At 36.8% G+C, this 61,505-nt stretch overlaps 3 protein-coding genes and 2 long non-coding RNA genes across 5 annotated transcripts; 1 reads left to right on the forward strand and 4 right to left on the reverse strand.

Annotated features, from left to right (window-relative positions):
* Positions 1–1,282: 1,282 nt before the first annotated feature.
* LOC129928116 (putative methyltransferase DDB_G0268948) lies at positions 1,283–4,211 on the reverse strand. Its single transcript, XM_056040792.1, has 3 exons — positions 3,961–4,211; positions 3,104–3,333; positions 1,283–1,642 (listed from the first exon to the last, which is right to left on the reverse strand). The coding sequence occupies exons 1-3, from the start codon at positions 4,001–4,003 to the stop codon at positions 1,439–1,441; spliced, it is 477 nt and encodes a 158-aa protein (XP_055896767.1). The 5' UTR covers positions 4,004–4,211; the 3' UTR covers positions 1,283–1,438.
* A 17,234-nt stretch (positions 4,212–21,445) lies between these two features.
* On the reverse strand, positions 21,446–31,874 carry LOC106066534 (putative methyltransferase DDB_G0268948). Its single transcript, XM_056040786.1, has 8 exons — positions 31,787–31,874; positions 29,480–29,568; positions 28,467–28,696; positions 27,103–27,266; positions 25,777–25,885; positions 23,953–24,047; positions 22,755–22,883; positions 21,446–21,697 (listed from the first exon to the last, which is right to left on the reverse strand). The coding sequence occupies exons 2-8, from the start codon at positions 29,520–29,522 to the stop codon at positions 21,607–21,609; spliced, it is 861 nt and encodes a 286-aa protein (XP_055896761.1). The 5' UTR covers positions 29,523–29,568; positions 31,787–31,874; the 3' UTR covers positions 21,446–21,606.
* Positions 31,875–40,897: 9,023 nt separating this feature from the next.
* Positions 40,898–45,976, forward strand: LOC129928412 (GATA zinc finger domain-containing protein 14-like). Its single transcript, XM_056042660.1, has 2 exons — positions 40,898–40,912; positions 42,242–45,976. Exons 1-2 carry the CDS (start codon positions 40,898–40,900, stop codon positions 45,974–45,976), a joined length of 3,750 nt encoding a protein of 1,249 aa, XP_055898635.1.
* A 2,021-nt stretch (positions 45,977–47,997) lies between these two features.
* LOC129928117 (uncharacterized) lies at positions 47,998–55,874 on the reverse strand. The gene is made up of 2 exons (XR_008779732.1): positions 53,597–55,874; positions 47,998–48,274 (listed from the first exon to the last, which is right to left on the reverse strand). It is a non-coding gene; the product is annotated as an uncharacterized LOC129928117 (long non-coding RNA).
* LOC129928121 (uncharacterized) lies at positions 55,873–58,935 on the reverse strand. The gene is made up of 3 exons (XR_008779736.1): positions 58,898–58,935; positions 57,639–57,727; positions 55,873–56,005 (listed from the first exon to the last, which is right to left on the reverse strand). It is a non-coding gene; the product is annotated as an uncharacterized LOC129928121 (long non-coding RNA).
* Between the last annotated feature and the right edge of the window lie 2,570 nt (positions 58,936–61,505).

Here is a 61,505-nt window from a genome sequence, read left to right on the forward strand (position 1 = left end):
TTCGTTTATAAAGTTTTTGGTAGATCAGAGGCGGCCTTAGGACTACCGCTCAGGCCCCTCGCCAAAGTGGGACCCAAAAGAGCAAATTGTTATCTAGTTTGTTTATTTTTTTTCCTGCAACATGTTTCTGAATCAGTAGTTATTGTTGCTTAAATGTGAATCAATATCAGAGGACTGGGGATCATGCAAACCAAATCCTACCTTCAGAAAGAGTACATAGTCGAACGGCCTTTAGTGCAGTACCAACGTAAGGTACTATGTTTTGAAACAGTAAGACGGACGAGGCAGTAGAGTTGGTAGTGTACTGTAGTTTGAGGGGTACTGTATATAGAGTCTACGCTTACGGCTCATGGACCCGCGTATTTACACTCGCCCTGGGCCCCGCGAATGACACTCGCACCTGGCCCAGCGAATGACACTCACACCTGGCCCCTGCCGCCTCTGTGGTTGATCAGCTTCCAATAGCCTCCAAACCTATTTAGCTCTCCATTTATACCTTTTTTAAAGTCAGTTGCTTCCCTTTGTTTTTTTCACCACATCGCTAACAGAGGTTTAAGTTGCTTTGAAAGCTTGCGTTGTAATCTCAAGTTGAATCCAATTAGGTAATGAAAAAGTCTATTCTTTATAAGAAAAAAAGAGCTTATCTAAAGGGGCAGAACTCCGTCCTTAATACTATATCCACCAACAATGTACAAGCTATTTTCCTTATTGGATATCAAGCAAAATTAATTCATTACAAATAGTTGATTGACTAATTGATTATTTTTTAAATTTATTCGTGTTTAAAAGTATCGACGTAATCGGAGAAGGCGAGAGGGTGAAATAGCATTAACAATTATTTAAGGAGAATAAACCCAACATTTTGAGCCATATCTGTGAATTCTAAAGTATAAGTTTCTTTGTTGCTATTAAACAAAATAAAAAATCACCAGTAATTAATTGCCTAATTGGTTACTCTTTTTTTTCATTGATTCGTTTCCAGTCAATGTCGATGAATAATTGTGCGAAGTTTCAGCTTGATTCTAGAATGGGTGTGGGAGAAATAACGTGTATAAACTTTTTACCACACAGACAGACAGACGGACAGACAGAGTGAGTTGATATAAACTTTGTAAAAAAAATGGAGCTCGATTTGTTCAGTGCCTCATTTCATTAAGGAGCGAAACAAACTATAGAACAGAGGTTCTCAACCTTTTAAGCTCGGTGACCCCTTTTTACAATCCCCCTCTCTGCCGCGACCCCCCCCCCCCAACACACACATACAGCAATAGAAGAGTAGACAATAACAATCCTTGTTTTCGATGGTCTTAGGCGACCCCTGGCAAATCGTCAATCGACCCCCAAGGGGGTCGCGACCCACGGGTTGAAAACCCCTGCTATAGAAGAAGATAAAATGTGTAAACAGTCAAACATATAAACATGCCCCCAGGCAATACTCTCACACACACACACATATAAACGCTATAACAATGCAATACTTGTCAACGTTGACCCAGTGAAGTCCAGTAGCGATAGTGACCAGGTCAACAGTTCCAGTTTCTATCATATTCAAGTCTTCAGCCAGACCAACAAACGAAGTTAAATTCGGTACATCTTTAGGTAAGTTTTGTAACTGGTCCTCGCTTACATCTGCACCAACTACCTGTTGAGAGTATACAACTATATCATAATACTTTTAAAAAATAAACAAAGCTTGTATTAAGTGTGATTGTATTAATTGGTTTCGATCAGTCATGTAGTTCAATTAGTAATAGATCTGGATTACGATAATTAATTTGTGCAATTAAAAATATTGTTACGATACCTCTATTCTAGTCACTACTTCATGGTGGATGGACGGACAGCTGGTCTCAAAAATGGCTCTAAATATTTTCCTACAAATTTAACAGTTGATGTATAGCGCTGAGAAAAGAATTCCTAGCTCGTTGGCTACATGGGGAAAACTCTAGTTTGACCGTTATAATTTTTCAAAATAAAAATAAATAAATTTAAATTTGGCTAGAGACTAAATGTAGGTCTAGATTCTAGGTCCTACTTCGGTTTTGAAAGGACTATCGCGTTCAAGAATTTCCGCATGTAAGGCTCTATTGTTTCAAGAGTTTAATAAATTAGTGTTAGGAATATTTTGCGCAAGGTCTTCCAAGTCTAGATCTAAAGGCTTATCATTGGAATATTTAAAAGTGTACTAGATCTATAAATTTGGATGGCTGCCTGGTCGTGCGGTTTGCGCGCTGGACTGTCGTTCAGATTTATCGATGGTCCAGGGTTCAAACCCTGCCCGCTCCCACCCCCCGTCGTCCTGTGGGAGGTTTGGACTAGGAAGTAATTATCTTCAACTCTGAAGGAACATTCGAAACATGTAAAACATTTTACAAACATTCGCTGAACCAGAATTATTTCTTTGCGGCCATTATAGGGTGACAACGTAGAACAAATGTTTTAAAATCTAATATTCATTAATTTTGAAGAGAAAAACAAGTGCTCAATAAGCTGCATAAAGGAGGTATTGTCTTTGTTTTAAAAAACTAGTATATTTGATGTTTTTCTAGTTACCAATTGTTTTTGTGTAGTGCATTTTCAAGCTTTTAGCTTTCTCAATTCGCTTTGATCCTATCACATATCTCAGGGGTTCTCAACCTGTGGGTCGCGACCCCTTTGGGGGTCGATTGACGATTTGCCATGGGTCGCCAAAGACCATCGAAAAAATGGATTGTTTTTGTCTATTCTTCTATTGCTGTGTGTATTTGGGGGGGGGGGGTCGCGGCAGAGTGGGGGATTGTAAAAAGGGGTCGCCGAGCATAAAAGGTTGAGAACCACTGACATATCTGGACCAGTTGGGAAAAGGGGTGGGTGGGTAGAATGGGGTTTCTGGTCGTATGTTATCGTGATCAATACATTAAAGACATTAAAAATAAACCAGCACGACTGGAATTCAAACTCAGGGATCAAGCCTCCTCAGTGTGATTTATTTAATTCATACCTTCACATCTGTCAAGTACAGTTTCTTTCCATTAGAGAAATGCCTGCACTGAAGACCTTCACCCCAACGATATTTTCAAACATGTATACCCACCAGTGATACAGAGAAAACAGCAGAACTTACTTGTCTAAACAGCTTGGTCAGGGGGATAGTGGACTGCCCGGTACCACAGCAGACATCCACAGCCAGTTCATGGCCGCTGGTTTTGACTTGCTTGTGATACGACATAATGATATCGAACATTTCTGGAGGGTAGCCAGGCCTGTGCGCAGCGTAATGTTGCGCCGTTTGTTGACCTTTATAAAGAGATCGTGCTTCCATATCTGTTTCCAGTCGACGGTGAGAAAATATTTCTACGAAATAAAAAAAAATTGTTTCATTAAAAAAAGTATCAATCTTTTTTTAATCTTCTTTTTTTTCAATTTTCTTTTTTTTTTAATTTAATTTTTTTTTATTTTCTTTTTTAATTTTAATTTTTTTTTTTAATTTTCTTTTTTTTTAATTTTCTTTCTGCGAAACACCACTCAGAAAACCGTATGCGTTATTAAGAAAATTTACATCTACATCATCATCATCATTGGCCTCCTTCAGTCGTAGAACGACCATGGTTCATCTCAGAGCACACTTCCTCATGTGGCTGTGGAGCCCTATTTTGGAGAGACACTCCCGTCCACAGATAGCGCAGGTTAAGGTGGCTTTCGCATTGGTGGTAGAGGAGCTGGCCATTTTTCGGATTGTACGGGTTGTTTTTTTTCCTGAGCTGAGACCCATGTACTTTCACTGTCCATAGCTTTCTTGGTCACTGTCTCTCTCCGTCTGTAGAGCTAGGTCTTCCCAAGCTTCAGGAGTTGGACTGCTTGTCAGAGGCAGTTTGAGACTCATGCCATTGGAAGCACTTTATAGGCAATGATGGGCTTAAGACCATTACCACTTCCGAACCTTTGCGAACCTTACATCTACATAAAAGTGAAAAGTCCTACCTTTTATTTTGGGATCTAAAGTTGTTGACTGTGAAGACCCCATTTGCTTGAGAGCGTCTTTCTATCTGGTAGAAATATTTAAAACTTGACCCTTAAAAAAATGAAATTTTAAGAAATATCAAAGACCACGACAAGAAGAAATGAGAAGATTCTACTGCCGCACTTGTTACACCATAAGGAAAGGACAATACACTCAATACTATATGGCATGTAACATCTATTAATAGCTGCACTAAGGTGCTAAGGCAGCGGTTCTCAACCTTTTAAGCTCGGCGACCCCTTTTTACAATCCACCACTCTGCCGCTACCCCCCCCACACACACACACAGAAATAGAAGAGTAGACAATAACAATCCATATTTTCGATCGTCTTAGGCGACCCCTGGCAAATCGTCAATCGATCCCCAAGGGGGCCGCGACCCACAGGTTGAGATCCCCTGTACTAAGGTAATTAAGAGTAGAAGGTGAAGAATATAGGGCGAAACATAGGCAGACCCAAATGGGGGCTCGAACCACTGACCCCGACCCGGCGCCTTTGCCAGGTACCAAACTAACATCCACTTTCCCTATCCCACCCTCTTAAAAAAAAAGTAGGGCAGTTATTTGGTCCTGCACTACCACCCAGGGCCACGTGATTACACGCCCCCACCCAAAGCCCACCTACGTTCTAATCCATAATAGTCGCCACAAACAATTCCATATTTAGGGTCAAAACAGAGCGAGGCTTCTTCCGAAGACAAAGAAAGGCTTTAATTTAAATTGGATTTATTTCTGTATAATAGTACTACAGTATGACAATTTGCCAACTGCCGTAGCAGTAGTAGTAGTAATAGTAAAAGTAAAGTAAGGTTCCCCTTTCAGACCTTGGTTTATGGGCAGATGATGTAAAGGTCATCTGATTCTGTGGCCTACGGTTAACGAGGGTGTCACGTGGCCAGCACAACGACCTACCGCCTTTACTATTCCCTAACCAATGTCAGGTACCCATTAGAGCTGGGTGGAGTCGATGAAAGTGCGAGCCAACTGCAACCTATGCAGTGACTGTAATTGGCCTACATTGAACTTTCAATGTATGGCGACATGTATATTCATTAAGACACGTTCTAAAAAAGGTTTTACCTAATTCCAATAGGTATCACATTTAAAGGTGACAATATGAGAATGGGCAGTTAATGTCACACTTAAAAGGACCGTATCTATGTCTATAATTTGAAAGTAAATTCCCTCCCCTTGTTTATGTTATTTCTATATTTACATTTAGAAATGAGGTGACTATTAAAAAGTACAATTCCAGGCCTAGATGTTTTTTGTTTTTTTTAGTATGCCATTTTGGGGAAAATGGCATTGTAGAGTCTTAACGCTAATTGTCGTTAATGGCTAAATACATATCTTAATAATATCAGTGGCGTAGCTCATGGTTTGTAAGAACCATAAATGACACTCTAAAAATGTAGAAGAACAGAGATTTCGGGAGCGCTCTCTCTACAATTTTATGGAAAGTAGTAAGCATCATTTTCCAGACAAGCGTAAAAAGGGTCAAAGAAAGACTATGATTAAAAAGTTTTTCCCTTAGGGTATAAGCCGCTCCATTTCGCCGCTTCTATTTTGCCGCTTCTATTTTCCCGCTTCCATTTTGCTGCTTCTATTTTCCCGCTTCCATTTTGCCGCTTCTATTTTCCCGCTTCCATTTTGCCGCTTCCATTTTGCCGCTTCCATTTTGCCGCTTCCATTTTGCCGCTTCTATTTTCCCGCTTCCATTTTCCCGCTTCCATTTTGCCGCTTCTATTTTCCCGCTTCCATTTTGCCGCTTCCATTTTGCCGCTTCCATTTTGCCGCATCCATTTTCCCGCTTCCATTTTGCCGCTTCCATTTAGCCGCTAACGAGTACTGTGTCCAGGATTTTTCCAAAATGTTTCCACGAGGGCACGAGTTGAATAGAGATATTGCTAAGAAAAACAACAACTAGTTTTTTTTTTAAACATCTGCCTAATTTGCTTTTAGAAAATATGCCTCAAAATATTTTTCAGATTTAAGGAAAATGGCATGAACCCATTGGCGTAGCTAGGGGTTTTGGGGGCCGGAAGGCTTGACCTCTTTAGAGATCTGCATTTTTACATTCGACATCATGACATAATATTTCGAACATTCATTTGTGTCCCCCCCCCCTCAAGTGAGGGCCCGGGGGAGTTTAAAATTCAATTCCACTCCCCTCACCCTAGCTTCGCCAATGCATGAACCATGTTCTCGAAAACGGCTCTAGTGATTATTTTATCTCATATCCGCAGTCTCTTCGCAACTAAAGAAGCCGATACATATATAATTATAGCTCGCTTACGTGTGTTGACGCCTCACGGACGCCTCACGGACGCCTCATTCTCTAATGAGAAGAAAGCGAAAGAGGGCAAAACAGTATGAAACTTCCGGTGGCCATCTTGAAAAAATACGTGAATAAAATGTTGTTGTGCATATATGATGAGAGGCGCGGTGGCTGAGTGGTAAAATACTTGGCTTCCGAACCGACAGGCCCCGGGTTCGAATCCTGGTGAAGACTGGGATTTTTTTTAATTTCGGGATCTTTGGGCGCCTCTGAGTCGGAGCTCTAATAGGTACCTGATGTTAAAGGTCGGTGCGCTGGCCTCTTTAATTGTGGGTCACAGAAAAAAATGACCTTTACATCATCTGCCCTACAGATAGCAATGTTTGAAAGGTGGGAATTTTACTTTTCGATATATGATGACTAAATTTGACTTAATTCGCTATTGTCCTTCTCAATACTAAGGGTGGGGGGTCAACCATCATATATTTTTTTTTAAATCCTGGCCTAAGAGTACATTTGGACATTCCCAGTTGAACTAGATCACAGGGTCACTGGTAAATAAGTAGTGACCTACTTTTTTTTGTTTTACAATCGCGTAATGGGATGCCTTGAAATACAAGCACGTATAAGCCTATGCTCTCATTTTAAGAGTCACGTGTCACGTACACGCCCATGGTAATGTTGAGACAACTGTACATTATAAAATGAGTGAATAAAATTGACAGGATCAACGTCTAATCTTTCGACTCAGGACCGGACACAACAGAATGCGACAACACATGTACCGGAAGCTCAAAATTGGAACCAGTGAAATCTGCCCGTGTGGAGTATCACCAGAGAATGCCGACCACATCTTCCAAAACTACTCTCTTTACCAAGAGGCCCGTAAAAGACATTGGCCCCAAATCACCCTAATAGAAAGAAAACTATATGGAGAGCTCCCTGATTTGGAAACCACTGTGCAGTTCATCTCATGTATTGGTCTAGTCATCTGAACGCTCCAACAGTTCATCTCATGTATTGGTCTAGTCATCTGAACGCTCCAACAGTTCATCTCATGTATTGGGCTAGTCATCTGAACACTCCAACATAACAATGAGAACGAAGAAGAAGAACTAAATTGAACTATTCGACTGTTGAAAGCGTTTCCGTAATTTCTTAATTCCTTCGTGATACTGTGCACCTTATGGTCAATTTTTAAGGTTAGAGCGCTTGGTTTCAGAACTGGTCCCTGGTTCAAATCCTGGTGAAGACTGGGATTTCTAATTTCGGGATCTTGAGGGCGCCTCTCAGTCTACCCGGCTTTAATGGGTACCTGACATTAGTTGAAGCATAGTAAAGGCGTTTTCTCGTAGTTAATTTGTGCTGGCCACATGACACCCTCGTTAACCGTAGACCACAGAAACAGATGACATTTCCATTATATGCCTTATAGATCGCAAGGTCTAAAAGGGGAACTTTAATTTACTTATGGTCATTATAGAAGTTATTACGACAAAGAGCTAGTATATTTGTAAGTCTATGAAACTGTGCATGCGAGAGCAAAAGAAACGAAGCTAACTTAGTCAATAGAGAAACAACAGAAAGGCTGTCCTATCAGCTAGCTCTAAAACGTGGTCGAGAGGCTAAGTGCGCTTGAACTTGGCTTGGCTTGGCTACCTAGAAGGAGGCTCGAGGTTCGACACCCGACTCGGGCAGAGTTGCGTTTACTGATCTCCTAAAGGCAGCACGGAAAACCAACTCCTAGATACCCCCTCCCCTCCACGAATGAGATTGGACCAAAAGCGCTCTGAGCATGCTATAAGCATGATAGTAGCGCTATATAAAAGCTATAATTATGCACTGTGACAAACTCTGCCGCTTCAGAATTGGCTTGATCAGACACACCCGATTCTGCCCCATCTCAAGACGAAACCAAAACCAGTGACTCATCTGGGAGCCATATCCATTGTGTTTCGAGACCATATCCATTGTGTTCCATAACTTCTTGATCTCCGAGTTGAGGTTGAAATATTTTGTATTTGTTTTTTATATTTCAGTTTTCCTATTTTCTATTTTCAGTTTTCTTTCTGAACGAGACAGATTGACGTCACTCAAAGGTCGCGGGATACACATCTGAGAACAAAAGAAAATCCGCTGCCGAGGACAGACGCAGACGGCGAAAAGAAAATTTTTATCGACTAACGGCGGACAATGGTTATGCTTGCCTTGAATGTGGCGAATTATGTAGGCTACGCAGCCTCGGGAAAAACTGCATTTCTGATTAATCCTCGGACTCGAAGACAAGTCTTATTATGGAATGGTCATTGGAATGGCGATGTCGTTGATAGATTATTTTTTAATAAACCGTAGATCAGGTTGATTAAAACCCACCGTTTTAATAGGCCTATCCCACAGTGGCGTAGCTAGGGTGGGGGGACGAGGGGCCCTAATTCGAAAGTCCTCCAGGGCCACCACTTGAAAGGGGGCATTTACATTAAATATCAAGTGCTACGCCACTGCCATGTTATCTTCGATTCACCTGGAGTCAAAGATACTACAAAGAAATAATCTAGATAATGCACTGAAAGCACGACGTGAGGCGCTATAATACACTCGTGAATTATCTCGCCAATAACCAGCGGTATTCTTCATTAAAATAGTGTTGATGATTATTTTTTGTTAATTTTACTTATATATTGCACTGATTTGAATTTAGACTTATATATTTATTAAGTGCATTAAAATGTAAAATGTTTTACATGTTTCGGATGTTCCTTCAGAGTTGAAGATAATTACATCCTAGTCCAAACCTCCCGCAGGACGACGGGGGATGGGAGCGGGCAGGGTTTGAACCCGGGACCATCGATAAATCTGAACGACAGTCCAGCGTGCAAACCGCACGACCAGGCAGCCATCCATTATCTCGTGATGCGATGTCAAATGTCCAAATACAGGGGCCCCGAAAAAGGTCAAGCCCCCAAAATCCCTAGCTATTAAGTAATCGTTTGACTAGAGACCTGTTGTGGCGAATATTTGTCATACGGAGGAGTATTTCCTTTGAATTAAGTATGTGACACAGTCACATATTGGTAAATTAATTTTGCCACTTGGTTATGGCGACCTAGTCCTAGGTATGGAAGACAGGCTGTGAGGAAAAATTGTGTTCTGCAGAGCTTTGGCATTTTCATTTGGAAAATTTGACTAGTAACAATAAGAAATATTTAAAAAATAAGATTTTATTTAAGTGACTATGATTTAAGAGAAGGTGGATGATGATATGAATATTGTTTATGATGACTATAGATTTAAAATGAAATAATATAATTAAACTAGAAGAATTAGATCTAGTCTCACATGCCCAATTGTGAAGTGTTTATTCATTGTTTCACATTCATAGTCTGACAATTAAAAGGTGGATTATAAATAGTGAAAATATCAGTTAATAAGTCTCATAACGCCTTTTCCATTCTAGAAAAATTATAGTGAAATGTATCAATTCTGAAATGTCGTAATGGAAGGTGCTAATTCTAAACCTAGTCAAATGAAAAGTTTTTTTTGTTTTTTTTTAGACATACATGCAACATAGGGTTTTAGTCATTTTAGCTGTTGTTAGCTTTGAATAGATTAACCAAAACTGTACAATTTATGGATAAGGGCCGGCCTAAGGTAATTTGAGGCCCTAGGCAAAGCAAATTTGGGAACCCCGAAAGAAATAAGTATACAACGAAAAAAGAAAATCGACCAATTTAATAACAACAAATATAAATATATATATCAAAATCAATCAATATGTTTTTAACACATCTTTCATTGCTAATTGAAAATGAGCGTAAGTCTCGAACTTTCCAATCGAAGCAGATATTCTGCTAGCTCTCCACTGAATTGCTTAAACCTGCCCATGTTCATGACTTTTTGCTTCAAAAAATAAACTTTATAGAATCCTAAATGCTGCTGGTAAAATCATTGGCAAAAAAAAAAAAACCCATTTGGGGCAGTTGTTTGAGACAAACATCTATAAAAAAAAAAGCTAACAAGATCCTCGAAATAAAGAATCACCCTTTGTGTCAGGATTTTGTGATTTTTACCATCTCAAAGAAGATACAAGACACCGATGGCAAAGACAAACAGACACAAACACTCTTTTGTTCCCCTGGCAATCAAATCATTAAATAAGAACAGCCTGATATAAACTTTGTCACATGTAAATTATGAGTGAGTCTGGTGTGAATGTACACTTTGGTTTTCTTATAGTTATAATGTTTTTTGTTTGGTGTAATGCACAAATTGTAAGACAAATTTCCATATTTACTATAAAGATTATTATTAAATTAGTCGATTCATTGACCACTTCTTCTAAATCCATCCGATTTTCCTTTGTCTTTTGGTGCACAGGACTCATAATAACGACTGGACATTTTCACCAAAAGCTCTTCTAATCTATTGGTAGCCTAACAAATCTAAGCTTTCGTTAATAAAGTCATGGTAAAAAAACTTAGAGTTAGTCTAGCAGACAGAGATGCACTAGATCTTTGCTTTGAGACATGTTACACGTTTCGCGGTTGTTTCTCTATATTTAATTTAGATCTATGCGAGGCCCCCACCAATCGGAAGCCCTAGGCAGCTGCCTAGATTACCTATGCCTAATGCCAGCCCTGTCTGGGTTATGTTGTTATGGCGATGTTATGATATCTTTTTTAGTGAGCTAAAAAGGTGGTCTACTTAACTTTCCTTGGCTGACATAGAAGAGAGCACCTGGTTGCATGCGGCCTCAGAACGACACAGCTAGAGGTCACTCACGAAGGCCGGGGGATACACATTTGAGACCAAAAGAAAATCTGCTGCCAAGGACAAACGCAGACGGCGAAAAAGAAAATCTAAATTGACCGCCTGCGGACAATGGCTATGCTTGCCCTGGATGTGGCAAAATATGTAGGTCACAGGTGGGACTGCGCAGCCACGTGAAATTCTGCATTCCGCACTAATCTTCGGACTCGAAGACAAGTCTTATTATGGAATGGTCATTGGAATGGCGATGTCGTTGATAGATTATTTTTTAATAAACAGTAGATCAGGTTGATTAAAACCCACCGTTTTAATAGGCCTATCCCACAGTGGCGTAGCTAGGGTGGGGGGACGAGGGGTCCTAATTCGAAAGTCCTCCAGGGCCACCACTTGAAGGGGGGCATTTACATTAAATATCAAGTGCTACGCCACTGCCATGCTATCTTCGATTCGCCTGGAGTCAAAGATACTACAAAGAAATAATCTAGATATTGCACTGAAAGCACGACGTGAGGCGCTATAATGCACTCGTGAATTATCTCGCCAATAACCAGCGGTATTATTCATTAAAATAGTGTTGATGATTATTTTTTGTTAATTTCACTTATATATTGCACTGATTTGAATTTAGACTTATATATTTATTAAGTGCATTAAAATGTAAAATGTTTTACATGTTTCGGATGTTCCTTCAGAGTTGAAGATAATTACTTCCTAGTCCAAACCTCCCGCAGGACGACGGGGGATGGGAGCGGGCAGGGTTTGAACCCGGGACCATCGATAAATCTGAACGACAGTCCAGCGTGCAAACCGCACGACCAGGCAGCCATCCATTATCTCGTGATGCGATGTCAAATGTCCAAATACAGGGGCCCCGAAAAAGGTCAAGCCCCCAAAATCCATAGCTACGACACAGCTATCGCAGCATATTAAGTAATCGTTTGATTAGAGACCTGTTGTGGCGAATATTTGTCATACGGAGGAGTATTTCCTTTGAATTAAGTATGTGACACAGTCACATATTGGTAAATTAATTTTGCCACTTGGTTATGGCGACCTAGTCCTAGGTATGGAAGACAGGCTGTGAGGAAAAATTGTGTTCTGCAGAGCTTTGGCATTTTCATTTGGAAAATTTGACTAGTAACAATAAGAAATATTTAAAAAATAAGATTTTATTTAAGTGACTATGATTTAAGAGAAGGTGGATGATGATATGAATATTGTTTATGATGACTATAGATTTAAAATGAAATAATATAATTAAACTAGAAGAATTAGATCTAGTCTCACATGCCCAATTGTGAAGTGTTTATTCATTGTTTCACATTCATAGTCTGACAATTAAAAGGTGGATTATAAATAGTGAAAATATCAGTTAATAAGTCTCATAACGCCTTTTCCATTCTAGAAAAATTATAGTGAAATGTATCAATTCTGAAATGTCGTAATGGAAGGTGCTAATTCTAAACCTAGTCAAATGAAAAGTTTTTTTTGTTTTTTTTTAGACATACATGCAACATAGGGTTTTAGTCATTTTAGCTGTTGTTAGCTTTGAATAGATTAACCAAAACTGTACAATTTATGGATAAGGGCCGGCCTAAGGTAATTTGAGGCCCTAGGCAAAGCAAATTTGGGAACCCCGAAAGAAATAAGTATACAACGAAAAAAGAAAATCGACCAATTTAATAACAACAAATATAAATATATATATCAAAATCAATCAATATGTTTTTAACACATCTTTCATTGCTAATTGAAAATGAGCGTAAGTCTCGAACTTTCCAATCGAAGCAGATATTCTGCTAGCTCTCCACTGAATTGCTTAAACCTGCCCATGTTCATGACTTTTTGCTTCAAAAAATAAACTTTATAGAATCCTAAATGCTGCTGGTAAAATCATTGGCAAAAAAAAAAAAACCCATTTGGGGCAGTTGTTTGAGACAAACATCTATAAAAAAAAAAGCTAACAAGATCCTCGAAATAAAGAATCACCCTTTGTGTCAGGATTTTGTGATTTTTACCATCTCAAAGAAGATACAAGACACCGATGGCAAAGACAAACAGACACAAACACTCTTTTGTTCCCCTGGCAATCAAATCATTAAATAAGAACAGCCTGATATAAACTTTGTCACATGTAAATTATGAGTGAGTCTGGTGTGAATGTACACTTTGGTTTTCTTATAGTTATAATGTTTTTTGTTTGGTGTAATGCACAAATTGTAAGACAAATTTCCATATTTACTATAAAGATTATTATTAAATTAGTCGATTCATTGACCACTTCTTCTAAATCCATCCGATTTTCCTTTGTCTTTTGGTGCACAGGACTCATAATAACGACTGGACATTTTCACCAAAAGCTCTTCTAATCTATTGGTAGCCTAACAAATCTAAGCTTTCGTTAATAAAGTCATGGTAAAAAAACTTAGAGTTAGTCTAGCAGACAGAGATGCACTAGATCTTTGCTTTGAGACATGTTACACGTTTCGCGGTTGTTTCTCTATATTTAATTTAGATCTATGCGAGGCCCCCACCAATCGGAAGCCCTAGGCAGCTGCCTAGATTACCTATGCCTAATGCCAGCCCTGTCTGGGTTATGTTGTTATGGCGATGTTATGATATCTTTTTTAGTGAGCTAAAAAGGTGGTCTACTTAACTTTCCTTGGCTGACATAGAAGAGAGCACCTGGTTGCATGCGGCCTCAGAACGACACAGCTAGAGGTCACTCACGAAGGCCGGGGGATACACATTTGAGACCAAAAGAAAATCTGCTGCCAAGGACAAACGCAGACGGCGAAAAAGAAAATCTAAATTGACCGCCTGCGGACAATGGCTATGCTTGCCCTGGATGTGGCAAAATATGTAGGTCACAGGTGGGACTGCGCAGCCACGTGAAATTCTGCATTCCGCACTAATCTTCGGACTCGAAGACTAGCCTTATTATTATTATGATATTGATAAGATAATGTTATAACGGTCTTATGATAGTTATAAGCCCATATATTAAAGTACTGATTCACGGAAGATGTCTTTCCATGGAGGCTGGACGCAGATCTCGAATACTGCTCTAACAGTTTTCTTGTGACTTTAACAGTTGTTGTATATCGTTGAGAAAAGAATAACTAGCTCGTTGGCCACATTGCGAAAACTCTAGTTAGACCGTTATAATTTTTCAAAGTAAAAAAATAAATAAATGTAAATTCGGCTAGAGACTTACAAATCTAGACCTAGACTGACTAGAGACAACATGGCGCAGTCATCAGTATTATGGTAATTATGCCATAACATTTTTATTGAAGTTTATAAGCTTTGCTTATATTTGTACGTCAATCTAATATCTTCCCAACAAGGTCTGAAAGGGGTACCTTACTTAATATATATTAAATCCAGGGGCGGACTGGGTGTCAAAATCGGCCCTGGCATTTCTATAAAATTCGGCCCACAAATTCTCTATCATGTGATGGGCATCCATGTCTAGGTGTATCGGTCCTTAAAAAATCATTGTTAAGTTTGATAATGTATCGATATGCATGCATACAGTGAACTCTATATCATAATAAGCAATATAGCGTCTTTTTAAATCAGCAATTACGTATGCCCTAAAAAGATGAAGCCTACTAGTAGCACTGTCTACATTCTACATTTTATTTTCGGAAAATGTGTTTGAGTATTACACTGTAATTTCTGTGAAAGACTTTTTGTTTAAACATGACGCTCAGTGGGCCTTTTATAAAAAAAAAAAATAACATAATAAGGATATTATAAAACCTTTAACAACTTGATATGCGCCATAGTGACTTCGATCAGGCCATTTCGGTGGCCCTACCGGCCCATTTGGGTACAGGCCCACAGGGCATTTGCCCAAATGCCCATATAGCCAGTCCGCCCCTGATTAAATCTACATTCTAGATCTAAATCTAGGTCAGAACTTAAAATAAGGTCTAGTTTTAGACCTTGATGTCCATATAATAAAGATAATGATGATAATGAATAAATAATCGGATATAAGTATGTCCTCCCCGCTGGCCGATTCAGAAGATGCGGACATTCTACTTTAAAGTAATTACGCAGTCGACGGTGTCACGAGGTCGATTTTTTTTTATTGTTATTATTATTTTACTATATTTGAAGTTTAATGATGCAGGTATTGATTTTTTTCAAAGATATTTTTTATATGTTTAACTGGGAGTCGAACACTTAGTGAGGTTCAGAGCGTGCATGAGGTTTGCGGGACAAGTTCTCCGACAAAATGAACTACGCATACCAAGAGTTGCGATGGCATGGGAGGTCAATACGAGGTAAGCGCAAACAGGGACGTCCTCGTATTACTTGGCGACACACCTTCATGGAGGACCTCAGAGCAGCGGACACCAGGTGGGAGGACGCTTCAGACATTGCCAGTGACGGATCTTTGTGGAGACAGCTTGCCGCCCAATGCGCCGAACGGCACGGGAGAACCTAAGTCTAAGTAAGTCTTGTTAAAATATATAAAATAATTACACAGTTACATAAAATTTGGTCGAAATTGGTTGACTACTCTCAAGGTTATAACAGGAAGGTTTTAAAGCTTCTTCATTCCAGCTTCCATAAGGGTCACGTGTCACCAAGACGTACAACGAAGCTTAATTCATCAGTCTCAGATTGTGTGTGGGTGTGAGTGTGCGTGCGTGTGATGTGCGTGTGTTATGTGTATGTTATTCTTGGTTTGTACATCGTTATGTTACAGCACTCCTGACGAGGTGGACAATTGCAGACGAACTGAGTTTCCATTTGTTTAGATAATAAAGTAATCTTATTCTATTTTATCCTATAGTGTTATTACAGGGCTATGATAGTGTTATGATGTGGTAATAATTAAAATGACTGTAATAGTGAATGGTCGCACTAATCAGGGATGGCCTAAGGCAAAGGCAAACTATGCAACCAACTAAGGCCTACGATTGTTGTGGGCTTCGAGAAATATATCCTTTTAGCACTAGAGAGAATATAGCGAGACTTGTGTTCAATTTTTTATTGGTGTAGTAGACTAGGTTTTAAATAAATTGCATAATTTATTTTTTCATGCTGTATATTTTTATTTTTCTAAATCATTTGGGGACACCAATTTTACTTCGCCCAGGGCTTCTAAAATTATAATTATCTAGGGCCGGCCCTGCACTAATGCCCTACTCAAGGAAGGTTATAGTTGCTGGCGTGCTGAAGTCGGATGTCCTTAAAGTGAGCTTATATACTTCTTCAAAGTCTTTCTGACTTCTTTTGAAAACAAAACGCAAAACAAACATGAAATAGTCATGTTGCTTTGGGGCGCGGTTGTCGAGTGGTTAAGCGATTGGCCTCCGAACCCAAGGTCCTGTGTTCAAATGTCGGTGAAGACTGGAATTTTAATTTTCGGGATTTTTTAGAGCGCCCCTGAGTCCACCCAACTATAGTGGGTACCTGACTTTAGCTGGGGAAGTCAAGACGGTTGGTCGTTGTGCTGACCAAATGACACCCTCCTAGTTTACTGTTGGCCATATGTTTCAAATGGACACATAGATGTGCAACATGAATACAGTGAGTACGCAATGTTAAAAAACAATGCAATCCATACAAAAATAACTTCTATATATTTAAAGATGTTACTTCAAAATATAATTATAAATCGCCTCGTTATTAAATATAAAGTTTTGGTTATACATCTCATTATCATTTTATAATATAACAGAAAGGGAAGCGTGGTCGAGAGGCCAAGTGTCTTGGCTACCTAGAAGGGGGCTCGAGGTTCGACACTCGACTCGGGCAGAGTTGTGTTTACTGAGCGCCTAAAGGAAAAATCAACTCCTAGATACCCCCCCCCCAACTGGTCCACAGACGAGATTGGACCAAAGCGCTCTGAGCATGCTATAAGCATGAAAGTAGCGCTATAAAAGGCTATAAATATATATTAACCAAAGCAGAGTTACTTAGGCTAAGGAACGATAATTATAATAATAAGTAGTAGATTTTAATAGCCCTGATCTGCTGTTCATTGATAAAAAAGAAAAACCGCTACCATTATTGTCATCGCCGTACCACTGTCTCATAATATAAGAAAAACTGAAATGGATGAACAAAGATAATATGGGAACCTGGGCTTGAAGATTAAACTTTTATGGAAGTTATCCAAAATAACAATATACACTTTGTCGTATCAACTGTGGGGATAATAACATCTGAACTCATAGATACTCACAAGGTCCTTAACAATCCTAGAAACATTCTCGCTGCCTGACAGAGGGCGGTACTGTGCAGACCTGCCACATCATCAGAAAATTAGTCAGATGACAGACACTTATAAAGAAAAGAACCTCGACCCTGGCAGTGCCAGAGAGCTAATACTCATTCGTTTCTAACATAATAATAATAACAATAAAGATAATAATACTAGTAATAATAATAATTTCTATTATCCGTGAGGAAATCTGTTTTACATTTGTGCATTTAAAATACTAATACATAATGATGGTAAATGATTTATACGATAGCACACAAAATCTACAATCTTTTCATTATTGGCTCGCCGCATAGTAAGGAATAGTAAAAAAAAAAAAGGGGGGGGGCATCGGCATCATCATCATCATCATCATCATCTCATCTATGCCTGTAGTCCCTTCTGTTGCATAGGCCACCAACCAGCTTCCTCCTGGCATCTCGGTTGTGGGCGAGTCTCTCCAACTGTCCCCACGTCTTGCCCATCTGTTTGGCATCTGCCGAAAGGGGGGGGATGCTAAACTAAAAGTTGAGAACCGCTGTCTTAATTAATAAGATTTTATTTTCTTATTCTCTGCTTTGTTCACGCTCCTTCTGCTTGAGAATCTGAGCTTCGTCAAACTGAGAGGTCACAAAAGGTCGAATCACAACATTCCAGGACTAACCCTTCTATAGACAACGAATTGAAGTCTTTCCAAAATCGATGTGTTCTAAGCTTGTTGGAGAGAACAACGCTGAAACATAGCCCGTGACATTAACAAGCGAGAATAAAGCTGAAACATAGCCCGTGACATTAACTAGCGAGAATAAAGCTGAAACATAGCCCGTGACATTAACAAGCTGGCGCCTGGATTTGACAAACCTTGAGAAAACCAACAACCAGTTGTAAGGCACTTAGAAAAGAGACTTAGAGACGCACTATAGTTGAACGCGACATTTACTATCGTCACGGATAGTGGTGTTTAGTTTGTTTAAGTTAGTAATGTCCAGTTGGTGTTAGGACTTCAAGGTGACAACATCTTATTACGGACACAGACTCGGACTGTGGCCTTTACGTATTAAACTGCATTAAGTGTCTAACGGTCTGGACTTTAAGAGTCTTTTCAACTTGTTAATGTGCAGGTCTTGATCATAAGTACTTTAAACACATCTAATAAATAAAATAAATAAATTATGGCTTTTATATAGCGCTACTTTCATGCTTATAGCATGCTCAGAGCGCTTAGGTCCAATCTCAGTTGTGGACCAGTGGGGGGGGGGGGAAAGGGTATATAGGAGTTGGTTTTCTGTGCTGCCTTCTGACGCTCAGTAAACACAACTCTGCCCGAGTTGGGTGTCGAACCTCATAGGTTGCCAAGCCAAACCAAGTCCAAGCGTTCTTAACCTCTCGACCACGCTTCCTACACACACCCGTACAAGAAACTCAAACATCTGAGTAATCTGTTGAAGTCAACCATCATACAACTACAAAAACACCATGTCATGTCACACAATATAATAAGGCACTTGATTGGAATCCGCAGGGAAAGTGACCTTAATATTTTTGGTGGGCGTCGGTCATCAGCGAAGCAGAAGAAAGTTGCACAGTACCGAGTTGGGTGAAGAGGTGGGGTGGAGAGGTAGGGTGACGCCTGAATGATTCCTTGGGGGTTCGCAGGAAAAAGTCAATAAACCAAGTATAAACTCAAGAAACGGCTAAGATTTATATAGCTATAGTTTACCTATCTTTCAAGATGGCTTAGTGAAATGTGATACATTGTCTGTTGGTTGAAATACTATATTATTAAATGCTTACATAAACACTAAAAAAACATAACAAAACTCGAAAAAACAAATTGCCCAAAGATTATATATGTGTGTGAAAATGTGAAATATAAGCATAAATAGTGGACTTGTAAACACAACTCAAATAGATATAACTAACCGTACTCGACCCAAAGCTCGAAATTAGAAGTATGACCAGAATAACGTAAATGAAATCATTATGTATAATTCAATTCATACAACAGTTTAGCATGAGGCAAAATATGTAGGTTACAGCTTGGGCAACCATGACATACTGCACTCCTTCTTAAAGCGTATGACGCGCTGTTGAGAGGCGTAAACCGTTTGGTTACCTGTCAAGGGGGCCTGGGTCCGTAACCCAAATTAATCTGATTTCTGTGAGCTGAGCGCTTTAAAGCAGTACGGAAATATTCTTCAAACACACCCCCCTCCCTCACTGGTCCGCAAAAGAGAATCTTATCTTATAAATTACAGACGTTACTTTCAAAGAAAAGATAATTACGTCCTACTAATATTATGTGTCAATGTAGTCAAGCATGTTAATCAATAACCCATTCCATTCTCTAATGGCACTAGGGAAGAAGGAGCACTTGTGTGCACTTGTTCTAGCGTATGGACTAAGAAATGTTCTTCTAACTTTGAGTCTTTCTGAGTATTTTATTAGGTCTTGTTTTTCTATTTGTAAGTTATGGTTTAGTGTTTTATGTATTATAAATGGAAGCGTGATCGAGAGGCCAAGTGCGCTTGAACTTGGCTTGGCTTGGCTACCTAGAAGGGGGCTCGAGGTTTGACACCCGACTCGGGCAGATTTCTGTTTACTGAACCCTAACCCGGAAAACCAACTCCTAGATACCCCCTCCACCCCACTGGTCCACGAAAGAGATTGGACCAAAAAGCGCTCTGAGCATGCTATAAGCATGAAAGTAGCGCTATATAAAAGCTATAATAATTATAGCTACTTTACTTTTTATTCTTCTGTCCTGAAGTGTCTCTAAGCTCAGTGATTTTACTAATGGTGTCACTCTAATCAAATTTGAATATTCGTTTGTTATAAATTTCACTGCTCTATTTTGTATTTGTTCTAGTTTCTTTGTGTTTTCTTGAGTTGAAGGTCAGATCGCACAAAACATGCAATAAGCATGAAATATGAAGGATGGCTGTCTAGTCGTGCGGTTTGCGCTCTGGACTATCCTTCGGTCCTTTTGATTGTCCAGGGTTCAAACCCTGCCCGCTGCCATCCCCCGTTTACCTGCGGAAGGCTTGGACTAGGAAGTAGATCATCTTCAACTACGGAGACACATTAGAAGCAGGTCGAACATTTTACCAATTACCAATCATGGGCTCTGTAAAATCAATAAAACTGTTACGAGCTGATGGGACTCTTAATTATGTACAAACAAACTTATATATATAGGAGATGATGAATACTTTAATGTTGAGATATCATTAATAATATATCAATAATAACTTAGTTCACATTATTCCATCTTAGATTCTTCTCTCTCTCTAACCCTTAATAATAATCATTTTATTTATAAAGCGCTGTTAACAAACAAAATGTAGGCTCAAGGCGCTGTAATAACATTACAAACACAAACACGACAGCTAAAATGACAGTTAATCTAAAAAAGTTTTAAATAAATAGGTCTTAATGTTCTTCTTAAAAGTGGTTTGGCATGTTGTATGTCTGAAATCAATGGGAAGTGAGTTCCAAACCTTTTGTCCGTGCACTGAAAAAGCCCGCAGACCGTAGCTTTTGAGGGAGAAACGTGGCACCACTAGAAGCGTTGAGTCCATTGAGCGCAGGGCTCTCTGAGGGACATATGGAGTTATCAGTGCGCTAAGGTACAAGGGCATCTCATTGTTATATATACACTGATGACAAAGTGTGGCCAATGGTGCATGCGCAAGAGCGTAGTAGCAGAATCTCGTCTTGTTTTTCTAAGTACTATTCGAGCGGCGTTGTTCTGTATACGTTGCAGTTTAGCTATTTTGTCATCAGCTCTACCTGCTAGCACGGCGTTACAGTAGTCAAGGCGGGAGAGTATGAATGCCACAGCTAGCGTTTTTGTTGACTCCGTTGTTAAATATGGTCGGACCTGGCCTAATCTACGCAGCTGCAGATAAAGACCTTTGCAGAGCTGACTTATGCGTGGATCGAAAGATAGTGTTGAGTCGAAGAAAACTCCAAGATTCCGCACTACATGGACATAAGGAACCCTAACCCTTTCAACACGCATTCGCACCATTCCACATTCACTCTCTGCTGCGCACGTAACAAAAATCACATCTTGGAACTCGAATACAAGCTGCATAATTAATGTGCTTACATGTACTTACGAAAATCTGAAGACCAAGTTGAATACAAATCACACAATTTTACATTAATTCAGATATTAATCTTTGACTTTCTTTAATGATTTAAAGTAAATAATAAAGCAAGAAAAAGCGTATAATCTATATCTAGGTCATCTAGAACAATACAATCCAGAGATTCTGTAGAAATATTGCAACCCAAAGCAGTTCAAAGCTAGTGAGAGTCAGAGATCTCATTTTCTACCGAGTACTAAGAAATAATCTTTGGTGACATTCATCGTGTCATTGTCATCTTTACAATCAGCTGTTAGGATTGATTTCATTCTGAAAGTAGAACAGAGATTGGCAGTTTTAATCTGATACAAGCAATTCAATGTGGGGCATTTTCATAATTGGAAGTCAAACTAGAAACAAAACGTACGTGGTGTACCGGTGTACAGAATAAGGAAGTAATGAGCTTCGCATTTCATAAAGCAACGTAGAATTTAAAATTCGAAGTTTTCCCTATTGTAATTTTTTGTTCCCTTGTAAGCAACTATAAGTCCAGAGTTCTTTTAATCTTTTTTTTTTCAATATTGTGTTAAGTTATTTCCGAATATCTCCTAAATCATTTCCCTTTCCTTTTCTTACGCCTTCGCTAAAGTTTCATTATAACACCACTACATTTCTCTTCGTCGCTTTTTTTCTTTATTTTAATACTATTTTATTATTTTAAGAATATTTGTACAATGCTATTGTATTTTTGTTGTTGTTTTAATACAATTAAAAAGTTAAAACAGGTTGTAGATTAAATCCCTGGCCTAAGATGCATTTATCTATAAAAATATCTATAACTTTTGCCAATAAACTGCAAAAATTGACTTAGACTCTATCCTTCTCTACCCAGAAGAAATGATGAAAATAACATAGAGTAGAATAAATGAGAATTGGACCAGCTCACATCCCAATTAAAAGAAAAAGGACGCCTATTATAAGCTATCTCGACATGACCAATGCATAATTTTTCGACCGGACACAACAGAAGGAGACAACATATGTTCCAGAAGCTTAAAGTCGGGACGAGCGAAACCTGCCCTTGTGGAGCATCGCCAGAGAATGCTGACCATGTCCTTCAAAGCTGCATACTATATCAAGAGGCCCGAGCAAGACTTTGGTCCCAAAACCCTTCTATAGAAGAAAAACTATACGGAGAACTGCCTGATCTGGAAACCACTGCGCGGTTCATCTCAGATGTAGGATTACTGATCTGAACCCTCCGACATACGAAATGAGATGGAAGAAGGCTTAGAACTGAAGTTATGACATTCATACCTCAATAATTCCCACTCTACAAATTACCAACAAATAATATATAGCAACAAGACCTTCTAGTGACACAGACCTTGCTCGTATTTCCTCCAGAACGTCAGTTCCAGGATGGTCTTGATAGTAAAGTTTCGTGGTATGGAAGGACTGGATAAAACCAATAAACTGGTCCAGGGTCATTTCAACTTTCATGGTCACATCGCACCTGTAAATGTCAAGAATGAACATCAGTTTGAAATTAAAAGATGTATCGCCTCGGCTTATCACTTTAACATTGTTGCTGACAGTCGTTGACTTATAGCACCAAACAGGGGCGGACTGGGTGTCAAAATCGGCCCTGGCATTTCTATAAAATTCGGCCCACAAATTCTCTATCATGTGATGGGCATCCATTTCTAGGTGTATCGGTCCTTAAAAATCATTGTTAAGTTTGATAATGTATCGATATGCATGCATACAGTGAACTATATATCTTAATAAGCAATATAGAGTCTTTTTAAATCAGCAATTACGTATGCCCTAAAATGATGAAGCCTTCTAGTAGCACTGTCTACATTTTATTTTCGGAAAATGTGTTCGATTAAAATAGTATTACACTGCAATGTCTGTGAAAGATTTTTTTTAAACACGACGCTCAAAGGGCCTTTTATAAAAATAATGATAATAACATAATAAGAATATTATAAAACCTTTGACAACTTGATATGTGCCATAGTGACTTCGATCAGGCCATTTCGGTGGCCATACCGGCCCATTTGGGTACCGGCCCATCGGGCATTTTCCCCAATATAGCCAGTCCGTCCCTGGCACTAAACTGCTGATAGACAACTAAGCTGCTTAAAGGTATATTATATGTTGAACTATAGAACTTGTTAGAACTTGTTAGAACTTGTTAGAATTTGTTAGAACTTGTTAGAACTTGTAATAACTTGTATAACTTTTTTGTGAACAAAACTAGATAGAACTTTTAATACAATATAGACAAGTTCAACTTGAGATGAAATAAACTGATAGTTAAAATAAATCTACTTTTCACTAAAAAAAACAACACTTTACACTTTGGCATCCATTAGTCATCTGGTGTACTTACCACAGCTTACTACAGCGCGATTGTATCATTCTACAAGACTAACATTAAATGAATGCTCCCTCTCTACAATTAACAATAAATACTCCCTTTCTTGTTCACCTAGGAAACATACACACACACTCCATATCACATATATACACACAAACATTTCCACATTTTTTTTTTGTCCAAATGTCTTCGTTACCTTCTTAGGTCAGTGAAAGGAAAGATAATCGACTTATATTTCTCTATGCCTATCAGAAGCCGAGAAGAGTAGTATTCCTTGAATATTGCTAAAACCTGGTAGAATATAAAATCAATTGTTTTAAGTACATCTTAAGAAAAATCGTTTTGATACCCCCCAACCCCGACCTTAAAAATTTTTTTTTATCAAACTGGGCATCATTTCAAACAAGAAAAGCTTTATAAAAATACTTTTTAAATAAAAGAGGAAAGCTTGTACTAAGTGTATCACATGGCACGACGGCCCTTATATATCAGATTTTTAAATAGATTTAGACTAACAATAATAAATCTATGTGATATAGAAATATTTTTTTAGCAACTGTTTTTGTTTAGCGCAATTTCATTCTTTTAGCGTTCTCAATACGCTATGATCCTATCACTTGTCTGGACAACTTGGGAAGGGGTGGGGTGGGGTGGGGGGAGAACGAACGGGGTATCTGTGACTAATTATTTTTTAAATGTATTTTTAAAAAAAACGACCTGAATTCGAACTTATCGGCTAAACCAGTGTTTCTCAAACTGTGTTCCGCGGAATCCTGGTGTTAGAGGCCTGAATAAGTTTTCTACATAATACTGATATAATTAACTAGTAGGCCACCACGTGAATTAAACTCTCTAAAAAAAATAAGCAAAAAGTGTTCCGCTAAATACTCAGAATGTGCGAAGTGTTCCGTTAAGAAATAAGTTTGGAACCACTGGGCTAAACCGTTCTCAGGCTTCTCAAGACAACGCGATAACCACTCTGCTAGCGAAGAGTCAATGAACATGAGAGATTGTATAGTTATCTATTGTTTCTATTTCACTAAGTCTCAGGTGACAACCTAATATGAAGGGAACTAATTCAGCTTATACCACAATTCAGTGAAGTATAATTTCTTTCCATTGTTTGAGATACCAAACAAAATAATTTAATAAAAATAGCTAATTAACTGATTGGTTTATTTTTTTGCGGCCCTCGAAAGGGGAAAAGACGCTATTAGTTTTTAGTGGAATGTCCGTCCATCCGTCCCGTTTAGATCTCGTAAACTAGAAAAGATAGTGAAATCCGACATCATAATATTTTAACCATTCAAGTTCTGATGCAACCGCTACTTTCGTCCTTTCTGAAAGCGCAAAATCTAATTTTTAAAATCACTTATGCAAGCAGTTTTTTCATAAGAATACACCACTTTTACAACTATTCACTATTAATAGTAACAAATACGGGAAGCTCTTTAGTAGGGGCCCAAGGATACTACATTAATTAACACATTTATGCAAATGGTTTTAGATTTCTTGTCAAAAAATATTAATTTTTTTTTACATTTGTATTGCTATGTTAAGTAAGTTCTTTCATACAATATGTGGATTCCATGACAGTTTTTCAGTTATTATAACACCTAGGTATTTCGCGTTTTTAGTCTGTGTTACTGGTTTACCATGAATAAGATAAGTGGAATTAATTTGTTTTAGTTTTTTTTTTTGTTACTCTTAATAATTGACATTTTTCTGGGTGGAAAGACATGCTCCAATTTGATTCCCATTTCTGTAATTCATTTAATTCTCTTTGTAAAATGTCTGTATCTTGTGTTGTTTTTATTGTTCTATATATTATGCAATCGTCTGCGAATAATCTGACTTTTGTTCCTGAACTAATGCAATTTGGTAAATCATTCATGTAAATTAAAAACAGTAGTGGACCTAAGACTGTTCCTTGAGCTACGCCTGAGTTTACTGTTAATGGTGTTGATTTAGAGCCATTTACTGTTATATTTTGTTCTCTCCCCATCAGAAACTTTAATACCTGACGGTAGTATTTGTTTACTTCCGGGTCGTCGAATTGGTCCATGGTCCAGGTGTAGGCTGCGAAGGTTCCTCCAGGTTTTAGGACACGTTTGATTTCTTGCAAACACCTGAAAATACAAGCAAACTATTTTTAAAACAACATTTTTTAAAGAACAAAGCTTATCTTAAGGAAAGAACTCTGCACTTACAACTATATCACTCAATGTTGTAGTCGTTATCTCCCTTATTCGATATCAAACAAAGGAATGAAATTACCAATAATTAATTGACTAATTGGTTAATTTTAGAATTGATTCATGTTTTGTTAGGTAAAATAAATAATTGTTTGAAGTTTCAACTCGATCCGAGAATGGACTTTGAAGAAATTAAGTGTTCAACTATCTAAGGGGATAAAACCCTACATATTTAGCCATAAATGTGAATACTGAAGGATTAGTTTCCATTGTTGGTATTAAACATGTAATTAATTTCCAGTACTTAATTGACTAATTTTTAATTTGATATTTTATTGATTCATGTCGTGTGAATAAGTTTCAGCTTGATCCGAGAAAAAGTGCGAGAGAAATAACGTGTACAAACTTTTTGCCAGACAGACAGACATGCAGACAGACAGAGTGAGATGATACAACCTTTGCACTGAAATTGGGATGAGCTAACTAACGACAAAGAGAATACAACAAAAGAATCAATACCTATGATGCAGACGTACGGTCGTGGGCCATAAAAAGTTCCCCTTTCTGACCTTGAGGCCTATAGGGCAGACGATGTAAAGGTCATCTGTTTCTGTGGCCCACGGTTAACGTGGGTGTCATGTGGCCATCACAACGACCAACCACCTTTACGTTTCCCAAACTAATGTCAGGTATTCATTACAGCTTTGTGGACTCAGAGGCGCTCGAAGATCCCGAAATTAAAAAGCGCCCAGTCTTCACCAGGTTTCGAACCCCGGTCCCCGGTTCGGAAGCCAAGCGCTTTACCGCTCAGCCACCGCGCCTCCTCCTGGGGGACATATTTGACCCAAAAAACACGTTGTACTTTCTTTCCACCAAACTTTTACCCACAGTGAGGAATGAAGTCTCCGAGTTGTAGTGTCATCGGACATTTCCGGATGTTGTTGACTTGACTGCTGGTAGACAACTAAACCACTGCATGTATTTTAAATCTATATTTTAATTTATAAAACTTGAAAAAAAACAAAAAAAACTTGTATAACTTCTTTGTGAACCATAATTAATATATTGCCCCCATAGTATCGACAAACTTTAACTTGAGATGAAATGAATATTTTAAACAAATCTAACTCTAAAATCTATGAAAGTAATACTTTTCTATGTTGACCCAGTGAAGTCCAGTGGCGATCGTAACAAGGTCAACAGTTCCAGATTCTATCATGCTCAGGTCTTCAGCAAGACCAACAATTGCAGTTAAATTTGGTATATCTTTAGGTAAGTTTTGAATCTGGTCCTCGCTGATATCCACACCAACCACCTGAAATATATACCATTTATTGCTTTGTTGATATTGTTTCATTGTGTGTTTGTCGTTTTTGTTTTATTGTTGTTTTTATAGGTGTTTTAAAATTATTGGAAACAAAATTATTTTTTTTAAGGATTGTCTTGACAAAGAACTGTTTAGTACTAGTCGATTGGCCCGTCCACTTTAAAAATAATAATTGTAGCTTTTATATAGCGCTACTTTCAGGCTTATATCATGCTCAGAGCGCTTTTATATTTACTTTTATATTCACATTCACATTTATATTCACATTCACATTTATATTCACATTCACATTTATATTCACATTCACATTTTATATTCACATTCACATTTATATTCACATTCACATTTATATTCACAATCTCATTTGTGGACCAGTGGGGGGGGGGGGGTATCTAGGAGTTGGTTTTCCGTGCTGCCTTTAAGCGCTCAGTAAACACAACTCTGCTAGTCGGGTGTCGAACCTTGAGCCCCTTTCATAGGTAGCTAGGACAAGCCAAGCTCTAGTCCCTCGACCACGACTCCCACAGATTCTTTTACAGTTGAGAACGAATCATAAGAAAAACATGATAAATTTCAGTCTGAATTTTAAAACAAATAAATAAAAAAAAAAAATTCTTTAATCGATTCCTACTCTTTATAGCAGATAGTAGACTATCATTACTTATTCTTATTAATTATTGTAATGCTTCATTACTGCAACAAAAAAAAAAAGTATTTTCAGTGAGCTTTGGTTAATCAAGTTCTTCTATTAAAAAGATGAGCTAATGATTTTTACAAGGGGCTGGAGCTTAAAGCCACACAAGATGGTGTACAAAATATTCATGTTCATCTTTTTTTATTTGTTCAAATCTTTACTAAAAAAATTAAGTCGAGTGTGATAACTCACCCTGAAACCGTGTTAATATAAAATAAGTAAGCCAAATTTAAATTTAAGATGAAAATAATTTGAAATATTCTAACTGTCAAACCAGAGTTTTCGCAGTGTAGCCAATCAAATAGTTATTTTGTTTCCACAAAGAAACATTAACTGTCAAATTTTCTAAACAATATCAATAAGCCGATTTTTTAAAAAAAACCGTCAGTCATTTTCAGTTTCCTACTATTTCTAGGTTTTTGAACCCATGAAGAAAAAGAAGGATTTTTAAAAATACAAAATATTAATTCTTAGGCTAAAGTGTTGACAATTACTTTGCTAAATAGTTTAATCAGGGGTAGAGTGGACTGTCCAGCACCACAGCAGACATCTACGGCCAGATCGTGACAGTTGGACTTGACTTCGTTGTGATACGACATGATTGTATCAAAGATTTCTGGAGGGTAGCCAGGCCTGTGGTCAGCGTAGTGTTTGGCCATCTCTTGACCTTTATATAGGGAACGGATCTCTTTATCTGTTTGTGGTCCGCTCGGGGTGAAGAGTTCTGAAACATCATTCACAAAAATGAACGTGAGATCAAGTTGCATTTACATTTATAGCTACATTCACATTCACATGTATATTCACATTCACATGTATATTCACATTCACATGTATATTCACATTCACATGTATATTCACATTCACATGTATATTCACATTCACATTCACATTTATATTCACATTCACATTTATATTCACATTCACATTTATATTCACATTCACATTTATATTCACATTTATATTCACATTCACATTTATATTCACATATATATTCACATTTGAATTTACATTCACATTTTAAAAGTGGACAAGTGATAAAACTGCGTGAGGTCTTTCAACACAAATGTCTCAGCAAAGTCAGAAAATTGTAGAAGACAACCGCCTCCCGCTCAATCCTAATTCCGTCAAGTCGTCACGAAGAGGAGGATTTTATGCATAAAGAATGGAACTGAAAATTCGTTGTTGTTTTTTTTCTGTCAGTCTGTATAAGCGCTACTTGTTGACCAGGAACTACCGTAGGGAACTAGACGAGAGTGTGTTGTCACTCAATGAACTCAGCACGTGAAATGTTGTTGTTTTTTTAATTAGAAGAATTAAAAGAGTTCTTGTAATCGCAACCAGTTTCAAATAACGCTCAATAAAGTAGTCTTAGTTTTAGAGTCACTAAAAAAAAACAACTAAAAATAAAGAGGAAAATAGAAAAGCTTACATCTAGATTAAATCTCGCATTTTTTTCAGTTGTTTTATTACATACAATTATAAACGACTTTGCCAAATTCCCTACCTCTTATCTCCGGATCCAAATATGATGAAGACGAGGTCCCCATTAGTTCAGAATGTAGTTTTAATTCTTGTGAAATATGAAATCTTCACCTGCAAATGTTTAATTGGTAAAATTCAAACATACTTCTTTTACAAGGTATAGAGTTTGAATTTTCTAGATGAGTTTACATACAGGTTGATTCAGAAAGAATCATCACGCATTTATTCACTTCGAAAGCATTGTAGTATACTGTATTATTGGTCATTTCATACAAGAGTTATCATCCTTGGGTGTCAAATTCAACTTGACACATTTTAATTTTTCTTTCTAAGAAAATCAGTTGATAATTAACCATAAAATTGCCGACTACTCAGCAGAAGATGTTTTGACCTTGCTTTCTGGCCTGCCAGGTCTCCCCCTCCCCCCCCCCCCCCTTCAATTTCAATTAGTGCGGGGTGCGTTAAAGACAATTGTTGTTCTATTGTTTCCTGTAAATAACAAATGACATGAAAGAACAAATAACCGGTGCATTCAACTCTGAAGAGAGTTGAAGAGAAAGTGTCATATCGGCTTGTGATGTTGTCACGTGACGCAGTTGGTTTTCACATTGTGCACTTCTAAAAAATGACCTAAACACGAAGTTATATAAAACTGCTATGACCAGCTAGGGATGAATTGTTTGTTTGTATTTTTTGAAATATAGTGCAATGGTTTTAGGGGGCATTCCTTTTTAATCAACCTGTATTGTACGATTTATTAATAAGGCAATGTTTTCAATTCCTGGGTTTAAGAATGGATGCATTATTCCACAGGACTAACCAGACCCAGGTGCGAGCTGCATATTTCTTTTCGTCGACTGAGCCTTTTTTAAAAATATTTTTTCAGGAGCTTTACTTTGAATAGGGTAGTTTCTACAAATCAAGAACATAAAACTAAAATGTTATTTTTCCTTGGTTAGGCCAATAATAGAATATGCATCCTCTTTTTGAGACCCCTCAACTCAAAAAAACATTAAGAAACTGGAACATACACTAAATAGAGCAGTGAGATTCATAACAAACGAATATTCACATTTGACTAGAGTAACACATTTAGTAAAATCACTAAATTTAGAAAGCCTTCATGAGAGAAGACCCAAGTGTAGCAATTATACATAAAATACTGAACCATATTCTACAAAAGCAAAACCTAACAAGATTACAAAGAGAGTTTGTGTTATCACACAAACTCAGAGGCGGCCCCCATCAAATTCACTATTTTTTTAATCTTTTTTAAGAAATTGGCGTTATTTTTCACATAAAAGTAGACAGTGCAAAACGTCGTCTTTGATAAGACTTCTTACTCTTCTGGAATAAGCAGAGTAGCGTTAAGTGATCACCTAAGATCAGCATGGAAACCTCGCGATACAGGTGAACTGATTACCTACCTTTATTGATTTTTACGCAAATGTAAAATCCCAATGTTAATTACATTTATTCAATTAATAATAGCGCTAAAAAAAATCAGAAAGAGACAAAGATAAAAGCACATTCCTCGTTCCATATGCTAGGACAAATTTGTACAAATGCTGCTTCTTCCCTAGTGCTATTAGAGCATGGAATGGGTTGCCTGAGCTAGCCAGGAAAACCAGTGACTTGGCAGAATTGAGGTCATTAGTTCGCATGCCTGACTAAATTGACTTAGGAACATGCGTAGGACGTAATCATCCTCTTCTTTGAAGTAACGTCTGTAATTTAGAAGGTAAAATTGTGTCACCTTTGAGTTGAGTGGGAAAGCGCTTGGCTTCTGAACCGTTGAGTCTCGGGATCAAATCTGATTGAAAACTAAGAATTTGTATTTAGATTCACGATCTATGGGACAGAGATGATGTAAAGGTCATCTGTATCTATGGCCCACGGTTAACAAGGATGTCATGTGGCCAGCACAACGAGCTACCGCCTTTACCTTTCCCTAAGTAATGTCAAGTTATAAAAAGAAATAGAAAAAATCAAATTCATATTTTATTCTCTGTATTTAATACATATTTAACATTCCTCGTTCCATATGCTAGGAGAAATTTGTACAAACGCTCCTTCTTCCATAGCGCTATTAGAGCATGGAATGGGTTGGCCTGAGCTAGCCAGGATAACCAGTGACTTGGAGGAGTTTAGGTTAATATGCATGACTAAATGCATGGCGCGTAGGACGTAATCATCTTCTTCTTTTTTTTTTTTTAAGTAACGTCTGTATCATATAAGATAAGTAGAATTTAATGTATATATTTAATATTTTTAATATTTATTTAATATTTTGTAAGTTATATCTGGAAAAAACAAGCATTGATTTTACCTTTCGTTGTATGTATCACAACTTGTGCGATGGCAGTCGCGTGCCACTCACTTTCTTTTGCACAAGTTTGGTTCTGTTTTATAACTGGCATTTCTTTTTTATTTCAAGTCACGATACAGATGAATAAAATTAGAACTTTCTCAATCGACATGCAACACAGTTTTGATGTGTCTTCTTTGACAACTGACGGAGCGTAAATCTAAAGCAGTGGTTCCCAAACGTTTTAGTCTCGTAGACCCCTTGCCATGTTTTCCAGTTTTCGGTAGACCCCCCTGCATTTTTTGTAAGATTCATCAACCTCAAATGTGTTTTTCTCTGTGATTTCTAGGCCATATATATTCATTGATGAAATTCAAATTAGAATGAAGCGAAAAAAAAAATAATGCTTTAAAATAAGATGTAACAATTTTAAAATGTTATAATAGAGAAAAATTCATTCGATTAAAATTTTAAAGGATTAACTTAGGCACAACTCATTAATGGGAAATGAAATTTAAAGTCTCAACATGCTTCAATGAGATCAGCTATCGTAGTCAACCATTTACAGGCCTTAGACCCCTATTTTATTTTTTCACTTCCGTAGACCCCTTGGAAGTCCCCATAGACCCCTCTGGGTCTACATAGTCCACTTTGGGAATCACTGATCTAAAGTATATGGTATGCCACAGCATGTGGACAAACAATAGTCTACGCATGAGTGATCCCCCTTTTGAAATCTGGGACGGTATGATCTAGATCTTCTAATTTTGACATGCGTTCTTCTTAGTATGATTAAGTAAGGGCGTTGCCTGGAGAGTGTACTACTGGAGGTCACATCGCACTTTAATGCTGCCTTTCTATTATTTTCAGGCTGAACTTTTTGCAGTAAAACAAAACACTTGAAAACTATCTACAAAACAAGCAAAATCTTTTTTTTAAACAAAGCTTTTATTGAGTAAATCGAAGGTACAATATAATTGCAAACATATCTTTGGATATTGCAAGACTAATCTCCTCTTTTTCTATATGAAATAAAATTTATTAACTACTTGTTGTGTAAAATAATCCACCCCGACAGACGGACGGACGGGGCGAATTAATATAAGCTTTGTACAGTAATACAAGCCTAAATTAACTAGGTTTAATTAACATTTATTCGTGTAAATTTGTATTACAAACATATTGTGATTCAATTCGCAAAGAGAAACCTGTTGATTGTGTTAGAATTATCTGTCCTTTTATGTTCATTACTGTTACTTATATTATGTAATGAGACTCTGTACCTATAAATTATTATGGAAATCACAAAATCATAGTTCATAAATGCTTTAAATTTTATTAACACTGAAACCACTATTTGGTTTCTATTCCTCCATTTTTGGTTCTATCCCCCTTTCAACACGCATTCGCACCGTTCCACATTGACACAATATGCGCACGTAACAATTGCATTCTGAAGACTTTCCCGGACCCCATTGTTGGAACCTACAGGCCACAGTATTCCACAAGACACCATCTGGCTAATGGGGCGAAAAACATTTTTTTTTTCATAGGGTGGGGGGCGAGAAATGGTAAAAGTTTGTAAAACACTGGTCATGTTGCTTCAACCACTTGACTACTTAGTTATCATGTGAGCTAATTGTTAAACTAGATTTTACTAGATAAATAACACCACTCTCAATAAGATTACTCTAAGACTCGATGCTAGTTAATTGTTAAACTAGATTTTTCCTAGATAGATAACACCAAACTCAATAAGATTACGCTAACGCTCGATGCTAGTTAATTGTTAAACTAGATTTTTCCTAGATAGATAACACCAAACTCAATAAGATTACGCTAACGCTCGATGCTAGTTAATTGTTAAACTAGATTTTTCCTAGATAGATAACACCAAACTCAATAAGATTACGCTAACGCTCGATGCTTGTTAATTGTTAAACTAGATTTTACTAGATAGATAACACCACACTCAATAAGATTACGCTAACGCTCGACGCTAGAGTCTCTCAACTAACACACTCAATCCTAACAATGAATGATTGTGCAAAGTTTCAACCTGATCCAAGAATGAGTGTGGGAGAAATAACGTCTACAAATGTTTTGCCAGACAGACAGACAGACCTAATGGGTTTAAACCTTTGTTACTTGTTTGAGAGAACTGATATCGAGCAATGTGTCTGACTTGACCTTCACTTCTAAAGTGACTTCCACCTTTATATAGTCTACTGCCATGATGTTCCACTTTCGGCTTGATGGTAGATTTCAACTGCTCTTTTTCTCGTCTGTCAAAACTCTTGAAGTTTTCACGTCTTCTATAGTTCAACTGTTGTTCACCTCGTCTTCCCAAACTGCTCAACGGTTCATGTTTCTTGAAGTTTTCACGTCTTCGATAGTTCAATTGTTGTTCACCTCATCTTCCCAAACTGCTAAACGGTTCATGTTTCTTATAGCCAGCCGCCCATAAATCTCCTCATTCTCAGACAAACAGCTTGACTCAAGTTTGATACAGGCATCGAACTTTTTCCCTTTACTATCTTCTCCTTTGAACTTTCTAAGAGATGCCTTTACTACTTCATACAGCGTCTCTCGATTAGCAAAGTTCAAAGTTCATACCGGTCAGAACTAGCATCTTCTCAGATTGCGTAATTCTTGACTTTCTGAGCAGCTTGAAGGCCAGAATCTCGGGTAACATCTTCATTCGTTTCTGTTCTAATCTCCTATACTTTGTATCAAATTCTGAGATAAAATCATGTATGGATTGATTTTCCCTTTGCCTGAATTTTTCAAAATCATCAAATTTATCAATCCTGTCTGCCAGGTCGTTTTTAGCCAAGTTCTTATCAAGAAACTTTAACAGATTCTCGAAACCTTCCTGACACTTGAGCTCCGACAGCTCTAATTGCTCAAATACCTTCTCTCTAATCCTTGACTCACTGCCTTGTGGTAATGAAAGGGCTACGACTATCGCTCTCTTCTCTTTCTTTAGCTCCGTGATTTCATTCCACGCTAGCAGTTTTTTCTTATATAATTCATAAGGCATATCTTTTAAAAAGGATGAAATCTCAATTCTTGTAGCCATTATCACTTTAAATAGGATCAACTAAGTAAATATGTTTACTTACACGCTCTGCTACCATTTGTTAATCTAGAAACGCTACACTTAATAACTATAAACAACGCCAACACTATAACGCCAGATTCATGAGTCGATTTTATTTACACACTCTCACAGTACGAGGTTACACACAACACTCTGATATGAACTTTCTTACCAAAGGGAATAACTCTACATACTAATAACAAACACATACACATACACACAATGTCAACAGCAAGTATAGCTGCAAATATAACAGCAAATATAGCTGCAAATATAGCAGCATATAATCTGTAAGTTGAAAGAACAAAATCAGTTTTTATTGTACATAGCAAAGTAAGAAGTCCTCAGACTTAAGAGCACTAAAGAGTTAAGGCCACTGGTCAACCGTCGACACTTTTCTACACTCACAGTTGTATGTTTGTTTAAATGTTTTACATGTTTCGGATGTTCCTTCAGAGTTGAAGATAGTTTACTTCCTAGTCCAAACCTCCCGCAGGACTACGGGGGATGGAAGCGGGCAGGATTTGAACCCTCGACCCTCGATAAATCCGAACGACAGTCCAGCGCGCAAACCGCACCACCAGGCAGCCAAGTTATACAAGGTGTAATTGTATTAATTATTATACAATGTATGCCAGTTAATCGTTTCTTAAAGTAGGCACCAGGTATTGACTGAAAATTGTGACCAAGAATGTAATCTAGTGGTCATGCAACTCAAGTGTTTTAATGGAACTATTTAACTTTATACTTCAAACCCATTGGGTGTTTGTGTTTGTGTGTGTGTGCGCGCGCGTATGTGTGTGCAAAAGCAATGAAACAAAATCTTGAAACTTGAGGCAAATTGTATAATCAATACACAAGCATGTAATTAGAAACATCTGAAAACAAAGTTTAACACAAATGACACGAGTCTACATTGACATATTAATCTTTTACTTTCTTAAATGATTGAAAGTAAATATTAACAAGGTTACAAAGACAGTCTGTGTGGAAACACAAACGCTAAATCGGCCCACGAAGTGATCCACCCACTGGTAAAAAGGCAGATTTCAATATTTTCAAAAAGAACATCAGAATGAAATTCTATCAAAGACACATGACAGAGAAGAATGGAGAAAGAAGGTTGGACAGTGGTGACCCAACGGTCCAGCAGACCAAACGATAGGTGAAAGTGAATATTAAGGCAGACATAAACCTGGCCTTACTGATGTCTTATACTGATTATCTAATTGATCTAATTGTTTTCAAATCCTCAAGAAAAAACATTTCGTAAAAAAAAAAAAAAAATTCCTTTAGTTAAGTGTTCCATAGCTATAGTGTCTCGCTGCAGTTCACGCCATAATATAAAAAACTACTTCATCTAAAACCGTTTGCATAAATGTGTTGAAAATATGATATTTAGTCATCTCCCTTACTAAATAGCCTCCCGTGTTTGTTACTATTAATAGTAAATAGTTGTAAAAATGTTGTATCTTTTATGAAAAAACTGCTTGCATAAGTGATTTTAAAATTAGATTTTTCGATTTCAGAAAAGAAAAGAAGTAGCCGTTGCATCATAACTTTGAATAGGTCTAAAATATTATGATGTCGAATTGTCACTATCTTTTCTAGTTTACGAGATCTAAACGGACGGACAAACAGACAACACGAAACTAAAAGCGTCTTTTCCCCTTTTCGGAGGCTGCTAAAAATAGAAAACTAATACGTAAAATCTTGATCTAGTCATCTAGAACCGTACAATCCAGAGATTCTGTAGAAATATTGCAATCCAAAGCAGTTCAAAGCTAGTGAGTGTCAGACATCTCCTTTTCTACCAAGTACTAAGAAATAATCTTTGGTGACATTCATCGTGACATTGTCATCTTTACAATCAGCTGTTAGGATTGATTTCATTCTGAAAGTAGAACAGAGATTGGCAGTTTCTATCTGATACAAGCAATTCAATAGGGGGCATTTTCATAATTGGAAGTCAACCTATAAATAAAACGTATGTGGTGTACCGGTGTACAGAACATGGAAGTAAAGAGATGCTTCGCATTTCATAAAGCAACGTAGAATTTAAAATTCGAATTTTTTCCAACTGTAATTTTTCATTCTTTCATAAGCAACAACGAGTGGTGCTGGTATAGCGTTCTTTTAATGTTGTTGTTTTTTTCAAAATTTCTTCAATTTATTTTTGACTCTCTCCTAAAATTTCTCTCATTTTTCTTAGGTTTTTCCTAAATTTTCATTACAATACCACTACATTTCTATTAATCGCTTTTTCTTTTTTGTTTCTTTCACTAGATTTTATTTAAGTAAAGTTTCACTTTTCAGACCTTGAGATCTATGGGGCAGATGATGTAAAGTTAATTCGTTTCTGTGGGCCAGGCTTAACGAGGGTGTCATGTGGCCAGCACAACGACCAACCGCCTTTACTTTTCCCCAACTAATGACATGTACCCATTACAGCTGGGTGGATTCAGAGGCGCCCTAAAAATCCCGAAAGTAAAAATATAAGTCTCCACCAGGATTTGAACCCTGTTAGGAAGCCAAGCGCTCTACCGCTCAGCCACTGGCCCTAAAGATCCCGAAAGTAAAAATATAAGTCTTCACCAGGATTTGAACCCTGTTAGGAAGCCAAGCGCTCTACCGCTCAGCCACTGGCCCTAAAGATCCCGAAAGTAAAAATATAAGTCTTCACCAGGATTTGAACCCTGTTAGGAAGCCAAGCGCTCTACCGCTCAGCCACTGGCCCTAAAGATCCCGAATGTAAAAATATAAGTCTTCACCAGGATTTGAACCCTGTTAGGAAGCCAAGCGCTCTACCGCTCAGCCACTGGCCCTAAAGATCCCGAAAGTAAAAATATAAGTCTTCACCAGGATTTGAACCCTGTTAGGAAGCCAAGCGCTCTACCGCTCAGACACTGGCCCTTAAGATCCCGAAAGTAAAAATATAAGTCTTCACCAGGATTTGAACCCTGTTAGGAAGCCAAGCGCTCTACCGCTCAGCCACCGCGCCTACCCTATATTATTACTTTATGTATATTTTTACAATTTTAGTTGTTTGTTATTTTTTTAAATAAAATTCAAAAGTTAAGACAGGTTCAAGGAAAAGATCCTGGCGTAAAAAGCATTTCTGTGTAACTTTATTACATTGACTTTAATCTTATCTTATCTATTACAGATTATTTCTTCAAAAAAAAGAAGATAATTACGTCCTACGCATTTCATGTGTCAATCTAGTCATGCATGTTAATCAATGACTTAAACTCTTTGCTAAGTCGTTGGTTTTCCTGGCTGACTCAGGCAACTCATTCCATTCTCGAATGCACTAGGGAAGAAGAAGAAGTACCTTTTCGGATTTGTTCCAGCGTATGGAATAAGAAATGTGCCTCTATCTTTGTGTCTTTCTGAATATTTCATTATGTAATGATATTCCTATATCAATAATTCCTACATCTTACAACTTATCAACAAAGAACATGGTCAACGAGACAGGAGATATAACTTTTTGTGTACAAACCTTGTACGTATTTCCTCCAGAATGTCAGTTCCAGGATGGTCTTGATAGTAAAGTTTCGTGGAGTGGAAGGACTGGATAAAACCAATAAACTGGTCCAGGGTCATTTCAGCTTTCATGGTCACATCGTACCTGTAAATGTCAAGAATGAACTGTATTTGAGAATAGTGTTTGTCCTCTCTTTTAAACGCTGGAATAAGCGATTTATTCCAACTAGGCATTTCCCCAGTGACCTCCCAAAAACAAAAACAAATTATATGCAAATTTTTAAAACCAATTATAGTTCGCTACGATCAATACAGTTTTTATAAATATAAATGAACTAATTGGTGCTTCTACTCCAGCACATGTCTGTAATATTTGTTGGCTTCGGCATCATTCAATTGGTCCATCAGCCAGGTGTAGGCTGCAAATGTTCCTCCAGAACTGTATTTGAGAATAGTGTTTGTCCTCTCTTTTAAACATTGGAATAAACGATTTATTCCAACTAGGCATTTCCCAAGTTACCTCCCAAAAACAAAAACAAATTATATGCAAATTTTTAAAACCAATTATAGTTCGCTACGATCAATACAGTTTATAAATATAAATGAACTAATTGGTGCTATTGCTCTAACACCTGTCTGTAATATGTGTTGGCTTCGGCATCATCCAATTGGTCCATCAGCCAGGTGTAGGCTGCAAAAGTTTCTCCAGAACTGTATTTGAAAATGGTGATTGTCCTCTCTTTTAAACACTGGAATAAAAGCTTTATCACCTTAACCTCTCGCCTACACACTGTTGTTGACAGTCGATAACTTGTAACACTAAACTGCTGGCAGACAACTAATCCGCTGTAGGCGTATTGCATTTAAACTTGTAAAGCTAAAAATAATATAAATAACTTTTTATGTGAACAAAACTAGATATAACTTTTATTACAATATGGACCAATTCATCTCGTGTTGAAATGAAATAAACTGATATTTTTTTTAACATTTCTGACTAAGAACATACGTCCTTACACTCCACTATCCTGGAGTCGTCTCTCGTACTTAACATAGCTTATGACAGAGTCGCTTTTCTTGCATCATTCTACAAGACTAACATTAAACTAATGCTCTCTCTCTCTCTCTCTCTCTCTCTCTACAACTAACAATAAATACTCCATTTCCATATCACATAGGAAACACACACACACACATACACACAGCATAACACACACACACACACACACACATACACACTGCAAAACACACATACACAAGCTAATATTCCTACATTATTTATCCAAATGTCTTAGTTACCTTCTAAGGTCACTGAAAGGGAAGATAATCGACTGATACTTCTCTAGGGCTATCAAAATCCGAGAAGAGTAGTATTCCTTGAATATTGATACAACCTGGGAGAATGTAAAACTAATTGTTTTAAGTGCATCTTTAAAAAAAAATCGTGTTCAAATACCCCCCCCCCAAACACCCTATAATATAACTTTATCGCACTGGGTATCATCTAAAAATTAAATTATTCTCACTCTGAAAAACAAATAAAGAGAGAAAGAGAGAAAAAAAAAGAAATCCGATACCAGCTACCGTTACAGTTTGTTCTCTCACTATCAGAAAATCTAATACCTGACGGTAGTATTTGTTTACTTCCGTGTCGTCAAATTGGTCCATGGTCCAGGTGTAGGCTGCGAAGGTTCCTCCAGGTTTTAGGACACGTTTGACCTCTTGCAAACATCTGAAAAACAAACAAACTATTTTTTTTTAAATCATTTTTAAAGAACAAAGCTTATCGTAAGGAAAGAACTCCACGCTTAAAACCATATCCCTCAATAAAATAGAAGAGGCGACCTTGTAGAGCGCGGGGCCCTAGGTGAGAGTCACATGCGGGGCCCTAGGTGAGAGTCATGTGCGGGGCCCTAGGTTAGAGTCATATGAGGGGCCCTAGGTGAGAGTCATATGAGGGGCCCTGAGCCTAAATATTTTTATTTTTGCTACTAAATATAGTACTTTAGGTAGGTACTGTAGTATTGGCGTTTCACTAATTACATACTGTATTGTAATTGTTCTTCATGAAAGATTTCGCTTTTTTAAGGTTAATAAGCGTAACTAATGATTCAGAAACATTCTGCATGAAAAATTGACAAATTAGATAATAGTCTGCTAAGCACACTGGAATCTTAAAGTAACAATTAATTATGAAGGAGACCCAGAACACTTCCAATAACCAAATAGTTGCTTAGACGGTCACAGATTCAGTCACGGAATGTTCTGGCTTGTTGCTTTGCACTAATAATAATAATAATAAAGATCCTGATGCGCGGTCCGAATGCCGAAGCCAAATTGATGTTCTTTAAGAAAAAGCTGCGCGATAGGAGCTACAGTTGTCCCTTGACATTTAAACACGGGTCACCCGATGTATACACAACCTGTGTTGAGCAACAGCTCGTTCACAGGTCACAGGTCGTGACGTCAGAAACAGTTGACATGTAAAGTTCATTAAGAGAATATGGAATAGTTATGTAGGAGTGGAAAATTTCAGGGGGATGTCTGGTGATACTGTTCGTATACAAAATATAGTGTACGTATATGAAATTAAATACCGCGGAAATTTTAATTTCGCTGGTGATCTTGTAACATTTCCTATTTGAAAGTCAAGAAAACACAATAATTATTTATAATTTTTCATTAAAAATTGTTCAAAGTTGCGTTTATTTTACAACACTATAACTAACCTATGACTCTTTCATGTAGAAATAACTACAGCCTTACAACTGGTTCAAACTTGATCACTACGCGTTTTCCTATTCAAATCCGACTGGATGTCGTGTATTTAAGAAATAAATTATATTAATTGGTCGCTTCCGGATACTTGTTGTTTTTTTTTATGCCAAGGCGAAAGGTTAAACAATGAATCGACCGAAACTGAGCGGTATTTGAAACCAAAAAATGGCATCTTAAAAACTTGCATGGGAATTGGTATCATATAAAGGCAAGGAAGACTTCCAAAATACTGAGTAACAATATCAAGCTGAGAACTGACCTGGAGTGCGAAGCTGAAGGTGATAAGGAATTCTACGATTGTGGCTCCCATCAGGCGCGAGGTCTGGGGTGCCCCACTTGCCATACCCAAGGGCCGCTACTGAATAGAAGTCATTTCTCTTGTTCGATATCAAACTAATTAAATTACCTATAATTAATTGACTAATTTGTTAACTTTTAAATTAATCCACGTATTGCTAAGTACATTAAATAATTGTTTAAAGTTTCTACTTGATCCGAGAATGGGTGTGGGAGAAATTAAGTGTTCGATTATCTAAGGGGATCAAACCCTACATATTTAGCTGTAGCTGTGAATACTGAAGGATTAATTTCCCTTTTTGGTATCAACCAAAATAATTAATTATCAGTCCTTAGTTGACTAATTCGTTAGTTGTTTTTTTTTATAGATTCATATTTTGTCTATGCCAATGAATAATTGTGCAAAGTTTCAACTTGATCCAAGAATGGGTGTGGGAGAAATAACATGTACACATTTTTTACCAGACAGACAGACAGACAGACAGTCAGCTGATATAAAGTTTGTAAGAAGCGAAAGAAACTTAATTGCGTTTCAGAATTTTTTCCATTAAAATTAGAATGAGTTAAATATAAGGCATGTCTTAGAGTCCGAAGATTACTGAGGAATGCAGTATTTTCCGTGGCTACGAAGCCCCAGCTGTGACCTACATATTCTGCCACAGCCAGTGCAAGCATAACCATTGTCCGCCGATGGTGCTAAACAACGAAGAAAGGAAAAGAACAAAGAATTGAGACTTGTCGCATTTTCAGCACTCCTTTCTACTTCCGGTTGTTGCCTAATTCAACTTTGTATATCAACATAAATTTAGGAACATACGCTCCTGAACAATGAACATACTCTCCTGAACAATGAACAAACTCTCCTGAACAATGAACATACTCTCCTGAACAATGAACATACCCTCCTGAACAATGAACATACTCTCCTGAACAATGAACATAACCTCCTGAACAATGAGCATACCCTCCTGAACAATGAACATACTCTCCAGAACAATGAACATACCCTCCTGAACAATGAACATACCCTCCTGAACAATGAACATACTCTCCTGAACAATGAACATACCCTCCTGAACAATGAACATACCCTCCTGAACAATGAACATACTCTCCTGAACAATGAACATACCCTCCTGAACAATGAACATACTCTCCTGAACAATGAACATACTCTCCTGAACAATGAACATACCCTCCTGAACAATGAACATACTCTCTTGAACAATGAACATACCCTCCTGAACAATGAACATACTCTCTTGAACAATGAACATACCCTCCTGAACAATGAACATACTCTCCTGAACAATGAACATACCCTCCTGAACAATGAGCATACCCTCCTGAACAATGAACATACTCTCCTGAACAATGAACATACTCTCCTGAACAATGAACATACCCTCCTGAACAATGAACATACTCTCTTGAACAATGAACATACCCTCCTGAACAATGAACATACTCTCCTGAACAATGAACATACCCTCCTGAACAATGAGCATACCCTCCTGAACAATGAACATACGCTCCTGAACAATGAGCATACCCTCCTGAACAATGAACATACGCTCCTGAACAATGAACATACTCTCCTGAACAATGAACATACTCTCCTGAACAATGAGCATACGCTCCTGAACAATGAACATACGCTCCTTAACAATGAACATACTAACCTGAACAATGAACATACTCTCCTGAACAATGAACATACGCTCCTGAACAATGAACATACTAACCTGAACAATGAACATACTCTCCTGAACAATGAGCATACGCTCCTGAACAATGAACATACTCTCCTGAACAATGAGCATATGCTCCTGAACAATGAACATACGCTCCTGAACAATGAACATACTCTCCTGAACAATGAGCATACGCTCCTGAACAATGAACATACTCTCCTGAACAATGAACATACGCTCCTGAACAATGAACATACTAACCTGAACAATGAACATACTCTCCTGAAAAATGAGCATACTCTCCTGAACAATGAGCATACTCTCCTGAACAATGAACATACTCTCCTGAACAATGAACATACTCTCCTGAAAAATGAACATACTCTCCTGAACAATGAACATACTCTCCTGAACAATGAACATACTCTCCTGAACAATGAACAAACTCTCCTGAACAATGAACATACTCTCCAGAACAATGAGCATACTCTCCTGAACAATAAACATACTCTCCTGAAAAATGAACATACTCTCCTGAACAATGAACATACTCTCCTGAACAATGAACATACTCTCCTGAACAATGAACAAACTCTTCTGAACAATGAACATACTCTTCAGAACAATGAGCATACGCTCCTGAACAATGAACATACGCTCCTGAACAATGAACATACTAACCTGAACAATGAACATACTCTCCTGAACAATGAACATACTCTCCTGAACAATGAACAAACTCTCCTGAACAATAAGCATACCCTCCTGAACAATGAACATACTCTCCTGAAAAATGAACATACTCTCCTGAACAATGAACATACCCTCCTGAACAATGAACATACTCTCCTGAAAAATGAACAAACTCTCCTGAACAATGAACATACCCTCCTGAACAATGAACATACTCTCCTGAACAATGAACATACTCTCCTGAACAATGAGCATACGCTCCTGAACAATGAACATACGCTCCTGAACAATGAGCATACGCTCCTGAACAATGAACATACTCTCCTGAACAATGAACATACCCTCCTGAACAATGAGCATACCCTCCTGAACAATGAACATACGCTCCTGAACAATGAACATACTCTCCTGAACAATGAACATACTCTCCTGAACAATGAGCATACGCTCCTGAACAATGAACATACTAACCTGAACAATGAACATACTAACCTGAACAATGAACATACTCTCCTGAACAATGAACATACTCTCCTGAAAAATGAACATACGCTCCTTAACAATGAACATACTAACCTGAACAATGAACATACTCTCCTGAACAATGAACATACGCTCCTGAACAATGAACATACTAACCTGAACAATGAACATACTCTCCTGAACAATGAGCATACGCTCCTGAACAATGAACATACTCTCCTGAACAATGAGCATATGCTCCTGAACAATGAACATACGCTCCTGAACAATGAACATACTCTCCTGAATAATGAGCATACGCTTCTGAACAATGAACATACTCTCCTGAACAATGAACATACGCTCCTGAACAATGAACATACTAACCTGAACAATGAACATACTCTCCTGAAAAATGAGCATACTCTCCTGAACAATGAGCATACTCTCCTGAACAATGAACATACTCTCCTGAACAATGAACATACTCTCCTGAAAAATGAACATACTCTCCTGAACAATGAACATACTCTCCTGAACAATGAACATACTCTCCTGAACAATGAACAAACTCTCCTGAACAATGAACATACTCTCCAGAACAATGAGCATACTCTCCTGAACAATGAACATACTCTCCTGAAAAATGAACATACTCTCCTGAACAATGAACATACTCTCCTGAACAATGAACATACTCTCCTGAACAATGAACAAACTCTCCTGAACAATGAACATACTCTCCAGAACAATGAGCATACGCTCCTAAACAATGAACATACGCTCCTGAACAATGAACATACTAACCTGAACAATGAACATACTCTCCTGAACAATGAACATACTCTCCTGAACAATGAACAAACTCTCCTGAACAATAAGCATACCCTCCTGAACAATGAACATACTCTCCTGAAAAATGAACATACTCTCCTGAACAATGAACATACCCTCCTGAACAATGAACATACTCTCCTGAAAAATGAACAAACTCTCCTGAACAATGAACATACCCTCCTGAACAATGAACATACTCTCCTGAACAATGAACATACTCTCCTGAACAATGAGCATACGCTCCTGAACAATGAACATACGCTCCTGAACAATGAGCATACGCTCCTGAACAATGAACATACTCTCCTGAACAATGAGCATACGCTCCTGAACAATGAGCATACGCTCCTGAACAATGAACATACGCTCCTGATCAATGAACATACGCTCCTGAACAATGAACATACGCTCCTGAACAATGATCATACGCTCCTGAACAATGAGCATACGCTCCTGAACAATGAGCATACGCTCCTGAACAATGAACATACGCTCCTGAACAATGAGCATACGCTCCTGAACAATGAACATACGCTCCTGAACAATGAACATACCCTCCTGAACAATGAGCTTACCCTCCTGAACAATGAGCATACCCTCCTGAACAATGAACTTACGCTCCTGAACAATGAGCATACCCTCCTGAACAATGAACATACCCTCCTGAACAATGAACATACTCTCCTGAACAATGAGCATACGCTCCTGAACAATGAACATACTCTCCTGAACAATGAACATACTCTCCTGAACAATGAACATACTCTCCTGAACAATGAACATACTCTCCTGAACAATGAACATACGCTCCTGAAAAATGAACAAACTCTCCTGAACAATGAACATAGAAAAATTTGAAAACACACACACACACATGTATAAATAAAAATGAAAATAATACTTCTCTATGTTGACCCAGTGAAGTCCGGTAGCGATGGTGACCAGGTCAACACTTCCAGACTCAATCATGCTCAGGTCTTCAGCCAGACCAACAAACGATGTTAAATTCGGTACGTCTTTAGGTAAGTTTTGTAACTGGTCCTCGCTTACATCCACACCAACCACCTGAGATATATACATTTTATTGTGTTGATATTGTTTCAGTACGTGTTTGTCGTTTATTTTGTTTTATTGTTGCTTTAAAATTATTGGAAAAAAAATCTTGGCTAAGGATTGCATTTAAAACAACAAAAAACTATTTAGTACTAGTCGTTTCGCCCGTCCAACTTAGACTTGAGAAGGAGTAATAAGAAAAATTAAAAACATACATTTCAGTCTACATATAAAAACAAATAACTAATATAAAAACAAAAAACTAATATAAAAACAAAAAAACTAATATAAAAACAAAAAACTAATATAAAAACAAAAAAACGAATATAAAAACAAAAAACGAATATAAAAATAAAAATTCTTGAATAGATTCCTACTCATCGAAGCAGATAGTGACCTATCCTTTCTTATTTTAATTCGTTTATGTCATGCTTCATTATTGAAAAAAAAAGATTTTCTGTGATCTTTGCTTAATCACTAAAACAAATATGGAAAAGCTCCAGACCTTTGTTAACAGATGCCTACGCAGGATATTAGGAATTAGGTGGCCAGAAAAGATAACTTCTATCGATTTGTGTGAGAGAACTAGACAAAAGCCCATAGCCCAAGACATCACAAAACGAAAATGGAGCTGGATAGGACACACCCTGCGAAAACCAGCTACCAATGTTGCAAGGCAGGCACTTGACTGGAACCCACTAGGAAAGAGGAAAGTGGGCAGACCCAAGCAAACCTGGAAGAGGTCAGTCATCAGTGAGGCTGAGGGTACTGGAATGACATGGGAGCAGATGAAGAAAGCTGCTCAGAACCGAGTTCGGTGGAGAGGTGTGGTTGCGCCCCCTTGCTCCCCTGGGAGTGCACAGGATTAAGCATTGCTTAATCAAGTTCTTCTAATAACAGTTGAGTTAATGATTTTGCAAAGGGCTGAAACTTTAAGTTCACACAAGATGGTTTAGAGAATATTCATGTACATCTTTTTATTTATTCAAAAAAACTTACGTAATGCAGAAAAAAAGTGTTTCATTTCCAACTGAAACCGTATTAATATCAAAAACATACGCCAAATTTAATTTTAAAATGATTATAATTAGAAATATTATAAATATAAATATTATAAATGTCAAACCAGAGTTTTCACTTGTGTGGCCCATTAAATAGTTATTTTTTTCCACAAACAAACATTATATGTTGATCTTTTTTTTAAAATAAGGATAAACCCGATTTTTGAAATACCCTTCAGCCAGTTTCCATCTAGTTGTGTTTTTTCTTTTGTTTTTGTTTTTTTGTTTGTTTGTTTTTAACCCATGAAGAGAAAGCCAGTTAACAGAAAGATTTGTAAGCATGGACACTTACGTGGCTAAATAGTTTAATTAAGGGTAGAGTGGACTGTCCAGCGCCACAGCAGACATCGACGGCCAGATCGTGACAGTTAGTCTTGACTTCGTTGTGGTACGTGTGATGTTGCTAGTTCAGGCTGTCTTGAAGTCAACCAATTACTCTGCAATCGTTTGGGTGTAATTGTCCGGGTGTATTACGTGTAGTTGCACAACAATACAAACAAGAACTGGCACATCGATTTTAACTAGTGAAGAGATGTAGTCGACTCTGATGAACTATTCAACATGTATTTATTATGATAAAAGGGCCACAGTAGAAGTCTCTGTCACTAAACACGTCGTTACCCTGGAATGTTCTATCGCTAACTGATTTTCCGGTCTCTAACCCAACATATCCCAAACGTCACTAGTCCCGTTCAATATGCGTCTACTATGGTGCGTCGCTAAATAACTAAAATAACTAACCTATATAAATAAGGTGTCTAACAGATTCCTCCCCCCCTTGAAAAAAAAATATGTCAATATTTTTCCACTACTGTCAAGTCTTACAAGGGCATTTTCAATTTAAGGGGAAGACCACAAACATAAAATCTTGACATTTTCATCTTGACATCTTCATCTTGACAGTTCCTCATATTCATGTCAATGTTCATAACAGTTCATAACATTCCAGAATCATCCTCCTTAGTACACAGTTCATCATAGAGGAAAATGTGGCATCCTATGGGCACCTCACAAGTCACAATTGTTCTTCACTGACAGTAATCTGATAAAATACAATATTTCAAAAAACAATTACAAACTTTATTTACACATTCAATAAATTTTTTTTTTTTTTTTCTTACCACCCTTTTATACGCTTTTGTCCATTTTTCTTTTATACTCACCCTTTTCCATAGAACTAACTTTCGTCAATGATATATGAAATGATTCACACAAAAAAAATATCCATACTTACTTTTAAATGCTTAACATCAAATTTACTTATCTCCCTTTTTCATAACATATAAATGGTGTCAATATATTAATATATATTACATACTCAATATAATCATAGTTTATTTACAAAAGTATTTCATTTCAATGTCATTCTAGACAATAGATCAGCTACAATATTCACAGATCCACTAATAGCTTTCACTTCAAATTTATATTCCTGTAGTGCTAAGAACCATCTATAAACACGACTGTTTTTCATGCTCTTTTGCTGTATATACTGAATAGGTTTATGATCAGTTAATAATATGAATTTCCTTCCTATTAAATAGCTCTCTAGCTTAGTAATTACCCATATTACAGCTAAGGCTTCTCTTTCAATGACACTATATTTTTTCTCTGCCTCTGACAATTTTCTACTTACATATAATATAGGATGTAAGTTATCATAGTTCTGCATTAAACAACCACCAATAGCATTACCAGATGCATCAGTTGTGACATAAAATATTTTGTCTTTATCAGGTAGTCTTAATATTAGTTCATGACTAAAAACATCTTTAATTCTGTCAATAGCTTTCACACATTCCTCATTACAAACTACTTTTTGAGGTTTTCCTTTTTTAAGTAAGTCATTTAGTGGATTCACTATTTCTGCTAAGTTTTTTATAAACTTTCTGTAATAATTTACTATTCCCAATATACTTTTAATTTGTCTTTTTGTTGTAGGTATTTCAATATTAAGTACTTTCTTTATGTTATCTTCAATAGGGCTAATCATGTTGTTATTTATTTTATGTCCTAAGAAAATTATTTCCTCCAATCCTATTTCTACTTTTTCTGCTTGAATTGTAAGTCCACTTTCTTTTATTATTTTGAATACTTCTTTTACATCTACCAAATGTTCCTCCCAACTATTATTAAAAATACATATGTCATCCAAATAGCAAATAACATTTTCTTTGTTTCCAATTATCATGTTCATCATTCTATTAAATGTGGCAGGTGCATTTACTAATCTAAAACTCATATAATTCCATTGAAAAATACCATATGGTGTTACAAATGCTGTGTAAGGTTTTGCATTTTCTGTTAAAGGTATTTGCCAATAACCTTTAGTTAAATCCAATTTAGTAAAAAATTTTGCTCCATTTAATTTATGTAAAATATCCTCTATATTTGGCATTGGATATGGGTCAAATTCTGTGATGTTGTTAAGTTTCCTATAATCAATACATAACCTTATATCTCCATTCTTCTTTTTGGCTATTACAATTGGTGAAGCATAAGGAGATGTTGATGGCTCAATTATACCTGATTCTAGTAAATTGTCTATTTCTTTCTTTACTTTGTCTTGTAAATGTAGCGGTATTCTATATGGCTTAAGCTTGATAGGTTTTGGGTCTGTTACTTTAATGTCATGTTTAATAATATTAGTTTTTCCTGGTATGCTGGAAAAAATTTCTTTGTATTCCTGTATTATTTTAGTTATATCTTTTGACTTTTCCTTAGTTAAATTATTAAGATTAATCTTTTGCCAAGTTTGATTCTCTTTTGTTTCTATTACAGGTATTTCCTTAATATCATTTTCATTATGATTTTCATTTGTTATTATCATCAAGCATTCTTCTCTTTCTGAAAATGTATTTTCTATTTCCTCCTGAATGTTTTGTATTAATTCATCTTCTCTATCATGATACAGTTTCAAATTATTTATGTGATATGTTTTAGTTTTCCCATTTATTTCAATTTGATAATTCACATCACTAATTTGTTTTATCACCTTAAATGGACCTTTCCATTGTTTACCAATTTTATTTTTCAGGTCATTTATTAATATTAATACGTTGTTTCCTACTTCTAGTGTTTTCAATTGTCTTTTCTTATTTAGATTCTCATGAGCACTTTGTTTATATTTCTTATTGTTGTTATATGCTTGAGTCCATATTTCTTTTAATTCTGTTGTGATTGTTGTTTCACTGTCATTATTTAATTTATTCTCATTATCTATTAGATTTTCTTTAAAAACATCTAATTCATCTCTGGGTTTTCTTCCATGTATTATTTCATATGGTGAAAATTGTGTTGCTTCATGGATGTTGTTTCTATGAGCAAATAGTACATAGTTAATGTAATGATCCCACTTGTTCTGATTATTCTGAATTATCTTTGTTAGTGATCTTTTTAATGATCCACCATATCGTTCACATAAACCGTTACTCTCCGGGTGGTAAACCGAAGAGTATATGTGCTGTATATTGTATTGTTTAGTCCATTTCTTAAATTGTTCTGACTTAAACTGAGATCCCTGATCACTCAATATAATTTTAGGTATACCATGTCTTGTAATTACTTTTTGAGTTATGGCATTAATGATATTTTCTGCACTTGTATTTGATAATGGGATTGCCTCTGGGTATCTACTAAACATGTCTATTACTGTTAGAATGTATTTGTTATTATTTTCAGTTTGAATTAAAGGACCTATTAAATCAATAGATACTTTCTGAAATGGTGCCGTAGGTTCATCCATTTCTTGAATAGGTGCTTTATTCACTAGGCTTTTGTTAGATCTCTTTTGACATATGTCACATGAGTTTATGTATTTGTTGATTGTTGCTTTCATTTTGGGCCAAAATACTTGTTTTGACAAGTTCCTATAACATTTCTTTACTCCCCTATGTGCTGCTAAATTATTATCATGTGTCATGATTAAAACATCTTTCCAATATTTCTGTGGTAAGACAAGTTGTTTTATTTTCTTGTTATCATTACTTGTTTGTCTAAACAATATTTTATTCTCTATACAAAATTTCTCCATTGGATTATTATTGTTTTTATCTGATATTCTTGAATAAATTTTCCCAATAATATTGTCATTCATTTGTTCTAATGCAAATGTGGGTGTTGTTTCTTTTTCACTTTGAGATATTTGTGTTTCCAGACTATTTTGTGTTTCATTTTCTATCTCACTTTCCTTAACATCTGTATTTTCTATTTGTATTACATTACTGGTTTCTTTTTCTTCATCCTTACTTATTACATTTATTGTATTTTCCTGTTTCTCATCTTGTTTATCCATTGATCTTGTTATTACCATACTTGTTATATTTTGTGTTTCTATGTTTCCATGATTTTGTCTTATGTTTTTGTATTTGTTTTGCCAGTCTTCTAATTCTTTTCTTGAACATTCTTTAACTCCTTTTATGTTTCCTACTAACATATCATATCTCATTTCTGGTATTGCAATGCCATCACAATAACCAGTGAAAAATGGAGTTTCAATGTACACCCTTATAGCTTTAAATTCCCTTACAGTGCCATCTGCTAATTCTACTTTCTTAGTAAACCCTTTATACCAATGAGGTTTGACAAATTTAGTTTTTACTGCCAAAGTGTTACAACCTGAATCCCTGATTAATTCCACCGGAATTCTATCTACAAACCCTGGGTACACTGCAAAATTGTTCCTATTTCCTTCCATGAAATATATCCTATCTGTACCTTTATTTTTGTATTCCCTACTGTAACTCCTATTTCTATAATTTCCCCTGTCATTCCTATCTCTACTCCTATATCTACTGTTATTTTGTTCATTGTATCTATTTCTACTTCCAGATCTACTATTCCCTCTTCTACAGTTAGCTGCTATATGACCTTTTCCTTGACATTTAAAACAGGTTATTTCACTATATTTTCTATTTCCACTATTTGATCTGTTTCTATTTCTACTTCTATCAACATTTTCTTTGGTGTATCCTATTAAATCTACTTTGCTCTTATCTCTATCAGAAAATGGTTTATTTGGATATGCATTTTTGTATACTCTCATTATCTCTGTTATTTCATCTATAGTTTTTGGGTTTCTTTCTCTAATAAAAGATTGTAATTGAGGATCACATTTATTTACAAAGTTGTCCACTAGAATAAAATTTTTTAATCCTTCATAAGAGTTTGTTACTTTTTCTAATTTTACCCACTTATTGAAAAAATCCTTTTCCATATTAATGGTAGTTTGGGGTTCTATTCCTAATGATGGTATATTGTCAAAGTATTTCTTTCTAAAAGTTGTAGCATTATGACCATAGGCATTTAATAATTCTCTTTTTAAAACCTGATAGCTATCATCAATATGATGGTCATGATTTTGGCATATTGTTAGAGCTTGACCATGAACAAAGTCTATCAGTATTTCAGACCACTCTTCTTCAGGCATATTAAATGTAGACATTTTTGCCTCATATCTTTTCAGAAAATCACCAATGTCATCCTTCTGTTCATCAAAACTTTGTATCTTTCTCTTTAGCCATGTCTGCGAATTAGGGTTGTCTCTTTGAGTGGTATAATTATTTGAGTTATTTGTGTTATTTCCTTGTTCAGTTTGGGCTCTGGCTTGTGCTGCATCCAATCTCATCTTCTCCATTTTAGCTTCATGTTCTCGGTCCTCTTTTTGCTTCTCATATTCTTCCTTTCTGATCCTATCTTGTCTCTCTATCTCTTGTCTTTGACGTTCTTCTTGTCTTTCTATCTCTTGTCTTTGACGTTCCGTTTCTTCCTTCACCACTTGCTGTACATAAGCTGCTAAGTCCTTTCCTTTTAACTCCATGGCCTTTCCATCCTGCATAGCTGTTTCCTTAACCTCCTTAAGGTCCACATATGATGATGTAGCCATTGTGTTTTATATTTTATATATATTTTTACTTGGCCTATATTAGTTATGGCTATACTTTAAACTTATTTTATATTTAAGTTTTTCCACACTTTTATACAAATTTTAAATGGTATGTCTCTATCTATAGATTTAGTAAATGTATAAATCTAGTCTGAGTTATTATGGTTATATTCAAATCTGTATATTAGATCTAGTATTACACACAAATTTAAATCTAGTATATTATAGTATGTATAATAATACTATTTAGATCTATAGTTATCAAGAGCACTATGACTTTTAGATCTAGTATGAATAACTATGATCAATTTTAAAATCTGGTATGACTGAAGTCACAGTGAAGTGTTTAGAGTAAATTCAAAGACTGTCTAGAGTCTAGATCTAGAGTAGATTATGGTTCTATTTAACCATATAAAACAGATACGTTCATAAAATGTCAAATATATCTTCAACAAGATATATATATTTAGAATGTACTACCTTCATTCATCTTCAACTTAATAATATTTCAAAGTAGAGTCTAGATAATTAAATTGTACCAAAGAGATGTACAAAATTTGCAGATCTATATTTAGCCAGACGACAGTGTTTGACTACATAGCCAGTTTCGGCATTATTCTCATGGCAAAATCATAATTGATTTTAACCGCTCAAACTAAAAATTATTTTAGTCTGATTCACAATGAAAGAATCCTACCCGCACTTTCTATCATTAAGTGAAAAAAAAATACAGATCTAATTAAATTAATAAAAATAAATAATTTAAAATAATATAAACAAATGAAATAATTAAATGAGACTATCACTATGGGTTGGGATGTGACAATATGGCACACAATGATAACGTCACGAAGTAACCAGGCAACAACGGATATGACGTTTACACAAACAAAACAAATTACAATCCTAAATATATAATATAGCTTTTCATCTAAATTACGTCTTCTACCCCGACGGGTTTTAAGGCGCACCACCTGATTTTACTCAGGCTAACGTACCAAATTTAGACAAAATCTATTTCTAAGGGCAATCTAAACATATACTAATAAGAAAAATGGCACTTAGCTTTTGATAAGAAAGATCCCTTTGTTCGGACTCCCGAATATGCTAGATCACAACAAATTCCACTGCCTCTCTTCCAGTTCTGACTCTGTTCTCCGGTGCTACCAGTATCCCACGTAATGCCACAGATGTCCTGATATGCCACAGCAAAATGTTCCAGTTTCTTCGACGACTGTTGATGAGCGTATGTGTAGTTCCGACGACCTTGTGTACACAGTTACTGACGAATAGGTTAACGGTTCTTCTGGCGATGACTTGACTTGTGTAGACGACTACTGACAAATAACAGTCTCTTGACGGCAACTTGATCTGGACGACTGACGAATAACGAATTTCTTGACGATGACTTGATCTGGGCTGACGAATAACGACTTTCTTGACGATGACTTGATCTGGGCTGACGAATAACGACTTTCTTGACGATGACTTGATCTGGGCTGACGAATAACGGTTCTCTAAAATAGTTCACTGCCTCTGCTGCTACTCTGGTAGTACGACGAAGTTTGCTGTTGTACTCTGCTTCACTAGACCAACTGTCCAATGTAGACTAGGTGAAACCAAGGTCACCTCCGACGACGTTCCGTTAGACGATTAACGGTTTTCAACGAAATTAAGTGGATGTAGCTGTTTCCACAACTTCACTGCTAACAAGTCTAGGTATGGTCTAGACCGACGAATACTAGATATATCAATGTTCAGTACTGATAAAGATTACTTCACTAACCTTCCAAAGGTTAAACACAGTGACCGTTATAAACGTGGCAAGCAACCGGTTCAATGAGCAAACTGCTCCACAAGAATCTCTCCAAGGGTAAGACGACAGAGCGATTTCGATTTAGTTAGCTACCAAACTTGTAGTACTCACAATACTTCTGACAGCGGGCAAACTGTCCTTCTCGAAACTGACGAGGTAAAACTTGATACTCAATGTGGCTCCTATGACGAAGAAAAAATATGTCCAACAGGTTCACTAACGATCTCTCACCCGTTATGAACGAACGGTTTCTCTGGTTGTAGGTCGATTCAGCATATGAAGATCAGGCTTTGATAATATACTGGTTAAGCAGACCAGACGTTGCGATGATTACTGTCCTGACGAAGGTCACCCTGAGTTAACGGCTCGTCGAACGTGCGATCAAACAGGCGATGACTGTATGTAGATCTAGAACAAAGTCACTCTGTGATGCTGCTGTGTTCAGCCGTACTCCGATGAAATCTTATAACTTCGAGTGCACGACCCTCACCTGAGTAAACGTTCTGCTTCGAGGTCCGGTTCGATGTTCGTCTTCATCAGGGTCCGGCTTCGAGGTTCGGGGTCGCCACTGTGATGTTGCTAGTTCAGGCTGTCTTGAAGTCAACCAATTACTCTGCAATCGTTTGGGTGTAATTGTCCGGGTGTATTACGTGTAGTTGCACAACAATACAAACAAGAACTGGCACATCGATTTTAACTAGTGAAGAGATGTAGTCGACTCTGATGAACTATTCAACATGTATTTATTATGATAAAAGGGCCACAGTAGAAGTCTCTGTCACTAAACACGTCGTTACCCTGGAATGTTCTATCGCTAACTGATTTTCCGGTCTCTAACCCAACATATCCCAAACGTCACTAGTCCCGTTCAATATGCGTCTACTATGGTGCGTCGCTAAATAACTAAAATAACTAACCTATATAAATAAGGTGTCTAACATACGACATGATTGTATCAAAGATTTCTGGAGGGTAGCCAGGCCTGTATTCAGCGTAGTGTTTGGCCATCTCTTGACCTTTATATAGGGAACGGATTTCTTTATCTGTTTGTGGTCCGCTCGGGGTGAAGAGTTCTGCAACATCATTCACAAAACTGAACGCAAGATCAATTTACATTTACATTTACATTCACATTTGCATTCACATTTATATTCGCATTTACATTCACATTCACATTTACATTCACATTCACATTTACATTCACATTCACATTTACATTCACATTTACATTCACATTTACATTTACATTTACATTTACATTCACATTCACCTTTACATTCACATTTACATTCACATTTACATTCACATTCACCTTTACATTCACATTTACATTCACATTCACATTTACATTCACATTCACCTTTACATTCACATTTACATTCACATTCACATTTACATTTACATTCACGTTCACCGTTACATTCACATTCACATTTACATTCACATTTACATTTACATTCACATTCACATTTACATTCACATTTACATTCACATTTACATTCACCTTTACATTCACATTTACATTCACATTCACATTTACATTCACATTCACCTTTACATTCACATTTACATTCACATTCACATTTACATTTACATTCACATTCACCTTTACATTCACATTTACATTTACATTCACATTCACATTTACATTCACATTCACATTTACATTCACATTCACATTTACATTCATATTCACATTTTCAACGTGGACAAGTGATATAAACCTACATGCACAGCATATTTAAATAACTTTTCCAACAAAACATGTCTCAGCTAAGTCAGTCAGTTGTAGAAGATAACCGCGACCAGCTCAATCCTAGTTTCGTCAAGCCGTCACGTAGATGGCGGAGGAGGGTGGCTTCTATGCCTTAAGAATGGAACCCGTACAGTACACAACTTCGTTTACTTTCTCTGTCAGTCTGTATCAGCGCTACTCGTTGCCTAGGAAACGCGAAAGGGTCAAGATATCTGAGTGCAATCAGTCGATAAACTCTGTAGAATATGTCTCTTGTCTTATGTGAAATGTCAGTCGATAAACTCTGTCGAATATGTCTCTTGTCTTATGTGAAATGTTGTTGTTATTTTTTAAATTGAAAAATAAGAGCCCTTGTAATCACAACAAATTTCAAATAGCGATCAATAAATCTGAGTTTTAGTGTCTAAAATAAAAAAAAAATAAAAAAATATTAAAATGATCCTTCTTTTCTAGTGCTATTTGAACATGGAATGAGTTGCCTGAGCCAGCCAGGAAAACCAGTGACTTGGCAGAATCTAAGTCATTGGTTATGCATGACTAGATTGACCTAGGAGCACGCGTAGGACGTAATCATCTTCTGCTTTGACGTAACGTCTGTAACGTAACGTCATCTTTTATAAGATAAGATACAAAAGCTTACTCCAGATAGGTCCCTTCGATAAAGTACAGTAGGTAATCGGCGCCATAGGCCCCGCTGATTGTTAGAAAGGCTTTTATCCAACAACCAGGCCTAGACATGGGGCTCTTCATCCCTGTCCTGTCTGAGGGCTCCCAGCAGTAACGGCCATTATGACTGGGCATGAGGGGCCGTACCACGTACACAGCGCACAACCCCGTTCCTGGGCCCCACTCGCTACAAGTGGCCGAGAACAGCGCTAACTATGTGTTTTTTTTTTCTAGTGCTTTATTACATTAAAATAAAAAAGACTTTGCCTACAAATCTTCCCTACCTTTTATCTCGGGATCCAAATGTGCTGAAGACGAGGTCCCCATTCGTTCAGATCGAAGTTTTGCTTCTTGAAAAATATGAAATCTTCACCTGCAAATGGTTAATTGGTCAAATTCAAACATATTTCTTGTACAATGTATAGAGTTTGAATTCTCTAGATGAGTTTACATACAGGCGGATTCAGAAAGAATACGCCATATTCAAAACGCATTTATTTATTTCGAAAGCATTGTGATGCCTTGTATTATTGATCGTCAGTCACAAGAGTTATCCTCCTTGTTTAATTGTGGGTCAATTTCAACTTGCCAATTTTAAGTTGTCTTTTTGGGAAAATCAGTTGATTATCAACATGGCGACTCCTCAGCAGAAGATAATTTGACCTTGCTTTCTGCGCATGGCCTCCCGGGTCCCCCCATTTTTATTTGTGCAGGGTATGTTTAACTCTTTCTCTCCGTAATTATTTACCACATTCTAGTCAGTGGAATCAACGCTGGTATCGTCGGTTCGGAGAGAAAGAGTTAAGAAATGGGTTGTTTCCTGTAGACAGTTGGCGGGGACATCCTGAAGCGAGTTTAAGAGAAAGTTTAATATCAACTCGATGTCCGTGCAGTGTTGGGTGGTCACATTGAGCACTTGTAAAGATTGAGATAAACACTTTGTAGTTAAATACGAAACGTATGTACAGCTAAGTGTGAATAGTTCGTTTTTAGTATTGAAATATAACGCAATGGTTTTGGGGCATTCTTTTTCAATCACCCTGTATTATTATTATTATACGATTTATTAACTCTTTTCTCTCCTAATCAACGATACCATTGTTGATTTCACCCCATTAAATTAAATTTTAATTTTATAAACTTTAATTTTGTGTTTTATAAAAAGATCATGAATTCTGCCTATAATTCTATACCAAAAAGTAACGCTTTCTGATAAGAAGCGAAAATGTTATTGAAGTTTTATCATGATAGGGTACAATATACAAATGTGAAAAAAAAAAGAACAATTCTCTCAGAACGTGGGAAAATAATTACGGAGAGAAAGTGTTACTATAGCAATGTCTTCGATTCCAAAGAGTAAAATATATATTTAATATAATTTTAATGTATATTTAATATAATTTTAATGTATATTTAATATAATTTTAATGTATATTTAATATAATTTTAATGTATATTTTATATAATTTTAATGTATATTTTATATAATTTTAACATATATTTAATATTTTATAGTTATAACCCAAAACATAATTGACTTTACCTTTCCTTCAATGTCTGACACCAGTGTAATAGCAATCATCTCCAGGCCTTATATATGTTTCCACCTTTTTTCTTTTTCCGAAGTACATTTCTGTTTTATAACTGGCATTTCCGGTCCAGCATTTTTTATTGAAAAAAAGAAAAGTCACGATACAGATTTATAAAATTAGAACTTTCTTGATCGCCACACAGTTTTTTTGATGCCCTGTTTGACGTCTGCACTTTAAGTGACAACTATTCAATCATGTAGTAATACTAATTTATTCCACTGTACGCAAGAGAGCGTAACTCTAAAGTACAGTGACAACAAAATGCCATACTGGTCTACGCCTGAGTGATCTCCCTTTTCAAATCTATTTTGTATGATCTAATGCAGGGGTGGCAAACCTATGGTACTTGCGCATAAAGTGGCACTTTGAACTATTACAAGTGGCGCATTTCACCCCCAGAAAAATCACCTATTTAAGCTTTTAAATGTTAGAAAAAAATGATGATAATTTCAACATTTTTAAAGAGCTAATTGGCCTTCAGTCACTCTAAAAAAAAAAACAGATGAAGAAGCAAAGTTATGTCTAGGAAATCATCCTTTTGAAACTGAACTATAAATAACTGGTAGAGATACTGGAACTGTATTCTGTCTTAAATTAACACTATATGTCCTCAGTTATGGTACCATTGCTTTATACACCGAGCGGCTGTGTGGGTAACACTTTTGAACTTGTTACTGAGACCAGTTGTGAAATGTTTAAATACAATTAGGAAAAAGTGTTTATAAATTATAACAAGTCTATAGGTCATACAGAAATAATAAATTAAAATTATAAATGCAGACCAAAAATGTTAACAAAGACATTGTGACAAGAGGGACAATAAGGGTCTTTACTTTTTCTTTTCAATAAGAGTGAGTCCCCTTTAATAAACTATTTTAAGTCTGTTGACTGTATTCAATTGCCACTTTCTCTTGAGTATTTGAGCTGACCAGTGTATATTACTTTGAACTAAATCTATATAACTTTTATATAATACTGTAATAACTTAACGGGGGCAACTCAACGAGGTATATATTTATTTACATGGACATCACAAATACATGTAGAACAATAGGTCTCGAGCACATCATTCCTCCTTAGCTCGTTCGGCTTGGTCGGCAATCGTTCTCTCCCATGTGAACATCCGACTTAGTCTTGTCACTAATTGTGCGCACCTTCTGCACTGTCTTGGATGGCGGTGTGCATGGCGGGGTTAGAACAGTACTTTTGTTGTTGTGCTCTGATTGTGATACTCAAGAGGAGTGTGTCACTGTTATGGGAATGTGTTTTTCGATAACGAGCTAAGTAGACTTTATTTATTTGTTATTAATTGGTTGGTTTCGGTAAATAGTATATGTCTACTTGGTCTCTTATCCTCTCATGTATGTGCTTTTTTTCTGTAAAGACCAGATTAGGGTCGAATAGTATGTGAAAGACAAACTTTTGTTTTGATACGAGACAGTTGTGTGTCTCATGAATAACGGTCATTTGATTGTTAGGACCTGAATTATATTGTTATAACCCCCCCCCCCCCCCTCAATGCGCACCGCCATTCAAGACAGTACAGAAGGTGCGCACTGCGAAACTAGACAGAGAAGGATGTTGACATTAGAAATAGAAGACCGATTTCCGCCCAAGTCTAGAGCCAATAGGAAGAGACTGTGCTAAAAGAAGATGTTTTGTGTACCTGTGATGTCCCTTGAATAAACATAGTTGCCTCGTTGAGTTGCCTCCCTTAAGTTATTACACTATTATTGTAAGCCATTGTTTTGTTATTGCGACGAGACACTAATGTGTCTCTGTGGTGGCGGTTCTTTGACTTTTTAAACCTGAACCTGTCCTACTATTTTGATTTTGTTTTCATTATTTTTATTTTATTTTCTTGGCCTTTATTTCGGTTTTTCTTTAATGATCTTTTTTTCTTTTGTTTCTAAATAAACTCATCATTAGTTGAAACTGAAATCTTAGTATTCTTACTTGCATGTCTCAGTAAGTTGTATATCTAGAGGTTATAATTAATAGCCTAGGTAGTATAACTTGGGGACCACTGGACTATCTTGCCAGTACAGCAGAAGTCACTGGTCTTATGACCTAATCATAATACTTGGTCACAGTTTATTATATTTTTTTCTTAAGTCCTTTTTTTTTATACTTTGAAATTCCTAATTTGTAGCTTATGACAGATTACAACCAAGTCCAGCAAGGTTTTCTTTTACTTTGCATTAATGTTGTGTATTGTTGAAGAATGCTGAGTTCGTGTGTCCACTTAGCACGTGACAAACATGAATAGTGTTGTAACTCTAGGGTAGGCACTCAACGTAAAGGCAGACAACTCAACACAGTTTAACAGGAAATATATACAGGTGTTTATTCATTAGGACAAACACATAACATCCTTCAGCTTCCTCAGAGTCTTGCTACTAAGTTTACCAGTCCTTTAGACAGCAACCCGAATGTGGACCAACGACAGCCTTCAGCGCTTCGCTCCAGGTCCCTTCTACAACCTTCAGCAGCACCAAAAGTTGGCTTCTTTGTTTCCAAAACATTCAGACTCTTCACAATCCCTGATGCACTGTTCTT

Source organism: Biomphalaria glabrata, chromosome 9 (genome assembly GCF_947242115.1).
Source record: "Biomphalaria glabrata chromosome 9, xgBioGlab47.1, whole genome shotgun sequence".
NCBI lineage: Eukaryota > Metazoa > Mollusca > Gastropoda > Planorbidae > Biomphalaria > Biomphalaria glabrata.

Excerpts from the sequence above, each read along its gene's own strand:
- LOC129928116 (XM_056040792.1), bottom strand. The coding sequence starts at position 4,003 with ATGGGGTCTTCACAGTCAACAACTTTAGATCCCAAAATAAAAG. Across the intron at positions 3,334-3,960 it reads TTTAGATCCCAAAATAAAAG|AAATATTTTCTCACCGTCGA; the intron begins GTAGGACTTTTC and ends TTTATTTCGTAG. Across the intron at positions 1,643-3,103 it reads TGACCAAGCTGTTTAGACAA|GTAGTTGGTGCAGATGTAAG; the intron begins GTAAGTTCTGCT and ends TACTCTCAACAG.
- LOC106066534 (XM_056040786.1), bottom strand. The coding sequence starts at position 29,522 with ATGGGGACCTCGTCTTCATCATATTTGGATCCGGAGATAAGAG. Across the intron at positions 27,267-28,466 it reads TGATTAAACTATTTAGCAAA|GTGGTTGGTGTGGATATCAG; the intron begins GTAATTGTCAAC and ends TATATATTTCAG. Across the intron at positions 21,698-22,754 it reads CTGGAGGAAATACGAGCAAG|AATGAAATCAATCCTAACAG; the intron begins GTCTGTGTCACT and ends TTCTACTTTCAG.